This window comes from Somniosus microcephalus, chromosome 9 (genome assembly GCF_052327205.1).
Source record: "Somniosus microcephalus isolate GS21.2 chromosome 9, FLI_Smic_1.0, whole genome shotgun sequence".
NCBI classification, from domain to species: Eukaryota; Metazoa; Chordata; class Chondrichthyes; order Squaliformes; family Somniosidae; genus Somniosus; species Somniosus microcephalus.
In genome coordinates this window covers 142,515,672-142,587,760 of record NC_140995.1, presented here as the reverse complement: position 1 = coordinate 142,587,760, position 72,089 = coordinate 142,515,672, and the positions used below count along the sequence as shown (strand labels likewise).

At 46.5% G+C, this 72,089-nt stretch overlaps 1 long non-coding RNA gene across 2 annotated transcripts; it reads right to left on the bottom strand.

Annotated features, from left to right (window-relative positions):
• Positions 1-30,535: 30,535 nt before the first annotated feature.
• LOC147112740 (uncharacterized) lies at positions 30,536-63,187 on the bottom strand. 2 transcript variants are annotated; one of them, XR_015079562.1, is made up of 3 exons: positions 63,115-63,187; positions 35,058-35,225; positions 30,536-31,543 (listed from the first exon to the last, which is right to left on the bottom strand). It is a non-coding gene; the product is annotated as an uncharacterized LOC147112740 (long non-coding RNA). The 2 variants fall into 2 exon arrangements; XR_015079563.1 differs by lacking the exons at positions 30,536-31,543; positions 35,058-35,225 and adding an exon at positions 58,109-58,567 and having other exon boundaries at positions 63,115-63,177.
• Positions 63,188-72,089: the final 8,902 nt, after the last annotated feature.

Below are 72,089 nucleotides of genomic sequence, written 5' to 3'. Positions count from 1 at the left end.
GCGCTTGGCTTCCGCTTGCTCCGGCGAAGAGACTCGAGGTGTTCAGTGCCTTCCTGGATGCTTCTCCTCCACTTAGCTAACATCTCCCAGTTCGCTGTCCATCGTTGCATCGGGGAGGTCACAGAGGCTCTCTACTCCAGGAGAAAGGACTTCATTGCTTTCTTTCTGAACAGAGAGAAGCAGGACGAGCGCTTTGCCAGGATAGCGGGATTCCCCTTCATGCAGGTCACCATCGATTGCACACACATGGCTTTGTGGGCACCGTATACCAATCCTGAGATGTTCCGTTACTGCAAAGGTTACCACTCACTAATGTGTAGTTGTGCGACCACACCCAGCACATCATGATCGTGAATGCCCGCTATCCCGGGAGCAGTCATGATGCCTTCATCCTGCACCAGTCCAGTGTGTCAGCAATCTTCCAGCCACGTCAAACTCAAGGGTGGCTGCTCGGAGACTGGGACTATCCGTTCTGCACCTGGTTCATTACTCTCCTCCGCAACCCCACCACTTGTGTCCAGCACTCATCTAATGACAGCTATGCTGCCACGAGAAACGTCATCGAGCAGACCATTAGCGTGCTCAAGCAATGGTCCTGCTGCTTTAACCACACGGGAAGTGCACACCGGAGTGGGTGTCCCATTTCATGGTGATCTGCTGCATGCTTCACAACTTGGCCATCATGAATGCGTAGCCCTTGCCACCATGGGTTCCAGGACCACTTCAGGAGGAGGAGGTGGAAGAGGAAGAAGAGGAAGAAGAGGAGGAGGAGATGGAGGAAGAGGAGGAGGAGGAGGAAGGGAGGAGTCAGGCAGCAGAACCCCATTCTGGATGGGCTGTCCATGAGCGCCTCAGACTCCGGTTCCAATGAATGAAACCCCAGATCTCCATTGCTCACCACTTCCCCATCATACCATTCCCCTGTTACGGAATATCACAGCACCTTCCTGGGCACAAAGCTGAAATAAGAGCCACCACAAAATACACATTACAAACATAATTTATAAATTTATCAAATTCAAATCAAAAAAACAAAGTCAACTAATCACTCTTGTGCATTCCCTGAGTGTCTGTCTTTCGTGTGCTTTTTCCTGCTCTAGTGCTCCTACGAAATGCTCCCCCAGTGGTTGCAGCATGGCTGGTGGAAGGCTGCTGACTTTCACTGGGGGAGACTACAGATGGCCTTACAGGACGACCGCGAGCAGCTCTAGGCCTAGAAGGCTCGGCTGTAGACTGCACCTCCTCGGAATGGGCGGCAGCAGTCTGGGCTGGCTGGATGACAACAGAGTGGCAGTGGTGGGAGTAAGAATGCTGTCATCCTGAGAGAGGACAGCAGGTTCTTGCTCCACGGAGCCAATGCCACTTCCCCAGGGCAGTGTCTCAGCATTTCTAGCCATAGTTGGAGCACAGATTGCTGGACTGCTGTGACACCCTGCAAGGCTCTTTCAACACTCGTAAACCCAGCCATGATGGCAGCAGTCCGAGCTTGCGTGGAAGCAAGCTGAGACCGCAGGAGAGCAGTCTGAGCTTCCTCTGCAGCACTGAGATGTTGGGTCACTTCTGCCTGTGCTGCAATGGAAGCTGCGACATCGCCCATCACAATCATCAGCAAACATCCCACTTCTGACCTTATGAAGGAGGGAAGGTCATTGATGAAACAGCTGAAGATGGTTGGGCCTAGGACATTGTCCTGAGGAACTCCTGCAGCGATGTCCTGTAGTTTTAAATCAATCTCTTCGAACAGTACAAAACACACAGAATTACTGTGAGCACTCAGGGACTGTGTGAAAAGTCTGTTTTGTGAAGTGCAGTCATGCCACAAAACATGATGACCTAGATTTTGCTGAAAAAATAACTGTGTCTGAACAACGCTTGCTGTTGTTTATGCGCTGATCAGCTAGCAACATGTAGCAAGGAAGAGATACCCCGTGAATTGTGAATTGCCACAAGTTGCTGGCCGATTTGTGCTGCTCCACCATTGGCTTTGTGAAAACAGCATTTCGCCCTTAACCTTCGCGTGATTTTCATGATGTTGCTGCATTTGCACATTAATTGCCCATTAAACTCGCTACCGAATGTTAAATCTAGTAATTAATAGCGTAACGATGGCATAATTTTCAATGACTGCCAATCAACCTCACTTGCCCTGAAAGTAAACAATTATAAGTATGGAGTCTCATTCATTTAGATTGTGAATTGTTTTAGGAGATTTAAAAAATGTTAAATTAAAAAAAATGCTTTCTTACTTTTCCGTTCTGTCTCTTTTTTCTCTCTCTTAATCCATTCTTTCTTTCCCTCTCTTTATTTCTCGTTCTGTAGCTACTTTGACATTGAAATCACCCACTCTGATTCGCCCACCTTCTCAGTCCTTCCTCTGTTTATTTCTCAATCCTTAAATCTCATTGGTTAAGGAGATACACTGTTTGTACTGTTGTTAACACAAATTTTTGAAGATGGCAGGACAAGTTGATAAGACTGTTAAAAAGCATATGCGATCCTTGGCTTTGTAAATAGAGGTACAGAGTACAAAAACAAGGAAGTTATGCTAAACCTATATAAAACACTGCTTAGGCCTCAGCTGGAGTATTGTGTTCAATTCTGGGCACCACACTTTAGGAAGGATGTCAAGGCCAGAAAACAGAATGTAGGAATAAACGGGTCATTTTCAGGTTGGCAGGCTGTAACTAGTGGGGTACAGCAAGGATCATTGCTTGGGCCTCAGCTATTCACAATCTATATCAATGACGTAGATGAGGGGACCGAGTGTAATGTATTCATTTTTGCTGACGATACAAAGCTAGGTGGGAAAGTAAGTTGTGAAGAGGGTGCAAAGAGGCTGCAAAGAGATATAGACAGGTTAAGTGACTGAGCAAGAACATGGCAGATGGAATATAATATGGAGAAATGTGAAGTTATCCACTGATAGGAAAATTAGAAAAGCAGAATATTTTTTAAATGGTGAGAGATTGGGAAATGTGGGTATTCAGAGGAACCTGGGTGTTCTTGTACAGGTATCACTGAAAGTTAACATTCAGGTACAGCAAGCAATTAGGAAAGCAAATGGTATGTTAGCCTTTATTACAAAAGGATTGGAGTATAAGGGGGTGATTTTCATTCGGAAGTCGGGAAGGAGGCGGGACTACAACTTTCGGGGTTGTAGTCCCCCCTCCATCGAGATGCGGCCAATCCACGCGATTTTAACTTGATTGACCTTGTTGAGCCCGCCCAGTGGGCTCAGCAGGCCAATTAAGGGCCACCCGGCAACAGGTGATGTCACAGACTGAAATTTCATCTGTCAAGACGTTTTGACAGATGAAATATCAGTGTTTCACAGCTGTTTGAAGCTGTCAAACACTGACAGTCTTACCTCTAACCTGAGTCCTTCTACACAGACTCAGTTAGAAATCTCACTGTCACAGAAAGCTGCAGGCTGTCATTTTTGACAGATCGCAGCCATTCTGCTTTCTGTGCCAGTTAGATGATGGACTCCTGAAACCTAGAGGAAGGAAGGCTGTAAAGGTAAGTACAGGTAATTTAAACTTCTTTACACACTTTAGACACACCAAACACACTTATCTTTGTACTCATGCACCCATCACTCACCTGAACACCGACACCTCGACCCCTCCAAGTCCTTCAACCCGACAGCCCGACTCCTCTAACTTGGCATGGTTTGGAGCTGTCGGGAATCTCACACTTCAAACTTTAAAATAGGGATTAGGCTAAAAACTGCCAGTTAACTACCTGTTAACAGGCAGTTAATTGGCACTAATCCCTTTCCGCCTCGGGTAGGCGGGTCCCAGTGCAGGGCGGGTACCCGCCTCCTTTGAAACTTACATGGAGGCGGGTTGGGGGCGGGATGGTGTTGGGACCCCCGAATTTGGGACTTTAACCCCCCGCACGCCTCCAATCCCAACTCCACGGATCAATGAAAATCGACCACTAAGAGTCTTACTGCAATTATATAGGGCCCTGGTGAGACCACACCTGGAGTACTGGTCTCCTTACCTAAGGAAGGATATACGTGCCTTAGAGGGATTGCAATGAAGATTCACGAGACTCATTCCTGGGATGGGGGGATTATCCAATGAGGAGAGATTAAGGAGATTAGGCCTATATTCCCTAGAATTTAGAAGAATAAGAGGTGATCTCATTAAAACATGTAAAATTCTTACAGGGCTTGACAGGGTGGATGCTGGGAGGATGTTTCCCCTGGCTGGGGAGTCTAGAACCAGGGGTCACGGTCTCAGAATAAGGGGTCAGCCATTTAGGACTGAGATGAGGAGAAAGTTCTTCACTCAAAGGGTTGTGAATCTTTGGAATTCTCTACCCCAAAGGGCTGTGGATGCTCAGTCATTGAGTACATTCAAGACAGAGATCGATAGATTTTTGGAAATTAAGGGCTATGTGGATAGTGCAGGAAGGTGGAGTTGAGGTAGAAGATCAGCCATGATCTTATTGAATGGTGGAGTAGGCTCGAAGGGCCGAATGGCCTACTTCTGCTCCTATTTCTTATGCTCTTATGTTCTAAGGCTTTGGAGAGGGTGCAGAAGAGATTTACTAGAATGGTACCAGAGATGTGGGACTTCAGTACTGTGGAGAGACTGGAAAAGCTGGGATTGTTCTCCTTAGAGCAGAGAGATTAAGAGGAGATTTGATAGGTGTTCAAAATCATGAATGGTTTTGATAGAGTAAATAAAGACAAATTGTTTCCAGTGTCAGAAGGATCAATAACCAGAGGACACAAATTTAAGGTAACTGGCAAAAGAACCAGAGGCAACATGAGGAAACATTTTTTTACACAGCGAGTTGTTGTGATCTGAAATGCACTGCCTGAAAGGATGGTGGAAGCAAATTCAATAGTAACATTCAAAAGAGAATTGGATAAATATTTGAAGGAATAAAATTATAGGTCTATGGGGAATGAGCCAGGGAGTGTGCTTAATTGGTAGCTCTACCAAAGAGCCAGCACAGGCAAGATGGACCGAATGGCCTCCTTCTGTGCAGTATCATTCTACAAGGTTCCAGATGCCCAGTTGCCCTCACTGCACTGTTATTAGCTTGCACTTCCAGCAACTTTGTAGGCAAAAAGTTTTTAAACCTAAACTTGCAGGAACAAGTCTCACTAACAGGTCATGCCAGAAGATCCAGCAAAATCTAGCCTGAATTATTTTACTTGAGATCCTGTTTGCTGTAAATTTGCTGTCACTGGGCAGATCTACTTAAGTGATATAGAACTTGGCCCTAGAAATTCGTCTTGGGCGGTGCCGCAAAATGGGCGGTATCGGATTGGCTGCCCGTTATACACAGCGCCTGATATTCAGTTCCAGTGTAGTCATTCGAACGGAGTACTGAATATCAGGCACTGTGTATAACGGGTGGCCAATCCGATACCGCCCGTTTTGTGCCACCGCCTGAGATGAATTTCTTGGCCCTGGACTTCAGGGAATTGAGGGCATCAAGGTATACTTGACATGATCCAATGACACTCCTTGGTGTTGCTGAGCGCTTGCTGGGTTTCCCTTTCCTTGGTGATGCTAGGTTATCTCTAGGTCGCTCTCTTTACTTAATGCTGAATTACAGTACACTCCAAAATGCAGAAAAATGCACCAACAAGGTGTCAAAAGTCAAGATTTCCTGGGGACCATGCACCCAGATATGTCAAGGAAAAATATTTTACATCATCAGAACTTACCTCCCTCTTCTAAAGTTTCTAAATCCACCACTGCAAAAATTGCACTTTTGTGTACTTCCATTCCCACCCCCCCCCACATCCCCCGCCAATAATACAACTGGTGGAATATTGGATATAGCTGTAGCTGACGTAATAACACATTCATGCCCACTGCACTCACATTATAACTCATTTTTGTATGTCATACGTGAGGCCATTGGGTTTCATTTTTCATCTAAGTAGCAGAATGTTATCCTAAAACACGAATAAAATATCCTGAAATCCAATTTACTAAAAATTAATTTATCTCATTTAGTTTCCTGGAGGCAGTGGTCATAAGTTGTTATTCAGGGCTGTTTTTCAGTTGTATGTGGTATTTTTTGAGTTGTCAGCTTTTTTGAGGGCTGCGTCAGCTTTTTAAAAAGCTGTTCATTAGCTTTTCCAAGCTTTGTAGGTTGGCATATATGCTGAAGGTTGAACTGTGCTGTTATGTGCACAGCAGTCTCAGAACTGAAGTGAATTGAAGCAAAATAAAAGTGACTGGATGTCCCGGTACTCTCGTATCCATCATTAATCTTTGGTTTGATTTGTTCCTGTAAACTATATGCCATAGCACTATGTAACTTTGGTTTATCAGGTCAAAGACTGAGAAAGTTCATGAAGTAAAGAGCTGAGACTTGGTCATTAACATGCATTGCTGGAATATTGTGTGACTCTCTTTCTCTGAGTAAACAGAGATTTATGAAAAACAAACATTGCAAATGCGTAATTTTAAACCTCTGACAGCTGGATCGGGTTTACTTTAGGAAAGTACTAAAATCAGAGTGAATGTTTGAACAACCGCCAGCCACAGTGAAGTTACATAATGATCCCATGGCACACACTCTTAAAACCCCAACTAATGTTGAATAATGACAGTTTTACCTTCACGATCAGAGCTCGCACTCATGGCCAAGACAACATGCATTTCATTTTGGTAAATATATGTTTACGGTGGCTTTACCGTTCCACTGGAGGCAATAATTAAACTACTTTAACAAACATGTTGGGATAGTAATAAGGTGAATAAACAATGTGGCCACATATTAAAGTAATTTTAATACAGCCAAAGACATATGGACACTTTAACACAAACATTTACCATCTGTTCTAATGGATTACACCATCTATACTTTGCTCACTCTCTCTCGGTCCAAAGGAAGATTTGTTTTTATTAATATACTTATGCTGGTTGACTTTAATTTAAGAGTTTGATTTAAAGTTCTGCAGTAGCACCTTAAAGCAGGCTACAGTTTTTGTTGCAAACTGCAAAAATTACTTCAAGCTTTTTTTAATATCAAATGGAGGTGATAAGCAGTGAAGCACCACACGCACCAAAATTTACTAGACGCTTTAGTGGAAATTATTTTGGGACAAGTGTGGCAGAGGAGTGTGGCCCTCTTTGGAATCCCAGGGCAATGCCCATATAGCAAAGCAGCACACAGTGCTTCGCAGGATGTGACAACACATATAAATGAAGAGGGCTGCCTTCCAGTCAGGAAATGTTGAAGGACCTCAGTCAATCAGCCAAGGTAGTTCCTCATATTAAGTAACTATCCAAATTATGCATAAGACAAAGGGCTAGAAATTCATTATAGCCCAGGAATGGGCACTATCTTTAGAAAAGTTCAAGAATTTAGCGCCAGGCACGAATGCTTTAGACTGCACGCAAAATTTATTCTCACTGCTCAAAGAAATGATTGGGGCACTAAATCAAGTCTTAACGGCCTAGCTCATTGGCATTACACTCAAAGGGTGGACCAATATCGGGTGCAGTCTAATCGCAACTCATCATTGTCACAGGCTTTTCCCAGTACTTAAAGGGGAGGTTCATTGATACTGCAGCAACTCATTCTCAGCATTGCTGGCTGTATAGCTGCCTCAGCAAGGAGAAGCACAACAACAAGAAGGAGCCAGAGGACTGAAGCAGGTGTGCTCATGGCAGATCCACCTCAGTCGGGTGGTCAGGGTGATTGAATGCTTCAACAAATGCTATGTACCACTATCTGTACCAGAAGTTTCACACACTGCCCAAAGCACCACACCCCCAGCACTCACCCACCAACAACCTCTACCTACCAACACTCAAACCCACATCTCACACCTTGCACACAATGACAGCTATTCAACTATGGCAGGCACAAGGGTCATTAGTTATTAGAATGAATGTGATATGTTTATGCATAAATTTATTATTGGCATTTGCAATATTTTGTGGTCTCTCTCCACCTTTGCACCCAGGAGGACGTTGTGATATGGCATGACACAGGGATGGCATGATGGGCATGTGGTGAGCAAAAGGAATCTGGGGTTTAAGTCATCCTGGTGTGAGGCTGGAAGTCTGTTTGGAGGAGTTGGCAGAGTTCTGTGACCACCACCTTGGTGGTGCGGAGCAATCTAATACACTGCCCCTCACTCAATTGAAGGTAGGAGAGGTGCTGTCGGAATACCTTTGGAGGGTAAGGCCTCCTGGTGAGAGGCCTGATGTCCCTCCTCATCCTTCTGCGCATATGTTCCCATATTTCTGGCTGCTTACGCTCCCTCCACCATAGATCCTGGAGAGCTAGGTGGCGCCAGTACAGTCCCCATTAATGTTGCAAAGTGTATCAGTTTGAATCTTTGAACAATAAATGTAGGCACTTTGCACTTGCCAGAAGACTGGTGATAAATTAGTCATACAAAGTAATCCACTAGCTGAAACTGACAAGAAACCACTGAAACTAACCTGCTGTGACAGCTCCGAGTGATTAATGCGAATACCTTTAAATAACATCCCTGGAGCCTGCATCCTGCAGCTGTGTGCTTCCTCTCCCTGTCGCTGTCTGATCGAGGTGCAAAGGTAAGTGGTGAAAATCAATTTTGCAGATCGGGCGCCCCCTCACTGACGTCATGATTTGCCTGGCGTTGAAGTCCCCCGTGGTACCTCGTACTGGCAGCACAACGGGGGGTCCAGATTTGCCGTGCGCTGCTGGATTCACCTTGCCCCAGCGCTACTGCATCAGCGCCCTGTTACCACCCTCTGCAGGTGCTAATCAACTGAATTTTTCCCCCAAAGTGTTTCTCCCTCTTTGCATTATCTTACAGTCCTTAGAATGCTTACCATGCCTGGCCATTCTATAGCAGAGCACACTGCACCACCAGCTTACATCACTATCTCTTCCTTCACTCACATCCTTAAAGGGACTTGTCACCCAAAAATTTCTGCCATCCCAATATAGCTGCATGATGTCTGTACATCTAATAACACTCACCACAGTCTGCATCAGAAACTGGACTACTACTGCCTATCATTATGACAATTTAAAGATCCCTCCACTTACAGGACAAGGCTGCACATAATAGGTGTAAGCAAAACAGCACAGGATGAGGGACCTGTGACATCAGATCCATGAGTGACTTTGAGGAGGTCACTCTGCAGATCATTGGTCAAGAAAGCATGGAAGCAGGAGAATGTGAAGTCAGAGACCTTCCCTAGTGCAGGTATTGTATCATCCTTCTCATGCTCCTTCATCTCACTCTACTCACTCAGTCACACTCGAACCAAAACATTAGCTAAAGCGTAATAGCATGTGGCTTATGTTATAGCAAAATATAATTGAAGGGTTATCATGATGATAGCACTGTAACCTATGCTCCTCTTCACTTTCTCTAGGTTTGCCACAGGAAGCTGTGCATGTGCTAAATGGCCCAGGCAGGCCCAGCACCTCACTACATTCAATGTCAACCATTGCTACACAGGCAAGCACCAGCTCAGTTACATCCAACCTGGGGGATTTAAATAGTGAGGTCGGGGAGGTGTGTCAGCTAATGAGCAGAGCACAACTGAACAGGAGCAAGTGGTGGTGGAGGAGCACTTGCAGTGCAAAGGGCGAGCTCATGTCCATCCTCAGCCATGAAACCCAAGAATGTGGACCTCAAAATGTTTGCTTTTTAAAAGAAGGATGCTTCCTGAGCATAGAACTATTATAGAGTCATTGGAGACTTAGGGGTCAATTTTCTGGCAGCCGTCGGGTGGCTTTTCATGCGGCCGGAGGCCGAAAATTGCCGAAAAAGCGAGTTGCGACCCCCCCCCGCCTGATTCCCCGCCCCGTCCGACTTTCGGACCGCTGTTTCCCTGTGAGCCGAATCAGTACCGCCCGCCGCTGGCGGGACTGGTCGTCGGAACACTAATGACCAATTATTACCTTGTTGAAGCCGATTTTAGGCTGCCCTTGCGACTTTCAGGGGTTCCCCACGCAAAACACGCCTGCGGGGAACCCCGCTGATGAGACCTGGCGTGAAGCTTGCCGGCTTGCTAGCTGTCAGCTGCAGGTCAATCGGAGAAGCTGCGATTTAAAGGGACAGCACTTGTATGTTGAAGGACCTTGTTGTTGCAGGTTTGGGGCTACTTCTTCAAGGCTTAGGCACAGCTGTGGAAGGTTGGAGCCTCACACACTTCTCCAATGTGATCTCCTGGGAAGCCCCTCTCGCCACCCTCACTCAGCGCTTCCTCAGCGGAGGCATCTACGAGAAGCATGGGACGCCTTTTTTTCCTTCCCTTCTTGCCATTAGAGGATCTCCAGCAGCAGAGGCGGCAGCAGCAGAACCAGGAACAGCAGGATGAGCACCAGGAGCACCAGGCTGCTGCTCACTCACCTGAAGCTGCACAGGCCAGAAGGGGCCAGCGCTTAGAAGTGGCTTGAGAGCACCTTGCTGCGCTTTAGGGGGCCATGGGGACCCGTTTCTGCACTGGCAGTCCTACTCAGAAGGACTTCCATGAAGATCTGGTTTCTCTGTTCAACAGATGGCCAACGCTCCTCAAGAGATGTCATTCTCTTATGAGCACTCACCATGTTTTCCGTACCCTGGCGAGTTATCTCCTCCATGGAGGTTGCCAACCTTTCCATGGTGATGCGTTCCTGCGCCAATGACTCCACAAAGGCTCTGCTCATGGTCGCTATGGACTCCTCCATTCGCTCCACACTCGCAGCGACCCTGGAGACAAAACCTGCCAGAGACTCCTGCATCTGTGCATGGAGATCCATCACCTCTTCTCTTGCGGATGGTCCCAGAGGCAGAGGGTCGACATGCAGCGCAGCTGAACTGAGCTGGCAGAGTCCTGCGCCCTCCGACGAGGACTCTCCACTGCTGTCCCTGTCTCCAGAATCTGCTGAGGCTCACTTGTGAGCTGTGAAACACCAGGTGACAACACTACTCTATGTCCCGAAGGTCCCCCCGAGGTGTGAGTGTCTGCACTGGTGCTGGGTGCGCTTACTTCTGCTGACGCTACGTCCTCAGAGGTTGGAGCTTCCTCCTGAGGAGTCTGGCTGCACAGCCTCTTCCTCCTCCACAGTGAGGATGGGGGCTCTGGATGGTACTGTGGGGGAGTAAAGGAAGGAGATAGAGATGTAATGCCAAGGTTCTTCTGGTGACTCCCAGCGAGTTGGCATCTGCTGACACCTGCATCCATGCAGCATTGGTCTCAGTGGGAGGCCTCTTCCTCCCTGACCTAGGGAAGAGGACCTCCCTGTGGGCCCTAACCCCATCCAATAATGCCTGCAGTGAAGCCTCGTCGAATTTGAAGGCAGCTCGGCCTCTGCTGCTGGCAGCAGCTGGTGCAGGCTCCTCTGCCATTGTGCAAGAGTGGTTGAGAAGCCTGCAGAGGTGGAGAAGCTTGCTGGACACTTTGAAAGCACCACGAATGATGACACCATACTGTGGGGATTTCTGACTCGAATTGGAGAATTAGCAAGGCTTCCCACATGCTGGGAATAAATTGGCCACGAGGGAAAATTGCGTGGAGCTGGCTGACACCTCTTTACGTGTCTCAGAAACCCCACATTCGGAGAAACCTGACCATTTCCCACACAAGCTGAAAATCGGGGCCTTAGAAACAATCTGCAACAGTCAAAGGTTAGTGTGTAGGAGTTTACTACCTACATCTATGCAATGATAACAGACTGATTCACAACACTACAGTGTGTGACAACTCCAATGCCATGTGCAGTGGAGAATCCACTAGGCAAGCCCTTACAGTCAATCATAACATCTCTCATGAATGCTCAGACTGCTGATAAAGAGGCCTGGGAGCCCAATATGAAAGGGGCTTTCTCCTCCGGCTGCAGTTGCAGCTGCTGAGGGGTCAGGAGCTGAATTATTTTGTGACCCAGCTCAAGGAGGTAGAGGGCATCTCACTTCCAATAGGCTCTCACTGATACACAGCACCCAACTGCTTCACTTACTCCTGCTGTGGTAGGAGTATGTAAACTAACAGGAGATAAGGCCTAGAGTACACAAATCATACAATGTCACCAAAGGGACGTATCGAGATACAAAACATTAGGGGAACACACTCATTAGTTTTAGGGCATTAAAATTTGATTGAACTGAAACTCTACTGTGTACAGAGTGTATTCTTGGAATCGTGTTGGATAATGTTTCAGGAGAGGAAAAGAATCAGATCCATGGTAGTTTAGCTGCAGCAGTTGGCAGTGTAGGTGAAAGTGCATTTGGGCACAACGTGATAACGATGTAGAGAGGACTGTTGATGCTTTTGGTGGATTGGATATCTATGCAAGCTTAGTTACAGCCCCAGAAGCTGGCAAATGTACTTTTACAGGCAGAACTTCTAGCTCCTCCTGCTCGTGTTGCTCATGGCCTGGCTGCAACAGGTTGACCTTCTTCTCCAGCTGCTTGATGCTTATGCCTCATTGCATGGCAAAGTTGTGCAGCATGCATCAGATGACGATGATACAGCATGCTGTCACTGGACTGAACTGGAGAACACCCTGACCTGTCAAGGCATCTTTTTTTTAAATTATTCATTCACAGGATGTGGGCATCACTGGTAAGGCCAGCATTTATTGCCCATCCCTAACTGCCCTTGAGAAGGTGGTGGTGAGCCACTTTCTTAAACCGCTGCAGTCTGTGTGGTGAAGGTGCTCGCACAGTGCTGTTAGGGAGGGAGTTCCAGGACTTTGTCACAGCAACAATGAAGGAATGGTAATATATTTCCAAGTCAGGATGGTGTGTGACTTGGAGTGGAACTTGGAGGTGCTGGTGTTCCCTTGTCCTTCTAGGTGGTAGAAGTCGCGGGTTTGGGAGGTGCTATCAAAGAAGCCTTGACAAGTTTCTGCAGTGCATCTTGTAGATGGTGCACACTGTAGCCATATTGCGTGGTGGTGGAGGGTGTGAATGTTTAAGGTGCTGGGTGGGGTGCCGATCAAGCAGGTTGCTTTGTCCTGGATGGTGTCGAGCTTCTTGAGTGTTGTTGGAGCTGCACTCATCCAGGCAAGTGGAGAGTATTCCATCACACTCCTGACTTGTGCCTTGTAGGTGGTGGAAAGGCTTTGGGGAGTCAGGGGGTGAGACACTCGCCGCAGAATACCCAGCCTTTGACTTGCTCTTGTAGCCACAGTATTTATGTGGCTGGTCCAGTTAAGTTTCTGGTTAATGGTGATCCCCAGGATGTTGATGGTGGGTGGACTAATTTGCTTTGTCTTATAATCTTTCTTTCTGGTCTCATAGTCAAATATCCAAGATATATCTTATTATTTGATTAGCTTTGCTTATAACAACTTTAAAATAACTGGTAGCATACTGTGAATGATCAATAATGTAGTGGGTGGCGTGTGCCCAGTCAGCTTCACCTCTGACTGTCTCTGAGCGGTTCGAATCGCTCCCACACCCCTGGGTTCTAGACACCGGACCTAGGTACAGGCGACGATAGAGAAAATCGAGTAGACAAGTGGTTTGGTACAAGAAACCGTGAATTTTATTAAAAGGCTGAATAAAACACAATACTGAGAATCACTGATATAATTACAGGCATATACAATTAATACACTTATTTGGTGATGGGGAACACACAGCACATCGAGGGAAACAAGTACATTAAAAGTCCCCTTATCCTTATCCCACCCCCTATACCTAACTAGATTAAGCTATGAGGGGCCAGGGATTTATGCTCACCAATTCGAAACCTGTTGACTTTTAACGGTTGTGAGTTTTGGGGTCCGTTCTTGCTGTCCTTTGGGGTATTTCATCGCCACATGGTCACAGGGCGCGGCGATGGAGTTGTTTATGCGAATCACCCTCCTTTTCCTTAGCTAACGTCATCGTTGAGTCGCGATGGGTCTTCTTCTTCGTCCTCGGGCGGTTTGGTCGCTGACGGGTTTTTAAAACGGTTGGGGCTCGGTTGGCGGTTTATACTGTCAAACTGATTTTTCTACCCATTCTTTGAATGCCGGTTTATTTGTCATGGACGCTGCTATCCATGCTTCGAATGCCAACTTATACGTCAAACGCCAGCTTATAACTAGGCGTTTGTCCCCCAACGCGTCTTTCCGCTGCCCTTCTCTGCCCTTATTGTTTTACCGTATTCTTCGTCTCGTCTCGTCTGCCCATTTGTGGCCTGTGTGTCCTGTGTGTTTTCGAATTCGGGTCTCGTTCTCCTCCCGCGTTTGGCCCTCGGTGTAGTAATGGGCGTCCTTGGTGTTGAGTTGCGCGGGGAGCGAGAAGAGAGCCCACCATGAGGCCAGGGCACGAGAACGAGAGGCAGGAGGCCAATGCCAAGAGATGAGGGCAAGAGCAAGAGAGCGATCACTACCGATAAGCCTACAATTATACCCGGTTCGTCATTCCTTATCTGCGTGCCAAATAAGGTCAGTCCTTTGTCTAACTTTTGGCGGGCTCGTTTAAAATGATTACAGCCATTTACTTTAACGGCTTCTGGGGTGGTTGTCTCCGTGCTTAATGGCTTCGATGTCCTGGCTGTTTGTTATTTATGAAATTTAATTGTCCTCATCCTGGCTTGATGGCTACTGTGAGCTGTTACCGATTATATATGCAGAAACCTAATGGCCTCGATTTAGGTCCATTCTGACCTGATCTGTTCCAAGGTGAATGAAGCCATGGTGTGGAGATGCCGGAGTTGGACTGGGGTGGACAAATGTAAGAAGTCACACAACACCAGGTTATAGTCCAACAGCTTTATTTGAAATCACAAGCTTTCGGAGCGCTGCTCCTTCTTCAGGTGAAGTGGAGAAACGCATAAAGACACAGCTTATATAGTCAGAGAATCTGACATGATTCTCTGACTATATAAGCTGTGTCTTTATGCATTTCTCCACTTCACCTGAAGAAGGAGCAGCGCTCCGAAAGCTTGTGATTTCAAATAAAGCTGTTGGACTATAACCTGGTGTTGTGTGACTTCTTACAGGTGAATGAATGCATATTCTGTGTTTTCTTAGCTGTCTGGCTCCACAAAGTCTTTTCACAGATTCATGCATTTTAGGTTTTGTTTCAGGTTTTGAAAAGTGCCTGCCTTTTTGCAGGGCCTTGCTTTTAAAATCCTGTACTTTTGGTCACGAGGTTGCAGAAGCCATTTTGGGTACCTTTGTTTTTTTAACAACTTGTCCATACAGGGTCCCTTTATCCATAACTTTTGGGGAATGTGGGGATTTTGAGAACCCTGCACTCCCCCCTGTTGATACTAAACTCGCTTTAAGTATCATCCTGACAAGGTGAGGAAAATTCCCGACCCTCCATAGTCCATCTTCCCCTGTAATTACCTATCTAAGATACCCACGACAGATGCATTTCCCATTCTGTAAAAATGTAGTGTACATAAGCATACATAGAATAATTACAGTCGTTTACACACATCCAAGCATGGAGGGGGTCCAACACCCCTGCACCACTTGGTACACATACATCTTTATTAAAACAACACGTCGAAAATCTTTATTAAAAACAACAAAACACAAAAAAACAGCAATCTTTACTCAGAAATACAAGAAAATTCAAACAGGTGTATTTCCCTCCACCTTCACATAATGTTCCTTCCATGTCCTTTGGTTTCGGAATTCTAGTATTTGACCCTTTCCCTTGCACTGAGTGCATACTAGGTACAATAGTATCCCCAGCTGGCAAATCACGAGGATGTGGGAAGCCAGCCTAATCCACAAAGGGACCTCTATGTTTTCAAAAATGTCCCACCAGGGTGGAACTACAATGCCCAATATCTTAGCCCCTATCTCTACCGTTTTCTGCTCTAACGTGTAGAAATGTTTCTGCGAGACTATTACTGCTTTGAGTATCTTGGTGAGATGTTCTGGGAGAGGGGGGATTTCCTAGCCGAAATGCACTACGTACTTTTGCAGGTTGGTAAAATTCTCTTTTACAGCGAGGTGAACAGTGGAGGGTTCAGGAATGGGGACAATTCGTTCCTGGGCCACTTGAACTTCTGCCTCGGGTTTAAAGCAGAAACTGCTGTCACTTACCGGACACCAGCTATGCTGTCCATGCTGGTAGTGGGGCGCTCCTGTGGTGACAATATGTCCCACCTCCTATATATGCTACCTGTGGGGGAAGATGGCCTTGTGCCATTGCCTCCATGGTACAATTTACAGGTTTTGCGCCAACAGCTTTAAACCCGCACTGTGGTTTTGAATAGGCGTTCAAGTGCTGGGGACACAGTATTATGTGTGCTCCCCGGCTCCGGCACCCCAAGAGGTCAGTACCTGTCATAGCGTGCTCCCATTTTATGACGTAAGGTGGGACTGCTGTGAAACGAATGTGTGCACCCCCTTGAATGACTCCAATGTTCTCTACCCTGTATACTGGCACGGGTCGGGCTGTCCTACCCATGACCGGCATTCTCACTACTATACCCATGATGGTGTGGTTGGACCGTCCACAATCCACTGGGACTGGGTAGGCCTCCGAAGCTAGCCGGATTTGACACGGGCTTAATGCATTCTCAAATGAATGGAGGGCTGCGAGGTGTTTGTTGCTGATCCAGGAGGGGACTAAACCCTGTTTTAAATCCTCCAGATTACTGCAGCCCTCGCCCAGCAACCACGCCCCGTACAGCACGCACACCTCGTTCTGTGCAGCCTGGTCTGAAGCATTTCTGTCCTCTCTTATGAGGGCATTTACAGTCTTGGCGTGTCTTTCCAGCTCTGCTATAATTTCTTTTAAATGGACCGTCATGGCCTGGTCCTCATGTAACTCCGAGCCTACTACCTTATTCTCATCCATGAATATCTTCCTTAACTGTGTCTTTAAACAGTTTATCTGGGTCTGCAGCTCTATGTCATCCAGACTGTTTATGACAGAGGACCCTGTGTTAAACGCAGTAAAAACGTCATTCCATGCTCCCCTTCTTTGTCTCCCCGTATTACCAAAGTACTCATGGTGTGTGGTGTACAGTTTGGTTTTGTCTACATTAGCAAAATCAAACTCGTAAAACTTCCTAAACATGTCCTTTAATAGGGCCTGGTATAGCTGCTCTGTCTCTTTGGGGCACCACTCCGGTAAGTGTACCTCAGTGAGGTTTAAAATCACGGCGGCTACCGCATAGTGCACCCCCTGGTATAGCACCTGATCCGTTGGCACTAGTACCAGCCCATTCCCTGGTCCCTTGGTGGTGGCGGGGCACCCCTCTCTGTGTGTTCTTGCTGCCTGGGTCGTGGGCAGGGGCTTTCGGGGGCGGGTCACAAGTTCAGTGGCATTCACTGGGATCGGGGAGTATGGGACTGCGCACGCCTTAAGGCTGGAATCCCACTCCACCCCCTCCCCGGCATCTTGCCATTGCCAGTGGAAAATGATGGATATGCCTGAGGGGCAGGCCTTCTCTGACCCCCACATACAGACATAAATCCCCTGATCCGGTTCCCGCCACTTGTCCCAGCACACACTCAATCCCCCATGAGTCCCTGTAATCATCCGATGGGTATTGTTCCCCAATCGTTCCCACCTGACTGTGGGGTTTCCCATATTTTTGCTCAGTTTCCTGAGCCACCACCACCTATCCAAATGAATCCGTCCCTTGCACGTTAAACATACACGTTTCCCTACGGTGATGCTGACCCTTGTGGTAACGACCTGTACCCTGGGGCACAGGAGGGAGGCCTCCCCGTACGCGAACCCGGTCTGGCTGGAGTACTGAGAGGAATTGGACCCCAGCCACCCTGGCCACCTTCCCTCGTGGACGTAGACGGCGGTCTCCTCCGCATCCCGTTCGCCACTTTCATCGGTAACTATAGGTGCTCTTTCTCCCGAGCACCCATAGATGTGGGAGTCCTCCACGTCACCTCGCTTTCCAATGCTCATTCCTATCAGGGCGAGTAGGAATACGCCCCCCTTCATCCTGAAATCCTCATTGCAAAGAAATACAAGAATATATAGCCAGGTCCCGAGGAGATTCTTTGGCTTGGGTAAAGCATAGTCGAGTCTCGCGACCTCGACTTAATATAAACATTCTTAAAATACTACTGTATTAAAACTACCCATCACCGTGTTTAAACTTAAACGAAACACCCTAACTTAACAATATAAACTTACGTAAAACTATGTACATCCGCCGCCCGTCTCCGGACGGCCAGGCTAATCTCTGTTTGGACTGCGGCACACCGCTTCCTTCGGCGTGGCCGCACTGTCCTGTACTTTCGGTCCCTCACAGCCTGTGGCTGCCGGCTGGGGACCCCTGTCCTTGGACTTCCCCCTAACTCGGGAGGCTGTCCCTTTAAAATGGGGAGCTGGTGACCATGGTTTCCTTGGCTGGGGCATTCGTGGGGATCTTCTGAGGACTTTGGCGGGTGGGGTTTTCTTGGCTGGTGGGCCTTTAACCCGAACCGCTGCCCCCTCCGGTGCGGTCTGTGGGCTTACCACTGCCGCTGGCTGGGGATCTTCGCCCTCAGGTCCCAAATCTGGGTCCGGGGCGGGGTCTTCGCCCTCAGGTCCCTCCTCCTCCAAACCTGGGTCAGGGGCGGGGTCTTCTCCCTCGGGTCCTTCCTCATCTGGATCCCAGAAGAGTGGGGGAGTGTCCCAATCGGTGGGCGGGATGACCCCTCCCCTTAAGCAAGCTACAGCGCCTGCCTGTGCAGTCTGTGAACTTGCTCCCGCTGCAGGCTGAGGATTTCTATCCTCAGACCTTGCCCCAACTAGTTGTTTTCTCTTCTCGGGTTTAAACAGTTTACACTGATTAATATGGAACCATTTGGTGCGCTGAGGCATCTTAATGGCGTATACCATGGGGCTGGCCTTGTCTACAATGCTGTAGGGCCCCATGTATAATGGTTCCAGACTCCCTATCCGAGCATAATTCCTCACCATGACCTGATCCCCTACCTCCCACTCGTGGTGTTTTCGGGGTTCTAACAGCAATCGGTTACTCCGATGCTGCTTTCCCATGCTCCCAGCCGCCTGCTCGTGGACCTGTTTAAGGTGCTCGAAGAGGTTTCGGGCGAACCTGTCCCAGTTTACCTCCCTGAGCTGACCTTCCGTGAGCACCGGGGCTAGTACATGGGTGGGGGTCCGCATAACCCTGCCAGTCATCAGCTCGTACGGGGAGTACCCCGTGCTTTTTGACTGGCTGGCCCGGCTCCCCATAAGGACCAACAGTAGGACCTCGGCCCATTTTCTAGGCGAGTCCACTGTCTCTTTCCTCAACCTTTCCTTTAAGGTCCTATTCATTCTCTCCACAATCACTGATGATGTGTGTTGTGGGCAATATGCCACTTCCCCTCGATGCCTAGCAGCATAAGAGTATTCTGCATTACCTGTCCAGTAAAGTGACTCCCTTGGTCGGACTCCACATACTGTGGTAGCCCCCACCGCGAGAACACTTCCCGGACCAGGATCCTGGCTGTACCCAGAGCTGTGGCTGTTCTGCAGGGGAAGGCTTCTACCCATTTCGTGAACACATCTACCAGGACTAGGCAGCACTTATAGCCTCTCTGGGCGGTGGGCAGGGGCCCGATGTAGTTGACCTGTATCGACTGCCATGGTCCCTCTACCCTCCTGATGTGTCCCATAGGTACCTTCCTTTTGTGGGGGGTCAGGGTTGTTAGCAGCGCACACCAGTCAGCCGGCGCAGAACTCGCGGACATCTTCCCTGAGTCCCGGCCACCATCCCGCCTGTTCCACCCGCTGCCAGGTGGTCTCAGGCCCGGGATGCCCCGCTCCTGGACCCTCATGGGCCAGTTGAAGGAATTCCCTTCGGTGCTGCTGCGGCCCAACCCACTGCTCCCCCCGGAACAGCATGTCCTCTTTCACGGAGAGGGCTGCTGTGCCACAAGGACCCTCCACCCTTTTTCCCTCAGTCACTGCACTGAGGACTGCGTTGAGGACGGGGACTTGGGCTTGGACTGTCTTAAGGTCCGGGGCTAGAGCTATCCCTGCTCTCCCTTGTGTCCCATCCCTACCTCTGACTGCTGCCATGGGTCTGGGCCCATATGGGTCCCAGAAAGTGCCTGTGCGGGCACCCTCCTTAGCGAGCATGTCAGCCTGCTGGTTGCCTTGACTACGGGGTTCTGTGGAGGAATGGGCTTTCACCTTATGGATGAAAACTTCCCCTTCCTCCCCCACTGCTGCTAAGATCTTCTCCAGCAGGGGTTTTACTGTGAGGGGTCTCCCATCGGCGGAGGTGCATCCGCGGCGGGACCAGATGGCCAGGTACTCCGTACACGAATTGCACGTAAACATGCTGTCCAAGCAAATTGTGTATGGGGTGGGGAAGATTTCGGGGTGTGTAACGACGTACACTACCGTGGACAGTTCAGCTTGCTGGGCGCTCATGGTGCTGGGGAGCTTAATTGCCAAGGTAACTTTTGCCGCTGGGTCATAAATTCCACAACCTGTGAGTCGCTCGCCAGCAGATACTGTGCTGGAGCCGTCCACATAGATTTCACGGCCTGTGGTGTGTATCCCGGCCCGTAAACCTATGTCCACTTCCCAAACCCCTTCTATAGAACACCAGTGGGCTGTTCCAGGATATGCCAGGTTGGCTGCGAGCTTTGGCTCGCAGAGACCCTTCACCTTTAGGTCCATCTGTGAGAGGAGCAGGGTCCAGCGAGCAATGCGGGCACTGCTCACGGTCCCATCCTTGATCCTCCCATCCAGGAGCATCTGGGTGGGTGTGTGATGGGTGAGGAGGGTGATGGGAGAGGTGCCTGTGAAGATCAGTGATCTTTTCACAGCCCAATGTGTAGCCAAGAGGTGCCGCTCACAATTGGAGTAGCTCCTCTCCACATCCGTGAGTATCCTGGAGGAGTAGACCACCGGCCTCAGCCTGCCATGCCGCTCTTGGAGCAGCACAGCACTCAGGCTGTCCCCGCTGGATGATACCTCCAGGATAAACTCTTTCCCCCCATCTATAGCCCCTAGAGCTGGCGCGGTCTGCAAGCCCTTCTTGAGCCTGACAAATGCTGCCTGGCAACCCTCATCCCAAACCCACTCCACTCCCTTGTGTAGGAGTCGGAGCAGAGGGGCTGCTGTGGATGCATAGTCTTCAATAAAGTCCCTGCAGTACCCGGTTAGCCCTAGAAACGATCTCACACCCGTGACTGTGTTGGGGACTGATAACTCCTGTACCGTTTTTCTCCTAGCCTTATCTATGGCCCTTTCTCCAGCGCGTATGGTCAGGCCCAGGAATTTCACCTCCTGCTGGCCGATCTGTGCTTTCTTGGGTTTTACCTTAAAACCCTTTTGCCCGAGCAGCTCCAGCAGCTCGGCCAGTAGTGGGCCATGCTCCTCTCTCAAATCCGTGAACAGGAGCAAGTCATCCACATACTGCACCAACTGTCTGGGCTGGCTGAAATCCTTTAAACTGTTTGCCATGCACTGATGGAAAATGCTGGGGCTGTTGTGTAAGCCCTGAGGCAAACAGTTCCAGGTGTACTGTTGCCCTTTAAACGTAATGGCAAACTTGTACTGATCCTCCCTCCTTAAAGGGATGGACCAAAACCTGTTGGAAATATCCAGCACCGTGAAAGTGGTCGTGGATTGGGGGTAATATTCTGGCATGGATAGAGGATTGGCTATCTAACAGAAGGCAGAGAGTTGGGATAAATGGTTCATTCTCAGACTGGCAATCAGTAACTAGTGGTGTTCCGCAGGGGTCAGTGCTGGGTCCCCAACTCTTTACAATCTATATTAACGATTTGGAGGAGGGGACCGAGTGTAACATATCAAAGTTTGCAGATGATACTAAGATGGGAGGGAAAGTAGTGAGTGAGGAGGACATAAAAAACCTGCAAGGGGACATCGACAGGCTAAGTAAGTGGGCAGAGATTTGGCAGATGGAATACAATACTGGAAAGTGTGAGGTTATGCACTTTGGCAGGAAAAATCGTAGAGCAAGTTATTATCTTAATGGCAAGAAACTGGAAAGTACTGAAGTACAAAGGGATCTGGGGGTCCTGGTGCACGAAACTCAAAAGGTTAGTATGCAGGTGCAGCAAGTGATTAAGAAGGCCAATGGAATGTTGGCTTTCATTGCTAGGGGGATAGAATATAAAAATAGGGAGGTATTGCTTCAGTTGTACAAGGTATTGGTGAGACTGCACCTGGAATACTGCGTACAGTTTTGGTGTCCATACTTAAGAAAGGACATACTTGCTCTCGAGTCAGTACAAAGAAGGTTCACTCGGTTAATCCCGGGGATGAGGGGATGGACATATGAGGAGAGGTTGAGTAGATTGGGACTCTACTCATTGGAGTTCAGAAGAATGAGAGGCGATCTTAATGAAACAGATAAGATTGTGAAGGGGTTGGATCGGGTGGATGCGGGGAGGATGTTCCCGATGATGGGTGAAACTAGAACTAGGGGGCATAGTCTTAAAATAAGGGGCTGCTCTTTCAAAACTGAGATGAGGAGGAACTACTTCACTCAGAGGGTGGTAGGTCCATGGAATATGCTGCCCCAAAAAGCTGTAGAAGCTACATCATTACATAAATTTAAAACAGAAATAGACAGTTTCCTAGAAGTAAAGGGAATTAAGGGTTACGGGGAGCGGGCAGGAATTTGGACATGAGTCTAGGTTCGGATCGGTCATGGCCCTGTGCGTAGCGGAGCGGGCCCAGGGGCCGTGTAGCCTGATCCTGCTCCTATTTCGTGTGTCTAATCCTGTTAGATTCAGGAGATGGTTCTGTGATAGTGGATTGGCGGTTAGGATCAGATCAGCCATGATCTTATTGAATGGCGGAGCAGGCTCGAGGGGCCGATTGGCCTACTCCTGCTCCTATTTCTTATGTTCTTATGTTCTTATACTTCCTATCAGGTCGGCAACTGCTGCTACCTTGGGTGCACAGGCTGGGATGTTACTGTTGAGGACCCGATAGTCCACCGTGGCCCTCCAGGAATTGTCCGGCTTTCTAACCGGCCACAGCGGAGAGGTTACGTGGGTGGCTATCGGTCTTAGAACCCCCTGCTGTACTAAGGAGGACATGGCTGCTTCCATGTCTGGCTCTGCTTCCCTGGGGAAGTTATACTGTTTCTGTGGTCGGGCCATGGGGTCCCCGTCTACGCTGACCTCAAACCCGTTGACCCTCCCGCAGTCGTGTTTGTGTGTGGCAAATGTGGCTAGGTGGGCTTGCACAAATGCCTTGAACTCCTTTGGGGTATTACTGACCATGAGCTCGAGGTTATAACCCTCTTTGGGCTTCATGGTGCATAGGGTCCCCTTCCCTTCTTTCCCGGGGATCACTACTACCTCGCCGTCCTTTCCTGTACTTGCCCCCCATAAGCAATGATTTCTTAAATCAACCAGGATCCCGTGGCCTACAATAAAGTTGGCTCCCAGGACCCCTCTTCCACCCTCCATTTCCCACTTCATCAGGACACAGGTCCACTTAGAGCAGAGTGGTCCTAAACAAATGGCGAGCGGGATGGAAAACGAGCCGGCCTGTTCTTTGCCTGTGAATCCCGACAGGCTGTATGGGACCCCGTTAGATAGAGGTGAGGTGGTGGGGTTAGCTGAATGGACCATGGTGCATGATGCCCCCGTGTTCAACAGATAGGTCCCCTTCACCTTTTCTACCTCCATCTCCACGAGGGGTCTTTTCCATTCATTGTACCGAAGGGAACACAGGTAAACAGGCTGCGCTGGCTCTAGTCATGGCTGTGGGTTGGATGGGGCTGATGGGGTCAGCGCACCGGTAGCGGCTGCTACTCTCCCGTGGCCAGTCAATAAGGACGTCATGGTGTCCAAAAATGACTCGACCGCTGCGGGAGGGATTCCTGCCTCTGCCTTTTGGGCTGGGGCTGTGGAATTCTTTCCCTTGTTGTTTTTCCAAGGGTTTTTGCACTCCTTCCTCCAGTGTCCGTCCTTCCCACGCCTGTAACAATTCATCTTTGTGTTGGGGGGGTTATTCCCTTCCTGATGCCACTCCTTCCTACCCTATTCGGGTTTTACCTCATGCACCTTCCCCTTAGGTGGGTGTGCATCGGTTCCCCTACCGTTCTTATAGGCTAGGGTCAACTGTCTGATCACCGTAAGATCCAGTTGAACCAGACTTTCGCCTTGGCCCGGACCTGCGGCAAGCTGTTTGCCACCAGGCAACGGAGCCAATGGGCCAGCTGACCCTGGTTCAGGAATGCCCAATTAGGTGCCCCAGGACAGGCGCTCCTGTAAACCGGCCATAAACTGTCCGCGAAAGCCTGCGGTGTTTCCCCTGTGAGCTGGACGGTCTTCTCCACATGGGAGAAAGGACTTCCCTCATTCATGCCCATGGCCTCCAGAACTTCATCCCTGAGCTCCTCATACCCGCACTGCCCCTTCTTACACTCATCAGAGAGGGATTGGAGGAGCCTACTCTCCAGGGAGAATAACAGCATTTTGGCCTGCTCAGCACCATCACAGTCGTTGACGCTGGCTGCCTGCTCTACTTCCCTGAAGTGGATCGAAGCGTCCCCTTTTTCGGAGAGCTTTGGGATATGGCTCACCATAGCCCTAAGCTGTTGGGTGCTATAGGGTAGTACGAACTGGTTTTGGAGGGGTCCCTCGTCGTCGCCATTAACGGGTGGGCCAAACCTCCGATGCCGGGCTGGGCACATCGGTCCTGGTTCTAGCCTCTCCCGTGGGGGCTGTTCCACCTCCACTTCGGCCCCTGACTGCACCCCGCTTTGCGGCCAGACCTCGCTAAAACCTGGCGCTATGGGTGGTGGTCGCGGGACCTGCTGTTCCTCCACCAGGTTGTCCCTTGGCACTACTAGTGATGTCTGAACTGTCCTCCCCTCGTTCCCTATAAAATCCGCCTGGCCTGCCTTCGGGCTTATGAGGCACACTATGCCCTTTGCCTTCCTCAGGGCCAGGCTCAGATTTTCTATCTGTTCCTTGCAGGGGCCATGATCTGTATCTTCAAACCCCTGTTCGCTCACTAACTTGAAAGCTGCCTTTACTTCTTTTACTTTCTCCTCCTGTTCTCTTACTTGTCTCGTTAGGCGCGCGTTCTTTTCCCGCAACTTCAACTCATTACCCTTGGCTTCGGTAACTTGGCACTGTAGGTATTCCAATCTGGCCTTATGTTCTCCCATTAAATGTACCCTTTCCTGATTCAGGGCCTGCAATGCTACCAGTAACTTCTCCCCTGCTAGAGCCTTGTCCTGGATCTCCAGGACTGACTCCTTTATCTCAGCTGCCTGTGCTGCAACGAGCCTGTGCAAAAGCTGGACCTGCTTTTTGAAGCACATCAGCCAGACTGCCTTCTCTAGGGATTTCTTGTGCTCCTTCCCTTCTGTCCACTTGGCTGCGGCATCTACCAGACGACCAGCCCTTAACAGATTGGTGATCCACTTCTTTGTGATATTCACCTTACTTTACTAAACACAAAATCAGAAATCCTTTCCTCCATCATGGTTTGCTCTTCCGAACCATTGTCTACTGTATCACACCCCTGTTGCCGGAGTCCTGCCGCGGTTGCCATTTCTGTAGGGGGTGGCGTGTGCCCAGTCAACTTCACCTCTGACTGTCTCTGAGCAGTTTGAATCGCTCCCACACCCCTGGGTTCTAGACACCGGATTTAGGTACAGGCGGCGATAAAGAAAATCGAGTAGATAAGTGGTTTGGTACAAGAAACCGTGAATTTTATTAAAAGGCTGAATAAAACACAATACTGAGAATCACTGATATAATTACAGGCATGTACAATTAATACACTTATTTGGGGATGGGGAACACACGGCACATAGAGGGAAACAAGTACATTAAAAATCCCCTTATCCTTATCCCACCCCCTATACCTATCTAGATTAAGCTATGAGGGGCCAGGGATTTATGCTCACCAATTCGAAACCTGTTGACTTTTAACGGTTGTGAGTTTTGGGCTCCGTTCTTGCTGTCCTTTGGGGTACTTCGTCGCCACGTGGTCACAGGGCGCGGCGATGGAGTTGTTTATGCGAATCACCCTCCTTTTCCTCAGCTAACGTCGTCGTCGAGTCGCGATGGGTCTACTTCTTCTTCCTGCGGCGGTTTGGTCACTGACGGGTTTTTAAAACGGTTGGGGCTCGGTTGGCGGTTTATACTGTCAAACTGATTTTTCTACCCATTCTTTGAACGCCAGTTTATTCGTCATGGACGCTGCTATCCATGCTTTGAACGCCAACTTATTCATCAAACGCCAGCTTATAACTAGGCGTTTGTCTCCCAACGCGTCTTTCCGCTGCCCTTCTCTGCCCTTATTGGTTTACCGTATTCTTCGTCTCGTCTTGTCTGCCCGTTTGTGGCCTGTGTGTCCTGTGTGTTTTCGAATTCGGGTCTCGTTCTCCTCCCGCGTTTGGCCCTCGGTGTAGTAATGGGCGTCCTTGGTGTTGAGCGGCGTGGGGAGCGAGAAGAGAGCCCGCCACGAGGCCAGGGCACGAGAACGAGAGGCAGGAGGCCAAGGCCAAGAGATGAGGGCAAGAGCAAGAGAGCGATCACTACCGATGGGCCTACAATTATACCCGGTTCTTCATTCCTTATCTGCGCGGCAAATCAGGTCAGTCCTTTGTCTAACTTTTGGCGGGCTCGTTTAAAATGATTACAGCCATTTACTTTAATGGCTTCTGGGGTGGTTGTCTCCATGCTTAATGGCCTCGATGTCCTGGCTGTTTTTTATTTATGAAATTTAATTGTCCTCATCCTGGCTTGATGGCTACTGTGAGCTGTTACCGATTATACATGCAGAAAACTAATGGCCTCGATTTAGGCCCATTCTGACCTGATCTGTTCCAAGGTGAATGAATGCATATTCTGCGTTTGCTTAGCTGTCTGGCTCCACAAAGTCTTTTCACAGATTCATGCATTTTAGGTTTTGTTTCAAGTTTTGAAAAGTGCCTGCCTTTTTGCAAGGCCTTGCTTTTAAAATCCTGTACTTTTGGTCACGAGGTTACAGAAGCCATTTTGGGTACCTTTGTTTTTTTAACAACTTGTCCATACAGGGTCCCTTTATCCATAACTCTGGGGAATGTGGGGATTTTGAGAACCCTGCAATAATTATACTCAACTCCTTTTTTTCTGCCTTTGTTAAATGATACATTTTAGGCATGTGGATAGATTTCATATTTTCTTTTTGAATCTGCAACATCTTAAACTTATCTGCACTTACATCCATCTGTCAATCCTTAGCCCAGCAAAGATCCCTTTAAATGCTTTCTCCGACATACATTTGCCACAGAGCCACACAACTTGGCATCTTGAGTAAATCCTATAATTTTGCAAGAGCTACTCTTTTCCAAATTGTTTATGGATATCGTGAACAGAAGGGGACTCAGAACAGACCACTAGAATACTCTCCTAGTCACTGCCCCCCTGGCACTTTTTTCTCCTCATTACCTGCTGCTTCTAATGTACAAGGCAGTTTCACAATTCGGCCAACTTATGCATATGACCTATTGCTTCTGAATTCATGCTGATAATTCATTACAGGCTCTGTGCTTTTTAGATGGACATTGGCAGATTTCCATACAATAATTTTCATCAATGCATGGCTGGAGATGTGGTCTGCAAGTTCACGGTTCAGATGAGGCATTGGAATCAGTTATGGGGCAGGAATGAGCTGTACCAGGAGGGTGGTCCAAACTGAAAAGGGCTGGGACCAATAGCCTTGAAGGGAGATTAATTGGAGCTGTTAGGAAAGGTTTAAAATATGTCAGGGAGAGGGGGAACGTAAGAGCTGGCAGCTTGGAAGTGAAAGTACTCTTTAAGTGTACAAGTAACAAGGAGGGGGAAAGGTTGAAAGAGGTTAAATTGAATGAGATAATAAAAGATAAATTTGGATCAGGGAAAGCAAAAAATGAGGAAAACATTGCCAAACCCAGGCAATCCAAATCACGAGATACTTACGGATGAGAAAGCCCATTCAGCTCATCTTAGTATATCCATTCAAGACAACCCTACACCCGCTCTCCGCCCCCCCATTCCTGTATTGTGTTGTTTCTTAAATTATTCCATGATTTTCCCTCACAGCACTCTGTTTTGGAAGTCTATTTCATTTTCTGCATGAAGAAGAACCTCGTGATATCAATCATAAAGTTACCTTTTACTAGTTAGAACCTGTGATCATCTTGTCAATTTAAAGTAGAATGATTTTATATTAATGCAGAGAGCAAACAAAACTGGGAAACTAGAGCCATTGATTAAAATAATGTTTAACGTAATAACATAACAGTGGAAAATATGACAGCAAAAATTTGAAGCTACATTTTGCCATAGGGATTAAAGGTGCTCAAAGAATTAAACAAAGTGTATGGTTCACTTGCCTAATAACAGCAGATTCTTTCATTATTTGCTTAAGCTGGTTAAAAGAAATTGTTGAACTCGGACAAAAGCCTGTGACATAAGGAAGATTAGATTAATCATAGGCTAGGTATAATAAATCACAGAGATTTCCAAGCCAAAGATAGGTATTACTACAATGACAAACAGATGGTTGTCCATTGCCATATGCCATGAATCTCAAACGTTCTGATCTTAGAAAGATGACACACAAAGATAATAAAAGAGAAATTCAACTAATTTCTAGAACAATGAATGCTCACTTCTTTCCAAACCATATGTAACAATAGCATGTGCAGATTCTGCCATTTGTATTGAGGACATGTAACAGAATTATGTTTTGTATGATATTTATATAATGAATAAACTTGCTGAATAACACATGAATGATACATCATAACTGCATTAGCAATGACAGATTCATCAGATGTAGAAATAGTCACTGGAACTTTGGCAGGGGTGTAAACTGTGTGATATCTGATCAGCTATCCATTATACACCCAACCCCATTTTTCTTTCCATTGCAGGTTCTTGATCTCCCTGGCTTGCCTTCTTTCATTCAGTGCCACTGAAAACATGACATAGTGTTATTGGGGTAATTCTAATTGGGCAGAGTGTCTACCAGGGGCTGATCCAATATTGCCTGTTTTATGCCCCCACCGAAGTTGAAAGTTCCGCACATTGTTTACATCCACAACATGCTGTGTTTTCCACTTATGCCATTATTTTATTATAGTTTCTGAGGTAATTATTCATTTTTTTCCTCTGTATGTTCACTGGTCATGACTGAGTAAAAGTCTTATCAGTCTGAGCGAAGGATTATTCTGATTCTGGGAACAGACCTGTCAGCCTTATCAAAAAGGATTTCTATTCATTTTGTAGATTATAAAATATGGTATTCGTGTAGGTGAAATTGTAACATTAATCTCCATTCTCATTAATGTGTTGCTGAGTTGTTTGGTGATGGGATTGTGTGTTCTGTTTGCCACTTTGATTGGTTAATGGCTGTGAAGAACTCCTGTACATCATCATCTGTACCCCTTATTTTCTGCTTTTAGGAATAGGTATTTAGATTTTCCACTATTGACGTACTTTAGACCTGAATAGCTATTGGCAGGTTTTGGAAAATGCTCAAGTGGAAAGGTGCTGTTTTCACTCAGTTGTACAAAATCAGCTCATTAACATAACCTTAGCCGTGGACTTTGAGGGATATAGGAGCATGTTAGTGGTGCGACTGGAAAATTCTACATACCTTAAATTTAACGGTCCGGGGACTATTAAAGACGAATGTCAAGATAGGGTGCCAAAAATTCTGTAAACCTTTGGAAATTCTCAGAAGGTATTTCAACCCGTTATCAGCCTTTGCCATGGCTGAACATGTAGGGTATAACGAAGAGACAGACAATGAGGAAAGGAAAACTAAGGTGCAGGCATGAGTCTGCAGTGATGGAACAGCCTAGCACTCGACCCCCTGTTTGATGGCTGCTAACATGGAGGTGGTGCTGCCTGAGGTGGTTGCAAGCATGATAGTCCTTTGTACCAATCCACATCACATGCCCCTAGGGTAAGTATTGCAGCATGCCTGCAAAGAGGTGGAGCTAAATTTCAGGCAGCAGCTGATAGTTAGTGTTACAGGATGTGTTAACCATATGTTATATAGTAGCTGCAGGTGTCCTTGCAGCAAGATAGCACAAGTCTGTATCTGCCACTCTACTGACCCAGACCCTGAGAAGACAGTATCCTATGATCCTTAATAACAACAGAAAATGCTGGAAACACTCAGCAGGTCAGGCAGCATCAAGGGGAGAGAAACAGAGTCAATGTTTCGGGTTGAACCTTTCGTGAGTTCTGACGAAGGGTTTGACCCGACGACGCCACCTTCCACACCAGTGCTTCAGACATGTCTTCCTTTTTCCGCAACCGAGGATTCCCCTCTACTGTGGTTGACACTGCCCTCGACCGTGTCAGTTCTATCTCCCGCACTTCTGCACTCACCCCTGCCCCTCCCTCCCGGAACCACGATAGGATTCCCCTTGTCCTCACCTTTCACCCCACCAGCCTCCACATTCAACGGATCATCCTCCGGCATTTCCGCTACCTCCAAAGTGATCCCACCACCAAACGTATCTTCCACTCCCCTCCCCTTTCAGCATTCCACAGGGACCGCTCCCTCCGAGACACCCTAGTCCACTCCTCTATCACCCCAAACAGCCCTTCCTCTTCGCCTGGCACCTTCCCGTGCAAGCGGAGGAGATGTAACACCTGCCCCTATACCTCCCCCCTTCCCACTGTCCAGGGCCCCAAACACCCCTTCCAGGTGAAACAGCGATTTACTTGTACTTCTCGCAATCTAGTATACTGTATTCGCTGCTCACGATGCGGTCTCCTCTACATTGGGGAGACCAAACGCAGATTGGGTGACCGCTTTGCGGAACACCTCCGTTCAGTCCGTAAGGGTGACCCCGAGCTTCCGGTCGCCTGTCATTTTAATTCACCGCTCCATTCCCACTCGGACCTCACCGTCCTTGGCCTCTTGTATTGTTCCACGGAAGCTCAACGTAAACTCGAGGAACAGCACCTCATCTTCCGATTAGGCAGTCTGCAGCCTTCCGGACTCAATATCGAGTTCAACAATTTCAGATCATAAGCTCGGCCCCCATTTCATTTTCTCTTGTAATTGTTCCACTCCTTTTCCCCCCCCCCCTTTCCTTTTGTTTCTCTCTCACACCTGGCAGCTATCTTTTGCCCTGCCAGTACACTTTACACCTAATCCCAGCCTATTACCATCTTGTCTAGCTTCTAATCTCTTTTACTTCTTTTGTTTCTTTTATTCTTTTGTCCGATCGCAGCCCTGCCTCCGATCTAGTTTCTTTTCTTTCCAGTTTTGAAGAAGGGTCCAACCCGAAACGTCAACTCAAATTTCTCTCCACGGATGCTGCCTGACCTGCTGAGTTTTTCCAGCATTTTCTGTTGTTATTTCGGATTTCCAACATCTGCAGTATTTTGCTATCGTCACAGCAGTGATAATGCTGGTGTCCCACTTCCCAAGTGCCTTTTCAGGCACGTAACTAGGAAAAGCAAAGGCAAAGGCCATTAATTTCACTCTTGAAAGTGGAAAACATAAAATCAGGACAATGGATGGCCGATATGAATCGCAAAGTTAGATAAATCAGCACTATTTAAAAAAAACACAAAATGAGCTTTCCAGGATCAGGGATTTACCTAAGAAATTCTCAGTAATGGCACATTCTATCAGATGAGCAGCATGGTGCTGTTGGCATTGTAGACCTGGCCTATCCCGACTCTCCTGAATCTGAAGAACATCAATTATGTGATTATCATTAAAATGCAAATCAACCCTCAGAATATTCAGTAATAACATTTGCAAAGTATAGGTGAGCTCACACAATGTTGATAAAGTGTTCTGGCAAATATTGTCCTCTTTGTAGCTTTTGAAATATACCTTTACAAACCCAATAAAAGACTCGCAATCAAATACTGCAACAATTCATTTCATAAAATGTGATAGCAATGCATGGCTGAGCTGTGGTCTTCTTATTTATTCAACTCATGGAAGTTGCTTCATTTTAAGGCACAAGAAGTCAAAATTTACAACTTCAATCTGTCAAATATGACCATCCTCTCGACATAAGGGGCTGAAGTAATAGTGGCAATTCACTGCTAACATTGATAATTTTACATTTATAAGTTCAGAGGGACACCACTTTTGCTAAAACTAATGAATGGATGAACTGACCAAAATAATGATTTTATTTCTTTCCCCCACGTAAAGGCCGGATCAAAGGTTCATGAAAAAGTCTATGACATTGTGTGATTAAAGTGAAACAAGCCAGACCTGCTGATAAACTGGAGCTGTGCATCTTATCTAATATTCTAGTTTTATCTGCTTTGTGCTATGATAGTAATTATTTGGTTTCTCTATTGGACAATGTTGGAGTGATATCACTGAATAAACAGACAGTTAATGTACAATCCACTAGTCACAAAAGCAAAGAGATGCTAAGTGTTTAGTACTCTGAGAACCAGATGTTCCATAAATCTCAGACAGGAACTGCACCAAAATTAATTACCATTATATACTGCTTTTAACCTTTCGGTTTCAGAATTTCTTTTGCATGTCCAAGCAGAATATGCTTTTTACTGTAGAGAGGGGAGTACAGATTCACCAGAATTAGCATTTCAACTTGTGTTTATATAGTGGCTTTAAAATGGAAAAAGTGCCAAGATGTTTCACAGAGGTGCAATCAGATAAAAATGGACATGGAGCCAAAGAACGCGATATTAAAGGGGGTGACCAAAAGCTTGTTCGAAGAGGTGGGTTTAAAGGAGGGTGTTAAAAGAAGATTGGTTGTTGGAATGTGTTTTGCAGAGTGTAAGGCCTAGGTGGCTGAAGGCATGGTCACCAACAGTGGGGTGAAGGGAGGAGGGTTGCATAAGAATAACAGGTTCTGAGGGAGATTATAGGGCTGGATGAAGTTACAGAGGTAGGGAGGGGCCTGGCCATGCAGAGATTTAAATACAAGGCTGAGTATTTTAAATTGAGGTGTTGGGAGAATCTGGAACCAATGTAGGTCAGCTAGGACAGGAGTGATGGGTGAGCTGAATAGGATATGGGCAGTAGAGTTTTGGATGAGCTGAAGTTTACAGAGCATGGAGGATGGTATGCTAGCCTGGAGAGCCTTGGAATAGTCAGGTCTGGAGGTAATAAAGGCATGACTGAGAGTTTCAACAGCAGATGGGCAGAGGCAGGGGCAGAGGCAGGGGCAGTAATGGAGGTGGAAGTTGATGGTGTTTGTGTTGGACAGGATATGGATTCAGAAGCTCAGCTTGGGGTTGAATAAGACGGTGAGGTTGTGAACCGTCTGGTTCAACATGAGACAGTGGCTGGGAGAGGGATGGAATTTGTGGCAGTGGCTGATGATGATGATGTTGTCGGTCTTACCACTGTTTAACTGGAGGAAATTTGCAGCTCATCCAAGACTAGATGTCAGACAAGTGGGTCAACCAAGCTGGTGTGAAGGTAGATCTGGGTGTCATCAGCGTTAATGTGGAAGCTGACCTCATGTCTGTGGATGATTTTCTGTTCTCCTGTTCTTTAGCTGGGTGTCAGGAGTGGTGTGAGAGTGGACTGAGATGTCTACCCTCTGATAAAGCTTCTTTCCTTCTAAGGAAGGACTTGGCACCTTCTTATGAGCTTTCCTGTCTAAAGAATTCTTTATTTGAACTTTTATTTCTCTTAGATTCTTATATTTTTGAATGGTACATGTGTTCAGTTGTGTAATTTAGTCATAGAAACCACAAATAAGGGGGTTAGAAATCCAAGACATTCTTTGCCCTTTTGTGGATTTTCAATGGGAGAATGAAAGTGTAAGACTTAAAAAGAACTGTGAAGATCCTGCAATGGGGAACTTAGTAATCAAAAAGTAAAACAAGCATAGTAAGCCGCAAATAAACTTTCTTGCAAATGTTGTATATTAATTACAACTAGCATCTCAGCTGCATTAGTAGAAAACTATTGACAATAGTCTTTCATGTACCACAAATATAGGCTGCATAGTAAAACCAATGCTGCTATAAAAAATAATCATTTAGGTATGAACTTTTATTAAGGGAAGCATAAATTCAAGTGCTTTGGTTGGATTTTCACTATTTATTATGCAGCAATTCAAATGCCGGCCTCACATTTGAAAAAAAAAATTCAACAAATAAAGTGTCAAATTTTAGAAATTGAGGATCACTTTGTATAGAGTCATGTTGACTGAAAAGTATTCTGGGAAAAGTTACTTATCTGCCAACTGCTGAAAAAAATTCAGTCATCAAACTGGAACAGATGGTTTTAAGTGTAATGAGTGCAAAATCCTGAAGCTAAAAAAGTTTAATTGCTGAGTAAATACTGATTTTAACAATTGCACAGCCTTTAGTGTAAAAGCAACAGAAGGCATAATGCAAACTGTGAGACAATATTTAACCAGAACTTTACATTAGCAGGTTTGACCTCCATTTGTATGAGACCCATGTGACACCAAAGCTCAAAAGATCCTCAGCTTCTGTGAATAAACCCCTTTGCAAAATGCACCTACTTAGAATGAAAATACAGGTTGTTTAGTCTGTGGGTGAAAGTTATCTAACACATATGTGCTTCAATATTTATCAGAAAAAGTCAACAGCTAGCATCAGCTGATCCGTGAACCAGTGAAGCAAACAGAAGTAAACAAAATTCATGCTCATTTAACAGCCATTATAATCTCAGAAAGCTCCAAAGTCATAACTTTCCTTATAGAAATAGAGAAATAGAATGCCATCATAAAACCTCAGCCCAGCGTCTGAATGGAATTATTACACCTTAGGTTGATGACTTGGAATTACCTGGCCCCCCTCCCCCATCACCCGCCACCCCCACCGCCAGCCAAGCAAAAGCTATTTGCCACAGAGATTGAGTTTTCTTGACTTCTTGTCAAGGTGGCTCCAATGGCCTAGCCTTCTCACTAAACTTATTAGCTCAATGATATAATCAATCATTGATTGCATTGTTTACAGGTTATAGCTGGTAAACTGGTGGCCTTTACCCTTTAGGTTGCTCAAGTGACATGCAGCAAATCCCTTGGCCCTTCGTTCCAAAGCATGCTTTGCTCTAGGTCTCAGGTGCACAACAATTTTAAGGAAATTATAAGATAACAACAATAAAAGTTATATTTGGGTAAGGATCTTGGGTTTTGATTAACTGAAAGACAGTTACATACATTAAATCTTTTTCATCATTCCCAGAATCATTTCTTTTTAAAAAGTGTTCAGAAAAATCGACTGACCGGGGAAACTTTTATAGATGTTCGGAGCTGAAGAATACAGGGTTCTGATGCCGGAAGTGCAGGCAGCTCACATGTCACTTGGACTATGCTCTCGGTACAGGTATCCCAGAGTAGCATGTGTTTCACATTTCGGTGGGGGGTTTTGAATTTCTCTTGATGCGTTTCATACTGAAAATCAGAACAGATTCAGGGTAAAACTATGAATGTTCTCAGGTATGAGATGTACATCAGAAGACAATAGAAATGTGCTGTCCTCCCTCACAATGGAATGGCCTTCAGCATCACAGTGAGACACCATTCCTAATGTACTTGGGGTATGCAGTGCAGTCTGTATGCAGCAAGAATATAAAAACAGAACATTAACCTGAATTTTCTGGTCTCAAGCGCTATTATCCTGAATGTTACAGAAGTGATCCTGAGTTTGCAATAATACTTTTAGTCTGTTATTTGGTATTTTAGCATAATTAGGATTGCACAACTCTCAGAGTTACATTTGCATACTGTATTAATCTGCCGTCAATATTTATATGTTGTTGTTCTGTGATGTCATTGTCTGACATTGTGGTCTTTCACTGCCTCTTCCCTGATAACAGCGTAAAACAACAGTGATGATAATGTCTCCACAAATATCCTCAAAGTATTTGCCGAATGGCAATCAAAATTACCTCAACATTTGACCTTGGGCAATAGTTTAGTGTTATTGTCTTTAGTGTCAATAAACCTCCTTCAGCCCTCAGAAAGACCATTCCTAGCTGATAAACTCAGTAACAGTTTTAAAGGCATCGCGTTCATTGTTTTGGCATTGCCTTTGAAAGAAGGACTAAAATTGCAATGTTAGCATCACTATTTTACCACATAGAAAAATGCATATTTTAAAAAATGTCATTAATTATTTAGAAGGAGAGCAGCACTCCTCCTAGTCAACCATTTTACATCTGGGCAGGCTGAGCATACTGTAGCTATGCATCCCCGCCAGCCTACAACTCATCCAGCGTGAGCTCATTTTTCAGGAAGTGTGTGCTTCAGTGTCAGACAAACCAGAATCATTGTAATATTTGTCAGATCCCGGTGACAAGGAGACAATTTGGAGCTAGGCAACTGCATTAAAACAAATGCATTAAATACATTAAAACAAATTCCCCCAATTAATTTAAATCTCATTTATTAAAAGTAAGCTTGCACTTGTTCTCAGGCACATTGGCCCTGAATTTACTTGCAATGGTCAGAAACACCAATGGAACCTGGATACACCAGGTCTTTATTCATGAGTTTCTAATGGCTTTATGTAGGGGTGGAGCCTGTTCCACCCAAACAAGGCCACCTATGTGGACGGGGCGGAACTGAGAGCGGTCACTCGCTAGGCTGGGAGTTCTTGCTTCCTGAACCTCAGTGCAAAGTAGTGTATGGTTAGAGGCCAGTATGTCCAGTGAGATGAGGCATACAGATCTCCTGATGGGCACAAATGGGCCACATTGGGCCAGGGGTCAAAGCCAGGGAAGTGGCCTGAACCCCAAAGATGAGGAGTCAGTTATATTAAAAACAAATTTTAAAATATCTGTTGATGATCTACTGCTTTCTGGGAGACAGCTGGCACCCTCCAGGAGTAGGAGGAGGGGGAGAAGGGCTCTCAGCAGGAGGCCTTACCCACCTAGAGTCTAACACAAACAATTCTCTTACCTCAACCTGAGCCAGGAGCAGTGTCTGAGGTGTCTGTGATTTACGAAGGAGGTGCTCACAGAACTCTACCACCTCTTGCAATCTGAGCTGCAGCCTCACACCAGACAAGGACAGCGCTGCCAGTGACTGTGAAGGTGACTGTGGCCCTGAATTTCTTTGCCTCAGGATCCTTCCAGGCTGGAGCAGGCGACATTTGTAACATCTGACCAGAGAGAAGCAGGCGGAGCATGCACACAGCTTTGCCAGGATAGCGGACTTCCCCATGTTGCAAGGCGCCACCAACTGCACGCATGTGGCTTTGCTGGCACCGTATGTAAATGCTGAGATGTACCGCATCTGCAAAGGTTACCACTTGCTGACTGGCTGAATATGCAGTTGGTGTGTGACCATACTCAGCACATCATTGTGGTGAATGGCCAGTATCCTGGCAGCAGTCGTGATGTTTTTTTCTGTGCCAGTCCGCTGTTCCCTCAGTCTCTGAGCCACCAAGACAAACCAGAGGGTGGCTACTGGGTGACAAGGGCTATCCCTTGACCACCTGGCTCATGACTCTGCTCTGCACCCAACCAAATGTGGCCAGCATGCGTACAATGAGAGCCATGCTACCACACAAAACATCATCGTGCGGACAATTGGGGGTTCAAGCAGTGGTTCCATTACCTGGACCGAGGTTCCGTTACTCTGGAGGAGCCCTACATTACTCACCGGAGCGTGTGTCTCGATTCGTCGTGGTCTGCTGTATCCTCCATAACCTGGCCATGATGAGGGCATAGCCCTTGCCACCAGGGATATGGCCACCAGCTCAGGAGGAGGAGGAAGAGGAGGAGGAGGAGGAAAAGGAGGAGGCGGAAGTGGAGGAAGAGGAAGCGGAAGGAAGGAGGCAATCCAGACAGCCCCTTTCTGGCCAGGATATCTGGGAGTGAATCATCTGCCTGTGGTGCAATTGAACGCAACCCCAACTCCCCTTTTAACATTAAGTCCCACACTTTACCTTCTCTCTGTTACTGACTATCACAGTGTCCTCTTGGCCAAAATGCTGAAGTAAAAGCCACCACAAAGCAAACATTCCAATTAAACTTTATCCATCTATCCAACCAATATTACATCAAAAAATCAACTAATCACCCTCGTGCATTCCCTTAGTGACTGTCTTGTGTGTGCCTTTGCCTTAGCTAGTGCTCCTATGCAGTGCTACACCAGTGGCTGCAGCATGACTGGTGGAAGGCTGCTGACTTTCAGTAGGGGAGACTGCAAATGCCCTTGCAGGATGACTGTAGTGTATGTACCTTGAAGAAGGAACTATATTCTGCAGCCCCTGTATACTGCAGTACCAGTAGTGACCACCCCTGTATATAAGCCTGTGGAGTAACTTTGTATAGTAGTTCCAGTTTTGTCTCCATCCAGTAAACACCTGTTATAACTAACTTGTGCAGTCCGTGTCTCAATTACACACGGACATTACAATGACCTTGAGGAATTCTGGGCCTAGTAGGCCCAGTTTCGAATTGCACCAGCTTGGCATGGGTGGCAGCAGCCTGGGCTAGCTGGCTGACAGGCAAGGGCACTGGCGGAGTGGCAGTGGTGGGAGGATGAATGCTGTGATCCTGAGAAAGGACAGCAGGACTGGCCTCCACGGATCCACTTCCCAGGGATAGCGCCTCAGCAATCCTAGTCATCTGATGGAGTACAGACTGCTGGACTGCTGTGACACCCTACAAGCTCCTTTCAACACTGGTAAACCCAGCTATGCTGGCAGCAGTCTGTGCATGCATGACTTCAGTCTGAGCTTCCATTGCAGCACTCAGATGTTGGGTGGCTTCTGCTTGTGTTGCAATGGAAGCTGAGACTTTGGTCATCAGACACAGCATAATGGTTGGTCAAGAACAAGTGCGTTAATGGATCTGCCCAGCCCTTCCACGCTGGAAAGGATGGATTCCAAGCTCTGCCTAAAGCCCTGTGCAAGGCTGGAGCTGGACTCCTCCATGCTCCTTGACATTGCATTCAAGCTTTCTGGCAGGCTTGCCAATGCACCAAGCATTTCATTGTGCATGCCCATCAGCGTTCTTCTGTAGGCCGTCCCATCGAGGGCTTCATCTGAGTTCTGTTCAGCAGAATTCATGTGTGAACTTGTCCTCCGGGAACCTGGCACTTGAGCTACCCTTCCCTCTGCCCTGGCTGTAGGCCACTCATGTCCGTTGTCTCACCACATGCAGATCCCATGTCTAAGCTATCCTCTAAAGTACGTGGAGTGTCAGTATCTGAGCTGGTGGCTGGGAGTGTGAAATCGATTAACGGTATTTCTTTTTCTTCTTCACTCTCCTCTCCCTCTTGTTGTTCAACCACTGGCTGGATAGGCTGGGTTTCTTGTGTGTCTGAAATGAGAAATGCACAAGGGTTGGGTTGTGGTGAGGAGAGTGGAGTAAAGCAAGATGATGTGCCTCAATAAATCCGAGACTCAATGTTAGCGGAACAAAACAAGGCTTTTATTAACTTAGAAGGTAACACACAGTGGAGAGGTGTCTTCCATCCAGAGGTCTGCAGTACTGGATGTGAGGCACGCTGAGCCTGCTTACATAGGGGCCAGGTATGGGCGGAGCCCTACACACAATACAATACAAGGTGAGGAAACGGAACTGAGGTAAGGGAAATGAAACTGAAACTAAACCACAGTCACAGGCACAATCACACAGAGAATACAGATGAGTGATGAATGGCATATTTCATCACACAAGAGGTGCATGCTTACACCATGTGCAGATTGTAAATCAGAAGAGATTGTGGGATGAGGGGGAAGTGAGATGTGAGAAAGAGGATAACATATGAGGATACTGGCATCTTGCATTCTTTCAGCCCCACCGCTGGCCACGGGCTCAGCCATGCTCCTGCCAAGAATGTGAGTGAGATGATGCAGGCGAGCCTATCCCTCGCTGATTAAGGTTTGCTGACCTCTGTTATGTGCCACCTTTTCCTGCAAGAGAAAGGGAAGTGTGTCATTGAGTGTGGGGAAATGTGTTTGGGTTATTTTGGTTACGAAATTGGCTAAGTGACAGGAAACAGAGAGTAGCGATGAACAGTTGTTTAGCGGACTGGAGAAAGGTACACAATGGGGTTACCCAGGGGTCGGTACTGGGACCACTGCTTTTCTTGATATATAGTAATGATTTAAACTTGGGTGTACAGGGCAGAATTTCAAAATTTGTAGATGACACATGTGGTAAACCACTGTCATACCTGTCTGTGTCTGTATGTGTATTCCACTAGGTACAGGTCTGGACATGCCTCGGCTGACTCCTCCCACTATTCCAGGTATATAAGTGACTACCTCCCAGTCCCTTAGTATTCTGGACGGGTCGACCACTCGAGACAAGACCTTCATTCTTTAGTTAATAAAAGCCTGATTGTTACTCGCTCAACCTCAGTCTTTTGAGTAATTGATGGCGCATCAATTTTATTAACTAAATTTTTTATAATGGAGAAGATCCTCACACCAGCATGCCTGGACCTGGACAGTCGGGAAGCGGACGCTTCCACCAAGTTTGCTCACTGGCTCACGTGCTTCGAGACATTCCTGACTGCCTCCACTGCGGTCGAAACGGATGCGGACAAACTGTCTGTCCTGTTCTCCAAGGTGAACCACCGAGTGTACTCAGTCATCCGGGACGCGACCTCGTACACAGCCGCCCTCCAGCTCCTCAAGACCCAGTACACGCGCCCTGTGAACGAAGTATACGCTAGGCACCTTCTGGGGAGTCGCAAGCAACAACCTGGGGAATCGACTGAGGAATACCTCCAAGCACTGTCCGTGCTTGGCCGGGCCTGTGGGTGTAAGGCGGTAACGCCCACTAAGTACACGGAGGAACTGATCCGGGATGCCTTCGTAGCGGGCCACAGGTCCAACTACACCCGACAGCGACTGCTGGAGCAGAGTGACCTCACCCTCGACAAAGCCTCCGACATCGCACTAACGCTGGACGCAGCCTTCCGGGGCATGGATGCCTACTCCTCTGCACCGTGGATGCCGCGGGGAACGACAACCTGGGACACGGTAGGACAGCCCCATAGCACCGTGCCACCCCAGCCACAGCCCAACAACGGCCCAACTACCGCAGCAGTGTCCCATAGCCAGACAGCAGTATCCCAAGGCCAGAAATGCTACTTCTGTGGCCAGGCCAAACACCCCAGAGCGCGCTGCCCGGCGAAGAATGCGACCTGCTCGGGCTGCGGGAAAAAGGGACACTACGCCAGCGTCTGCAAGGCCAAAGCCACCCCGAACGCCAGCAGCGCTGCGTGTGGGCCGTGCGAGCCGCCATCTTGGGCCTCCCCAGCCATGTGCGAACCACCGCAGCAGCAGCCATCTTGGACGACTCCAGCCACATGGGAATCATGGACGCCGCCATCTTGGACACCAGCCGGGACGCAGCAGACCGCCAACCCCCCCCCATCTGATACTCGCAGCGACACACCGACCCCTACGCTGGCCTCTGTGACGCTGGACCAAACGAGACCGCACCAGCTAGCTCGGTCCAAAATGGACGTTAAGGTAAACGGCCATGCAATAAACTGCCTTTTTGACTCTGGGAGCACAGAGAGCTTCATCCACCCCGACACGGTGCGGCGTTGCTCTCTCCCAGTCCTGCCTGCGCACCAGCGGATTTCTATGGCCTCCGAGTCCCAGTCAGCGGACATTGGCGGCTACTGCGTGGTGACACTAGTAGTAGACGGGACTGTGTTCAATAATTTTAAACTCCTGGTCCTGCCCGACCTCTGCGCTGCCGTTCTACTGGGGTTGGATTTCCAGTGCCACCTCAAAAGCGTTACGATGGCATACGGTGGCCCCCTCCCCCCACTCACAGTCCGCAGCCAGCAGCCTCCAAATTGCCCGCCGCGCACCAGATGCAACCTCTCCACACTCAGAGTCCCACCCCCCCCACTGTTTGCTAACCTCACCCCCGACTGTAAGCCCATCGCCACAAAGAGCAGGCGATACAGTGCCGGGGACAGGGTTTTCATCAAAACCGAAGTGGAACGGCTCCTGAAGGAGGGGATTATTGAGGGCAGCTCCAGCCCCTGGCGAGCCCAGGTTGTGGTCGTTAAGACCGGCGAGAAACAACGCCTGGTCATCGACTACAGCCAAACAATAAACCGCTACACCCTGCTGGACGCCTACCCACTCCCCCGCATAGCTGACATGGTCAACCAGATCGCGCAGTACCGCGTCTTTTCGACCATTGACCTGAAATCAGCATACCACCAGCTCCCCATCAGCCCTGAAGACCGCCAGTATACTGCTTTTGAGGCAAACGGCCGCCTCTATCACTTCCTTAGGGTTCCCTTCGGCGTTACCAACGGGGTCTCCGTCTTCCAAAGGGAGATGGACCGGATGGTCGATCAAAATGAGCTGCAGGCCACTTTCCCTTACCTAGATAATGTGACCATCTGCGGCCATGACTTGCAGGACCATGACGCAAACCTCGAGAAATTCCTCCGCACCGCCCAACTCCTGAACCTGACATATAACAAGGAGAAGTGCATATTCCGCACAGACCGCCTCGCCATCCTTGGCTGTGTTGTAGAACACGGGATCATCGGTCCCGACCCGGACCGGATGCGTCCCCTTATGGAACTCCCACTGCCCCACTGCCTAAAAGCTCTGAAGAGGTGCCTAGGGTTTTTTTCCTACTACGCTCAGTGGGTCCCCTACTATGCAGACAAAGCCCGTCCGCTGGTCAAGTCCACCTCTTTTCCCGTGACGGCAGAGGCCCGCTTAGCCTTCCACCGTATCAAGGAAGACATTGCCAAAGCCACCATGCACGCAGTGGACGAATCCATTCCCTTCCAGGTGGAAAGCGATGCGTCTGACTTCGCTCTGGCCGCCACCCTTAATCAGGCGGGGAGACCTGTGGCATTCTTCTCACGAACCCTCCAGGGCCCGGAGACCAGACACTCCGCGGTCGAGAAGGAGGCCCAGGCTATCGTGGAGGCTGTGCGTCATTGGAGGCACTACCTGGCCGGAAAACGATTTACCCTGCTCACTGACCAGCGTTCAGTTGCTTTTATGTTCAACAACAAGCAGAGGGGCAAAATCAAAAATGACAAGATCTTGAGGTGGAGAATCGAACTTTCCACCTACAATTACGAGATCTTGTACCGGCCTGGGAAGCTCAATGAACCCCCAGATGCCCTATCGCGTGGCACCTGCGCCAGCGTGCAGATCGATAGGCTGAGGGCCCTCCACAATGACCTCTGCCACCCGGGGGTCACCAGGTTCTTCCACTTCATCAAGGCCCGCAACCTGCCTTACTCCATCGAGGAGGTCAGGACCATGACCAAGAACTGCCAAGTCTGCGCTGAGTGCAAACCGCACTTTTATAGACCAGACAGAGCCCACCTGATAAAAGCCACTCGCCCTTTCGAACGCCTGAGCGTCGATTTCAAAGGGCCTCTCCCCTCCTCCGACCGCAATGTGTACTTCCTCAACATCATTGACGAGTACTCCCGGTTCCCGTTTGCTATCCCCTGCCCGGACATGACCAGTGCCACGGTCATTAAATCTCTGAACAGCCTCTTCACCCTGTTCGGTTTCCCCAGCTATATCCATAGCGACCGGGGCTCATCGTTTATGAGCGACGAACTCCGCCAGTACCTGCTCGCTAGGGGTATAGCCACAAGCAGGACCACCAGTTACAACCCCCGGGGGAACGGACAGGTGGAAAGAGAGAATGCAACTGTTTGGAAGGCCGCCCTACTAGCCTTAAAGTCTAGGGGCCTTCCGACCTCCCGCTGGCAGGAGGTGCTCCCCGATGCGCTCCACTCGATTCGGTCACTTCTCTGCACTGCCACCAATGCCACCCCTCACGAGAAAATGTTTGTCTTCCCAAGGAAGTCCACATCGGGGACATCGTTACCGCCATGGCTGACGTCCCCAGGGCCGGTACTACTGAGAAGACACGTGAGGGCCAATAAAATGGACCCCCTGGTCGAGAGGGTCGACCTCCTCCACGCCAACCCCCAGTACGCTTACATTGCGTACCCGGACGGGCGGGAGGACACAGTCTCCATACGAGACCTCGCACCCTCGGGGACCGCTGTAACCCACTACCCATTACCACCCCCCCCCACGACCCGATATCCAACCCCAGCAGCCGGCTCGCCTTGGACCATCACCCACGAGGACTACACTCCAGGGCCCCAGCCTACACGGGACGCGACGCCGGAAGCTCCACCACCCCTGCCGTCGCCACGTCGATCACAGCGGCAGACAAGACCTCCGGAGAGACTCCAATACACGAACTTTTAAATACACTTCACCCCGCCGGACTCATTTTTAAACAAGGGGTGAATGTGGTAAACCACTGTCATACCTGTCTGTGTCTGTATGTGTATTCCACTAGGTACAGGTCTGGACATGCCTCGGCTGACTCCTCCCACTATTCCAGGTATATAAGTGACTACCTCCCAGTCCCTTAGTATTCTGGACGGGTCGACCACTCGAGACAAGACCTTCATTCTTTAGTTAATAAAAGCCTGATTGTTACTCGCTCAACCTCAGTCTTTTGAGTAATTGATGGCGCATCAACACAAAACTTGGAAGTATAGTGAACAGTGAGGAGGACAGTGATAGACTTCAAGAGGACATAGACAGGCTGCTGGAATAGGCGGACACGTGGCAGATGAAATTTAATGCAGAAAAGTGCAAAATGATACATTTTGGTAGGAAGAATGAGGAGAGGCAATATAAACTAAAGGGTACAATCCTAAAGGGGGTGCATGAACAGAGAGACCTGGGGGTATATGCCCACAAATCGTTGAAGGTGGCAGGGCAGGTTGAGAAAGCAGTTAAAAAATCATACGGGATCCTGGGCTCCATAAATAGAGGCATAGAGTACAAAAGCAAGGAAGCTATGACGAACATTTATAAAACACTGGTTCAGCCTTAACTGGAGTACTGTGTCCAATTCTAGGCACCGCACTTTAGGAAGGATGTGAAGGCCTTAGAGAGGGTGCAGAAAAGATTTACGAGAATGATTCCAGGGATGAGGGACTTCAGTTATGTGGGTAGACTGGAGAAACTGGGGTTGATCTCAGAGCAGAGGAGGTTGAGAGGAGATTTGATAGAGGTGTTCAAAATCATGAGGGGTCTAGACAGAGTAGATAGAGTGAAACTGTTCCCATTGGTGCAAATGTCGAGAACCAGAGAACACAGATTTAAGGTGATTGGCAGAAGAACCAAAGGCGACATGAGGAAAAACTTTTTTACACAGTGAGTGGTTAGGATCTGGAATGCATTGCCTGAAAGGGTGGTGGAGGCAGATTCAATCATGGCTTTCAAAAGGAAATCGGATAATTACCTGAAGGAAAAAAAATTGCAGGGTTACAGAGAAAGGGCAGGGGAGTGGAACTAGCTGAAGTGCTCTTGCAGAGAGCCAGCACGGGTTTGACGGGCTGAATGGTCTCCTTCTATGCTTCAGTGTGGGTGTGAGGCTTGCAGCAGTGGTAAGCGTGTACGGGTGAGGTGAAGCTATGATTGTGAGATATGAGTCGTGTTTGGTAGAGATTGTTAGTAGGTGAGTGATGGGGGTGTGGTGCATTGAGCAGTGTGTGAGGCTAGTACAGATAGTGAGATATAGCATTTGAAGATGAAGCCACTGACCTTGACCACTCGTGTGAGGTCATTAAACTTCCTGCACTGAGTCCAGATCCTCGCAACTACACTGCTGGCATTGACCGCATTGGCTATCTGCTCCCACTGCAGGCTTGTCGGTTGCCTGCTGGCCCCCTGTGGGAAGCAGACCTCTCTCCTGGAGTTGACCTCCTGGACCAACATCTCCAATGCTGCATCCGAGAACATTGGAGCCTGTTGAGCCATCACTCAATCCTCTTGTTTATGAAAGTAGTCTCCACAAGCTGTTCCAGCACCTGTTGCAGGCAGAAGGTACCTCTCCTTTAAGAGGTGTAGACTGCCTTTAAGTAGTGCAGGCTAGCTTTAATTGGTGCTTATCATGCAAACTTGGGCCCCCTGCTGAGCATTCAGCCACTCAGCAGCAGGCTCATCGCTCAGCTGATCGCTACAATCATGCAAAGTAGCAGGCAGCACAAATGTTACTTGCTGCCCGCAGTCCTCCGAACGGGCGCGGGTTGTTATTTCATCGCGATCCCTGCACCTGTTTTTGGGGGTTTCTGAATTTCTAGGTCACAGATTCTTTAAATATTATCAGTAAGTGTAATTATTTATTCATATATTTAAATGTTGGATTGTATTGTGACCTCAAAAAATGAACAGTGAGAAATTTCAAACACAGGACAGCCCAAACAAAATTGAGGCTCATGGAATAGGTGGGTCAGTGGCAGCTTGGATAAAGAATTAGCTTAAGGACAGAAAACAGTGAGTTGTGGTAAATGGCTGTTTTTCAGACTGGAGGATGGTAGGCAGTGGTGTTCCCCAAGGGTCAGTGCTGGGGCCACTGCTTTTTTGATATATATATAAATGACCTGGATACTGGAATACAGAGTAGAATTTCTAAATTTGCTGATGACACCAAACTTGGGGGTGTGGCAAACAGTGATGATGATATCAATTGACTGCAACAGGACATAGAAAGGCTAGCAGAATGGGCAGACAAGTGGCAGATGGAATTTAATACAGAGAAGTGTGAGGTGATGCATTTTGGCAGAAGGAACAGGGAGAGGTAATATACACTAAATGGCACAGTTTTGAAGAGTGTGCAAGGACAGAGGGACATGGGAGTTAATGTGCATAGGTCCCTGAAGGTGGCAGGACATAGAGAGAGTGGTTAACAAAGCATATGGGATCTTGGGCTTCATAAATAGAGGTATTGAGTACAAAAGTAGAGAAGTTATGCTGAATCTTTATAAAGCGCTGGTTAGGCCACAACTGGAGTATTGCGCCCAGTTCTGGTCACCACACTTTAGGAAGGATGTGAAGGCCCTTGAGAGGGTGCAGAGGAGATTTACCAGAATGGTTCTGGGGATGGGGGCTCTTAGTTACAAGGACAGATTGGAGAAGCTGGATTTCTTTTCATTAGACCAAAGGAGGTTGAGGGGTGATTTGATAGAGGTGTACAAGATTATAATGGGTTTGGATAGGTTAGACGGGGAAAGGTTGTTCCCACTAGCTGATGGTACAAGGACTAGGGAACACAGATTTAAGGTTTTGGGCAAGAGATACAGGGGGGATGCGAGGAAAAACTTTTTTATGCAGTGATTGGTGAGGACTTGTGTAGTGTCCGTGTGTAGATGAAGACAGGAGTTGGTTCATAGGTATTTACTAAGCAAGTCTGGGGGGGGGGGGTTTCTAAAGGATATACACAATACACAGGCTTATATAGTCCAAGTGGCAATTACCGGCATTACGCACACCTGGGGCTCTTAAAGGCACATACACCATAATTGCTCTTAAAGGCACATACACCACAATTCCTCCCCTTCTAGCTAACTAGTACATCATATTTTAAGTAATTATTAATTACATGTTATATGCAAAATAATATACATTGCTGTATTAATTAATTATAAGTTAGTCTCTCAGGAGGCTTCCTGACTCGGTCCGGATAACGCCTCGGGGGTGTAGTAGTTTCTGGTGGTGTAGTAGGTTCTTCTGGCAAGGCTGATTCGGCTTGAAGGCCAGTGTCGGGTTCATCGGGCTCCAGTATCACCGGATCGGAGGTAGATATGGGTATCTCTACTTCATCGTTAGATGTATAGAGTGGTGGTGTAGGTTGTCCCTTTTCGGATGACTTGATGATTTGGTCAGCATGGCGCCTTATTATGCTGTCTCCGATGTCCACGGTATACATCAGTGGTCCTAATCGTGTGCAGATAGTTCCAGGCTGCCATTTCTCGGTACGGTAGTCCCGGGCCAAAACCGGTTGGCCTATCTGGAAGGCCCTAGTTGGCCTTTCATTCATGCCCTGAAACTGCCGGTTCTCTACGTCCCTTCGGATGTTGGGCTTGACCAAATCCAGCCGGCATCTTAGGTTTCTATTGTAGAACATCATGGCGGGAGTTTGGTTAGTAACCATATGCGTTGCATTCCTATATGCAAATAAGAAGTTATCCACCTTGTGCTGAAGTTTTATGTCTTCATTACCCATGGCCTTGATGGCCTTCTTGAAGGTCTGGACAAACCTTTCAGCCAATCCATTGGTGGCGGGATGGTATGGGGCGGACGTGTAGTGCTTTACCCCATTGTTCTTTAAGAACTTCCTGAATTCTTCGGACACAAATTGCGGTCCATTATCAGAACATATCTGCTCTGGCAGCCCATTCCTGGCAAATATGGTCCTTAATACTGTGATGGTTTTTTCCGTGGTGGTGGAGGACATCTTTATTACCTCCGGCCACTTGGAGTGTGCATCAACTGCGATTAAGAACATTGAGTCCATAAATGGACCAGCAAAGTCGATGTGCACCCTTTGCCAGGGAGATGAGGGCCACTCCCATGGATGTAGAGGGGCCTGTGGCGGAGCATTTTGGACCTTCTGGCATCCTAGACAGCTCTTGGTCATGTCTTCGATGTCTCCATCGATACCTGGCCACCATACAAACGCCCTAGCTAGGTTCTTCATTTTCACTCCACCCAGATGCCCCTCGTGAAGCTCCTTTAGCACTTTATCCTGGAGTTTGGGTGGAATCACCACTCTGGATCCACACATCAAGGTTCCTCGGCACACTGACAGCTGTTCTCTTCTTTGCGAGAATGCTGGCAACAGTGGTTCGCCATGTGCTGGCCATCCCTTCACTGTTAAATCGTAGACCCGTGAGAGAGTAGGGTCATTTCTTGTCTCCCTTTCAATGGCAGAATTTGTCACCGGTAGACATTCCACTATGGTAGAGTGGAATATCTCTACTGGGTCTACTGTAGGTGCCTCTTCTATCGTTGGCAACGGTAGGCGTGATAAACCGTCAGCATTTCCATGCTGTTTTGACCCTTTGTATTCAATGTTGTATTGGTGTGCCCCTAGAAAAAGGGACCACCTCTGTAGTCTTTGTGCCGTCATAATGGGGACATCTTTTTTAGGGTTGAATATGGAGTTGAGGGGTTGATGGTCAGTCAGCAAGGTAAATTTTTGTCCGTGTAGGTAATGGTTGAATTTCTTCACTCCCCATACCAGGCTGAGTGCTTCCCTGTCTATCTGGGCATAGTTACGCTCAGCTGAGTTCAATGAGCGTGACGCAAAAGCTATCGGCCGTTCCGAGCCATCAGGGAATCTATGGGACAATACAGCTCCTATGCCGTAAGGGGATGCATCGCACGCCAGTCTGATTGGTAGTGATGGGTTGTAATGAGCCAAAATTTTCTCGGATGTGATTAAGTCTTTACATTTATGGAAGGCATGTTTACAGTCTTCGTTCCATTTCCAAATCACTCCTGTCTGTAGAAGATCATTAAGAGGGTGTAGAATAGTTGATAAGTTCGGTAAAAATTTATGATAGTAATTTATTAATCCCAGGAATGACCTTAATTGTGAAACATTTTCAGTTGCTGGGGCTTTTATAACTGCTTCAATTTTTTCAGGTGACTTATGCAACCCTTCCTTATTAATTATGTGGCCACAATATGATATCTGATTTTGGAAAAATTCGCACTTGGGGCGATTTGCTCGTAGGCCTCGTTCTTTCAGCCTAGTGAGCACCTGCTCCAAATTGGCAAGGTGCTCGTTGTCGTTTTCTCCTGTTATAAGGATGTCGTCTAGGTAGCATTGAGTCCCCGGAATCCCTTGCAGGACTTGCTCCATAGCTCTTTGCCAGATAGCTGGAGCTGATGCTACTCCAAAAACCAGTCGATTGTACTGGTACAGGCCTTTGTGTGTGTTTATTGTGAGATACTTTTTAGAGGCCTCCTCAACCTCCATCTGTAGATATGCCTGTGCCAAGTCAATTTTTGTGAAACGTTTCCCTCCGGATAGTGAGGCGAAAATATCTTCTATCCTCGGAAGAGGATACTGTACCGTGTGAAGGACCGGGTTTACAGTCACCTTAAAGTCCCCACAGATGCGAATTTTTTTCTGTTCCTCAGAGTTATTTTTCAATGTTTTTTTCATGACTGGAACGATGGGTGTTGCCCATTCACTCCAATCTATTTTGGATAATACGCCTGCCTTTTCCAAATTCTTCAGCTCTGCCTCGACTGCCGGACGTATTGCGTATGGCACCGGTCTTGCCTTAAAAAATTTTGGAATTGCTGTATCTTCCACTTTTATTGAGGCGGTGATGCCTTTCAAGGTTCCTAGTTTCTCTTGAAACACTTCTTTGGCATTGGCCAAGATGTCTTTTAATCGTTCAGGTATGATGTCATCATTGTTTTTTTCCTTACTGGTCACCGTCAGTGCCTGAATGGAGTGCCAGTCTAAACGTATCTTCCTTATCCATTCACGTCCCAACAACGGTGGACCACCATCTTGTAGAATGTATAAATACAACTTTTGTATTTCTTTGCCGTTGTATACCACAGGCACCCTTATTTTTCCTTTGGGGTATACTTTCTGCCCCGTATATGTTTTTAAGATAATGGATGTGTCTTTTAGAGGTATATGCGAAAATAGCCTCTCGTAATCTCGTCGATTTATTACGGTTAGAGCTGGTCCTGTATCTAGCTCCATTTTAACTGGGGACCCTGCTATTGTGAGGGTAACCCAAATGGTTTGGTAATCCTCTTTGGCAAGTACATTATGTAATTTGAGACAGCTTAGTCTCTTGTTTCCGGAGTCGCTATCGCTATTCTGGTCTTCGGAGCTACTGTCCGCCATCATTTGTACCTTCCTGTACTTTTCTTTATTGATTTTTTGTTTTCTGTCAGTGGATTTATTTTGTCCAGATTGGCATACCCGTGCAATGTGTCCAATCTTACCACATTGCCTGCATGCTTTGCCCTTGAACCAGCAGTCCCTCTGGTTATGGGTGGATCTGCCGCAGCGATAACATCTTCCGAACTCCTGTGTCATTTTATGGGTGCCGAAGTCCTGTGTCTCTTGTTGTATCTCTGCAGCTCCTTTTGCTGCTGCTTCGTATGATACAGCCATACTGAAAGCTTTGTCCAATGTTAAATCTTTTTCAGAAAGCAGTCTTTTTTGTGTTCCTTCACTTAAGAGACCGCAAACAAATTTGTCTCGAAGATAATCCGATAGACCTGCTCCGAATTGGCAGTACTTTGATAGCTTTCTTAATTCGGTTAGGTAATCAGCGTTACTTTCATTCTTGTGTTGATTTCTCTTGAAGAACTTGAATCGTTCCGCTATCAGCAGCGGTGTTGGGTTTAAATGCTCCTGCAGGGTATCAACAATTTCTTTAAAAGTCTTGTCCTTTGGTTTGGCTGGAGTGATTACATTTCGTAACAGCCCGTATGTCTTCGCGCCCATTAAGTTCAGAAGTACTGAAGCTTTTTTTTCATCTGTTATTCCATTTGCAGTGCAATAAACCTCTACTCTTTCCACGTATGTGGTCCAATCTTCTATTTCGCCATCAAAAGCCTCAATATTACCAGATTTAGGCATTTCAGAAAAGATATGGCGCTTCCCGCGCTTTCCCGCCGCTGCTACCGATAACAACGCTGTTTTACTGTGGTTTCCGTTTATTCACTGTTGGAGACTCGTTCCCGACGGAGGTCTAAACGCTGACCTGCTTGCCGCGCCGGCCGTCTCTCGAGTGCACCCTCCCAGTCCGTTATTGCTTGCCTCCGATTTCGCTGCCTGTCTCAGCTGTAGAGCCCGCCGCTGGAGCTCCAGCCTGACGCCCAGGAAGGATTAGCGCAGTACCTGTCACCAGCTTGGCCAGCTGGTGAAACCACAGTTTCTCTTACTTCCTTGAGTCTTCTGGACGCTGGAGGAATCGATGTCCTTGAGGTGCTGCCGAATTGCAGGTAAGTCCGTTTCCACTTCGTCGCCACTGTAGTGTCCGTGTGTAGATAAAGACACTGAAGACAGGAGTTGGTTCATAGGTATTTACTAAGCAAGTCTGGGGGGGGGTTTCTAAAGGATATACACAATACACAGGCTTATATAGCCCAAGTGGCAATTACCGGCATTACGCACACCTGGGGCTCTTAAAGGCACATACACCATAATTGCTCTTAAAGGCAGATACACCACAACTTGGAACTCGCTGCCAACGGAGGTGGTGGAAGCGGAAACACTCAATGTTTTCAAGGGGAGACTGGATAGGCTCTTGAGAGAAATAAAGTTGCAGGGCTACAGGGATAGAGCGGGAGAATGGGAATGACTGGACTGCTCTACACAGAGCCGGCACGGACTCAATGGGCCGAATGGCCTCCTTCTGTGCCGTTATAATTTTATGACTCTATGACAAGTTGCTACAGCAAGGTGAATGAGATATCTGTGCAGTGTTCCAGGAACAACATTACTTTAGGCATATTTAACAAGTGGAATTCAATTCAAGGTTTAAGCATAAACAGATTTTGAATATTTCTGTATTTATATTTTGGCAACATCTTTATTCAATATGTTTTCAATCAGCAAAAATGATCTTTTTTTTTTTAATTGATTCAGAAAAAGTGAAATTCTTTGAGAATTGATTAAATAGATAACTTGTATCTCAGCATTTTGTTGTCCACATATTTATTTCCTAGATCTTCTGTGTGCTTATGTTTATCTTATTTCCTGTTAGCAATTATACATAGAAGATAAACATACATTGTGAAATACTCTAATATTATCAGTGAGTGTATTCAACAGACAATTGTTGTGCAAGAGCTCATGGTTAAATACTCTTGATGCATTTTGTGAATTCAACCAGTTGTAAACTGTGCGGGTATCACAGGGACACACCATTTACAACTGAATGAATTTACAAAATGATTTTCTTTTTACTTATTATTGTAAGTAATAAGCCAGTTACTCTATGGATTAAAAACAATTGAAACCAAATAAATATATGCTATAATTAGTTAAGTAACCAGCATAAAATTTGTACAAATTTTAGGCACTTTACTTAGTACTGCACCCCTTTTAAATAGTTTGCATGGCTGCAATAAGTAGTGTAATGGGACAAAACATTCGACTTCGATGATATACAATAGTCAGGTTTGAGGTCCAAAAGGACTATACACTACTTTGGTAGGACATGGACTTGTGCCTGTGTTAACTTGGCTCAGTGGTAGCATTTTCACCTCCAAGTCAGATAGTTGTGGGTTTAAGCCTCACTCCAGGAACTGAGCATCTAAATTAGGCTGACATTTCAATGAAGTCCTCAGGGTGTCTTTAAAATGTATTATTAAATCAATGGATTTTAGGACTGGAGGAAGTTACAGAGATTGTTGAGGGCAAAGCCATGGAAGGATTTACACATAAAGATGAGAATTTTACATTTGAAGCAATGGGGGACTGGGAGCCAATGTAGGTCAGTGAAGATGGTTGTGATTGGCCAACATGATTTAATGTGGCATAGGATACAGGCAGCAGAGTTTTGGATCAGCTAAAGTTGATGAAGAGTGAAGGAAGGGAGTTGGCCAGGAGAGTATTGGAGTAATGCAGTCTTGAGGTGGCAAAGACATGTGAGGGTTTTAGCGATAGATGGACTGAGATAGGGACGGAGGCGGGTAATATTATGGATGTGGATGTAATTGCTCGTTGTGATGGATAGGACATGGGGTCAGAAGCTCAACGCAAGGTCAAACAGGATGCCAAGGTTGTAAACAGTCTGGTTGAACCTGAACCAGTGGCCAGGAATGGGGTTGGAGTTGGAGGACGAGTGTACATATTTATGGTGGGGGCTGAAGATAATGGCCTCTAAATGTTTAGATAGAAGAAATTGTGGCTTATCCAGGACTGGATGTCGGACAAGTACGCAAACAGCACAGAAGCAGCGGAGGGGTCGAAAAAGATGCTGGAGCATTAGAGCTGGGTGTCATCAGTATACATATGGAAGCTGACCTCATGAAGTATTTTTGAAGTGTAGTCACTATTGCAATGTAGGGAATGCAGAATCCAATTTGAAAACTCCCCTGTGCTTCTTCAAAATAGTGCCATGGGATCTATTACATTTGAAAGGGCAACGGATTGGGAAGAGATGCCATTGTTGGAGATGCTTTAGCTACAATTTGATAATTAAGAGTGGAACTAAGCGAGGTTGGTCCCACCGAGTTTGACAACAGAAGAGGCATTAGAGGAGGGTGATGTGATCGACTGTGTCAAAGGCTGAAGAATAGTCAAGGAGAGATAATGCACCATGGTCAGTCACAGAGAGTGTCATTTGCAACTTTTATTAGGGCTGTCACATTAGACTAGACCATTTGATTTCATTGTGGTGTATAGTTAAATGAATGAACTTGTCAGTAAAATGCTTCATTAATGCTGGGTGAAACAAATTTTGATCCATGAGTTGTTATGTGAATTGATTCTGAATGAGCATAACAGTTCTACCCATTCCCTATCTTTTTTCTTAATTTCAAAACAAAATAAAAACTATGGCCCTGAAATTGCGGTCAGAGGCGTAGCTAAGGAGTGCGCCGCCAACCTCTGAACGAAATCCGCACTTACCTGGTGCGAGGCCCCAAGCGAAAACTTGCTTTGAAATGCTGCAGAGTTGTGTGCAGAGTAGTGGCCCACGGATCCCGTGGTGCACCGTTGTGCGAAGGTGCACCTGGGATCATGTGAGGCAGTGCTCCTTTTACTAGCCAGTCAGGAAATATAGAAAGCCCCATTTGACTAATATGCTTTGAAGGAAGATACAGGTCAATTGGAATCCAGCCTACAGCGGAGTTAAGCATAGCAACCTGACGACCTCACTATAAATATTGGCTGGCCTTTCTTAGAACACAAAACCTTGTCACCTCAGAATTGTGACAACCAAACCCTTTTGTTAATGAAAGTAGATCGATAGAGTTTTTAAAACTGGCAATACAGATTTTTGGTTGATATTCAATTTTGAAATGAGAAGATTGATTCAGCAAGATTAATAAAAAGATTAAAGCGATCTCATCCCTCAAATTGAGCCTTTACAGCTGCCTGGTAGGTTCTTTGATGGGTTCATTTTTAATTATTATGGCCCTGAAATTACAATTTTCTCATCCCCCCTCCCCTTACGCTATGCAAAGAGGCTCCTGTACCTGTTTGCACAGCCGTAAAATTTTCTAGCATAATTGATGTGCAGTTAGTGGGCAATTAGCCCAACTTTTCGCCAGCAATGAGGATTTGAAAGTCACAGAGGATCATCTTTCTATTCGGAACGTGATAGATCGCAGGTTTGGGATTTAGCATATGTGTACACGCATGCAGAAATCCTGAACTTGCAGTCAATTTCAAAGGCCGTTTGATGGCGTACTCTGAGAGTACACAGCCATACCAACCACAAATTCAGGGCCCACTATAGACCTTGAATTTACTCTGTGGGATACTTGCTTGATGTATTTATCTGAATTCCTTTCTTTCTTATTTTAGTGGAAGCTTTAACCCATTTAAAATAAGTATAGTTGGTGTTAATTTTAAAAGGATGCACTACTGTTTAATTAGTGTAAGATAATTTAAAGATGAAGAATAATCTTTAATACTTAAACCACTTTGTGATTGCCTAGCAGAGCTAAGTGAATCAGTGACTATATAATCTAAAGAGAAAATGAGAACAAACAGTCCTCATAGTAGCAAGCATTCTAATACTAATGAAGACTATTATAGGGCAATTTTCTGATTTTACATTTCTACTGGGAGCGAATTGTAAAATTATGCACAGTGTGCATCTGAATTATTGATCTGCACTCCTGGTGGGCGAGATCGCTCCCAGGAACACACAATTAGAAAAATATCCTTTTAATCCAGAATTGGTTAACTTTTACCAGCAACTAATGACATATAAGCAAATATACTGAATTGCATATATATATAATATATTTAGCAAAATATTATTTTGATGCATTTTTCATGATTGGAAGAGAAAAAGAAATTTTATTATTGATCATATTTAATGGAGAACAGCTCCACCATTGGGAACTTTCAGGCATTTCAGTTCTTGTAACAGCCAGGGTAAATCTCTCTGAAAACTCTGCTGGCAGCTTTCCCTGTTGATCTCTAGGGAATGCTCAGTATGTCTGATGCAAGGTGAATGATTACAATGGGCCATATTTTGCGACCCCTACAGGTGCGTACAAGGTGCGCCCATGCACGTAGGGGCCGCGCAAGTGCCGGGTTTAGGCATGCGAAGCGCATGCGCTAAAACCCGGCACTTGCGATCTGTCAAGAATCTTCTTGACAGATCCTCCGTATCCCTGGGAAAAAGGCCTCTGCGGGTAGAGAGTTGCGCTATTTGCCGAACTTCCGCCCACTGAAAAGCCGTGGAATTCTTACACCTGGTAAAAGCAGGAGTATGGCCTGCTTTTACCAGCATAAGAGTTTTATAAAATAGAAAAATAAAATGTTATCACTCACTTAAAAACCCTGTCCAATAAGGTAAGTATATTTTTAGACTCGTTAAAACATATAATTTTTTCCCCAAAAAATAAATTTTTGTTTAAAATATTTAATTAAATGCCATTTTAATTAATTTTATATATGTAACTTTTAAAACATTTATTTCATGTGTTCATGTATTTTTTAAGTCATCCCCATTCATACTTATGACAGTTCTGTACTTATGGAACTACCAAAATCGCCAGGCAGGAGTGTTCCCTCCCAGTCGGGGAACACTTCAGCAGTCAAGGACATTCAGCCTCCGATCTTCGGGTAAGCATTTTCCAAGGCGGCCTTCGAGACACACAACAACGCAAAATCATCGAGCAGAAACTGATAGCCAAGTTCCGCACCCATGAGGACGGCCTCAACCGGGATCTTGGGTTCATGTCATGCTACATGTAACCCCACCTGACGTAGGGTCATCCAGACTCGAGTCGTCATTGGCTTGTTCTCTCCACACAGATGCGGCCGGACCTGCTGTGATTTCCAGCAAAAAAAATGTTTTTTGTCTGTTTTTCATACAGACCCCAGCATCTGCAACATTTGACCCCTTGTGACCCCACCTCATTGTTCTTTGATGTAATGTTTTCCTGACTGACCTGTTTGGACACCATTCACACCTTTGATTGCTGTGATTATTTCTCTGCTGAGGTGTGATAAATGGCAGTTAGAAAGATTACCTGTAAACATCTGACATTATTCTCTGACTATATAAGCTGTGTTTTTATGCATCTCTCCACTTCACCTGACGAAGGAGCAGCGCTCCGAAAGCTTGTGATTTCAAATAAAGCTGTTGGACTATAACCTGGTGTTGTGTGACTTCTTACATTTGTCCACCCCAGTCCAACTCCGGCATCTCCACACCATATCAAAAATAGGAATGGGGATTCCCTTCTTTCATTGGTTGGGCTGGCCCACGTGATCCCAGGGGCGCTTGCGAACCGCATGCGACCCTGGGATACGTGGGCTCCTATGCAATTCTACCAGGAGAGGCACAGGATCGCAAGCCTCGGGATCTCCCGCACCACCAGGTAAATGCGTAGAAAATTTGATGATCCGAGGCATCCGCCCACGGGAAGCCTCCGATCGCAAATTCAGGCCCAATGTATTTTCATATTTGTTAAGCCTGTGTTTAAGATAATACGTTTTCACTGCAGATTCTATCAGCTACGTAACTACTCTAAATCAAATGATTGCACCCTTGTCATCTTTGGAAGTCACAGTACCATGACTACGCCATTCCAGGCTATCAAGACATTTTGATTTTGAACTTGTTAGAATTTCTTTTCATTAATATGTTTTCATCTTGTTATTCTGAAAGTACTGGTCTGTACTTTAGAGAATAAAGTTATGTTGCCAGCTCCCAGCTCTGGTAAGCTCACATACACAGAGCTGTGCTGGCTAGCAATCAAACACTTTTCATGTTGGCAGACAGCTGATGGGCATTTGACTCTTTGTCAATATTAAAGAGTCTAAAAAGTTCTAAAGCAGTCCATTCGACTGCCTGGGAACATTTTAAGGTTTGTTTTGCAGTGGTTACACCTTTAAGTTGAGACAGTGGGAGATTGAGTTGGTTTCACGTTGGTTGCCAGTGTTTGATGAGGCCAACTTCACACCCACGATACTCTACACAGTTTTCACCAGTGCAAAACTAAAACAGCCTCACCATCAATGCAAATTGTGTAGTCTAGATGGCCTGTTAATGCCATTTTAAAAAGTCTACCGTAGACACCTTCTCGGGTTCACTGGCATTAGTCAATCCTGTAAGCGGTATGAACATCTTACTTTTATGGGGATTGACTCACATTATCCTATATCTACTTGTATGTTAGTGGGACCCGGGGGTATAACAATAGTACTCCCTTGTGACCTTGATGGGATATTGGTGACTTTTGCACGTGTACTTCTACAATCTCTCTAAAAGTGGACCAAGCTAACACTTGGTGATGTGAGGCCTGGTATGAATCGAGAAGCTGCTTTATTTCACAGTAGGGTGAACATACAGAATGGAAGTTAATATCATGCTCACATAATTCAAACAAAACAATTTATCTTTGTATGATGGTACAAAAAAAAACATGCTTCCCCACATCAATGGGTCACCTTACTTGACTTAAACAGGAGGACTTCTAGCTGTTCTGCCACAATTTCTGACCTCGTAGCATCCTCTCTAAAAACCAGACTTCCAGCAAGGCACCCTGTTACAAAAAACCTCTATGGCAGCCTAGATCCCAGTCTTGCTGTATATCTCACTACCCACAGCAAAACAAAAACCTTTCCAATAAAGCCTCCAATGAGGTATTTTTTCCATTGCTGAGAGAGGCTAACAAATTGCTTACTTACAATCAATGGGGAAACAATATCAAAGCTAACATAAAAACAGAAAATGCTGGAAGTACTCAGCAGGTCAGGCAGCATCTGTGGAGAGAGAAACAGGGTTAACGTTTCAGGTTGATGACCTTTCAACAGAACTCAAAGTTAATTTATTAGCATCGTTATCTACTGTCCCAGCTCTTTTTTAAACTCATCTGGAGATGCTATAGGTAGATTTCCGTCTTTGCCGCCTGGGTGTTAGACATTGCCTGAGCGGAGTGCAGAAAGGAAAATCTGCCAGGGATCTGATACATAACGTGCCAGATTTTCCCTCCATTCATTTTAATGGTGAGAAAATCAGGCATGTTCTGTTAGCAGCATGCGAGCCTTCCTGCCAAATGTTCCCTTCTGACCTCTGCCCAGGTGTTGCTTAACGCTCAGGCAGTGAGATGAAAATCTAACCTAATACTTTTAAAAACTCAACATTAAAACTAATTTTTTTTGTCTGCAAAATGGCCATAGCTCATCAAAATTAGATATTGTAACAATTGCCATTATAATGTAAACAGTAAAAACAAATTCAGTAACATTATTATAATGATACATTTCTCACCATTTATAATCACTAATGTTAGCAACACAGTTATTGGCTGCATGAGATATGCTTGGTACATACAGATTCATTTCACACCTTAATTCTATCCAAAGTTAAACACTTCACATTTATTAATGCTTCCTTCCCTCTTGAAATGTCTGTGTTGGGAGGTATTATTCCATGTCACATTTTATCAACAATGTGATGAGCCATCACAAGTACATTAAACAGACGTTAATGGGGCCATTTATCCTGCCTCTTCGAAATTGCCACCTGTTTTTATTGAACTTATATATGTTCTCATTTTATAGACCCCATTGATGCAGCACGTATCAGCAAAACATGATTTTAAAATTGCTTTTAACCACAGCTAATACAAGCACTATTTCTGTTTGAGGCTCATAATCTATATGTGTACCAGGAAATAGTCAGTTTGTTTATAATTCAGAATAGCCTTTTTACCCATTTTATCAATGTTGCCCTCTTTTCTCTGAGGCAGTGGGATAATATCAACTACTGTCCTCGATCTCCATGGTGCAACCAGATATTTAAATGTTGATTGAATGTCTCACAGTCTTAGAACTATCCCAATGAATATGAGTGCATCAATTGATAAGGATAAGGCATTTTGAACTGCGAGAGCACATAAGGTGGAACGAGAAACAGTCTTTGGTTCTTCAAGCTTACTTCTGCCACAGAATATGAGCAAACTACCCTACCACGGGTTCTACACTCCTAGTTAATCTCCCGAGGGGTGGCTCTGTTTTAATCCCCAAAGGTAATAAAATATATTCAGTATATTCATCCATCCCCACGTTTCCACAACTCAACTTTACCTTGCCGCCCTCCACAAATGACACTCCTAGAAACCTGTTCTTGATTGTAAATAAACTGCACTAGATTTATATTGTGAGATAGACAGAGGATATAAGACAGTAGTCAGTAAATTTTAACAAATACCAATTAATGCATTAAACTCTCCTATTTCCTGTGTATTTTACGTGAATGACAGTCAGGGTGAATTCTATTGATTCCTGATTTGTGCAGTACTACAGCATGTTAGATTGGAAATGTGGCCAATTTGGATGCGGTAGATCTTGAACCGCAGCTTCATGATCATCCACAGATTCCTGAGACTCATCTGCCATGTGATGCTGCAGATCATACAGCACTTCTTAATTTTATCCAACTTCTCAGGAGCAGACATGAGGTATCTGCTAAAGTGATCCATGTAGGTATCAGGACTCTTCAGGTCAATTGAATGACGTTTAACAGAAACATCATTCTGCAAGTCAGTGACCATTATCTAGGAAGCAGCCATGATGTCTCCATTGTGTGGCAGTCCACAGTGCCTACATTATCTGAAGGAGAAGAAACAATGGGTGGATGGCTATTTGGAGACTGGCACTATTCTCTGCATCCATAGCTGCTGATCCCATGTAGAAAGTCCCTAATAGCAAAGAAGTACCTCAGCCTGGATGTTTCAGTACCTGCCACATTCAACTTCAAGAAAAGTGTGTCATGCAGCTTATGTACAATGACAGTGTGTATGTAAAAGGGCACACTTAGATTTGTGCCATGTTTGATGGGCCTCATAAGAAAGGTGTACTAAAGTGAGGAGCAGACTCACGTTCATCTTACTATCTCATTTGCAGCCTGTTATAAGGGAGCTGGGTGACTGCACTGGCTCAATCGTCAATATCCCTCCATATACCTAGCATCTGTGCTTTTACTGGAGGGTAGCCTTCATCCCCAGTTACATCTACCCTACTTTGGTTCATTCCTGTAGCAGCAGCTCCAACTCTACAGCAATGAAAGGAGCGGGGTTGCCCACATGTATCTGTTGTGCTATTGAACAATTAGACCACTTTTCTGCCACCACAACTTCTTTTATAGTTAGCGTTAGCTTTTAGAGAGCTGCTAACGTGCCAGATTTTGCACTCCCCGGCCAAATGTGCTGCAGGCCAAGCACTCAGGGCTAACTTTTCCTTCGCCTATACTATAGCCAAATGAGGGGGCAGCACTTATAGAAAGAAGAAAGAAAGTGTTGCATTCATATAGCGCCTTGTACTACCTCAGGCGTCCCAAAGCGCTTTACAGCCAATGAAGCACTTTTGAAGTGTAGTCACTGTTGTAAAGTAGGAAAATGCGACAGAAAATTTACACATAGCAAAGTCCCACAAACAGCAATGAGATAATGACCAGATAATCTGTTTTAGTGATGTTGGTTGAGGGATAAATATTGGCCAGAAGAATGGGGAGAATGCCTCTGCTTTTCTTTGAAATAGTGCCATGGGCTCTTTTATGTCCACCAGAAAGGGCAGACGTCCTTTGGTTAAACGTCTCATCTGAAAAATTGATTGCAAAATTCAGTGCAGCCTGCTCCCTGCACTATGGGTGCAGGTGTGCCCGTGCTTTGGGACAGCACAACCCCACTTTTGCCAGGATCTGAAAGAAAGACTTGTATTTATATAGCACCTTTCACGACCACCGGACGTCTCAAAGCACTTTACAGCCAATGAAGTACTTTTGAAGTGGATTCACTGTTGTAATGTGGGAAACACAGCAGTCAATTTGCGTACAGCAAGGTCCCACAAACAGCAATGTGATCATGACCAGATAATCTGTTTTTGTTATGTTGGTTGAGGGATAAGGATTGGCCAGGACACCGCGGATAACACCCCTGCTCTTCTCCGAAATAGTGCCATGGGATCTTATACATCAACCTGAGAGAGCAGACGGGACCTTGGTTTAAAGCCTCATCCGAAAGACGGCACCTCTGAAAGTGCAGCACTCCCTCAGCACTACACTGGAGTGTCAGCCTAGCTTTATGTGCTTAAGTCGCTGGAGTGGGACTTAGACCCCACAACCTTCTGACTCAGAGGCGAGTGTGCTACCAACTGAGCCACAGCTGAAAACCAATGGTACATCCTTCAACTCATCACGAACAATGTCACAAGAGATTCACTAGCATGGAAACTAATGCTGAAAGTTTAAAATACAGCATGCAGAAGGCAGGTCAGATCTCCACTACTGCTCAGAATTTACTCAGTCATTTTGCAATATAGCGTGGATACATTTTCAGAGATCCTGCGCCACTGCCAGTGCTTCTCACCCGACGAGCAGCTTAGCAGAAAATTGTGGATTCTCTGCCCATGACTTTCCTGTCAAATGGACGGAATGTCTTGTGTGTTGCATCTGATAAGCCATGTGCTGTGTGTGAGCCCCCTATAGTGACATGAGCGGGTAGATTTTCAACCTACCACCCGGGCATAAAACTGGCGTAGAAATCAGTGGAAATGAAAATCGGGCAGTTCCTATGATGGGCAGCTGATCTACAATGCCAGTTTTAGGCTTGGGCAGTAAGTTCAAGATCTACCCCGAGGCCTCAAATAATTTACCCCAGTGTGTCAATTCCTACTTAACATAAAACCTATCATCATAGTGCAAGAAATGTAGGAGAAATATCTAAGAATGTTAATACTTTTGTGTGTGTTATCCTTTGTCTGGGGATAGTGCTACAAATGATCAGATGAATATTCATTTTTTTTAGACAACAACTGCATCCAGAATCTCTTTGTTATACGTGTTATTAAAACTGACTACTGTAACAGCATTACACGAAAGTTAGTCATTAAATTTCCTTAAACTAAATAAGTTTTGTCTTTTCTTTGGCAACCAGTCTTTTGAATTAAAAGATTATAGTCAACGGTTGGTTTATTGCATTATTGTGCTCCTGTTTGTGTGATAATTAGTCAACAGCAGGTTTTAGTTTTGAATGATCCTGACTTTGCTATTCTGAATGTTGACATTGATGTATTACTGTGAGGTAGCAAAGTTTAAATCTGTTCTATAACCACTTGAGGGTAGCATAGATCTAGGTGAAATATTAGCAAGCTGGAAGAGAACCGTTTACATTGTAGTATTCCAACTCCAAGTACAAACACTCTCTTCTGACACAGATGGGTAGATTCTTTGCTTGGGGTACTGAGTGTTAGTTGGGCGGTGTGTCGTTAATATCCCGCTCACCTTAATGTCAGGAAATATAAATACTCACTTGTGGACCAGTACAGAACATGTCTTGTGAAGAAGTCATTCACATGGGTGAGGTGAAATTGCATTGTGCAATATGAACATACAAATGCTTAATATGTTTGTATGGAATTTTTTTGCTATTTATAAAAAGGAGTGACTGCTGCCAACAACCGGAAGCTGCGCAAAACCGTACTGCGCATTAATCTGGAACCGTGAGCATGATGTTTCTGTTTTTTTTCCCCAGAGCCCACTCCCTCCCTGGCATTTAAATTTTTTTTTAACGAGCCTGCTCCCCAACAAGCAGGAAGCGTGCATGCGCAGAACGCTTCTACACAGCTTCCAGTTCATTGGCAGCAGTCGCGTTCTTTAAAAGAAGTAGGTTAACATGTCCTTTAAAATAACACACAAAGGAATTTCAGGCAAATGTTTGTAGCTAATAACACACAGTTCCATTTCACCCACTGGTGCCAGAGACCAACCACTGCCTTATTCATTGCTACATCTTTACGTGCCATTGCCACTGTATAGACAGAATACTGCAAAGAACTCACACATCAAAAGCCTCCTGCTGCTGCTGTTAGGCTATTTTTAATTGCTAAAAGCTGGAATGAGGATGGGCTCATACATTTGTATATTTATACTGAACATTTTTATGTTCTGGATTTTTTGAGGTAACTTCAAACAGTTGTTTCATCACATTGTCATACTGTGATGTAAACTTGTCTTTTTTTGGTTAGAAACAAGTAGCAAGATATCGAATGGATACTCCTCATAACAAAATACACAAATATTCATATCAATCAGAAGAACCAAAGGCAACATGAGGAAAAACTTTTTTATGCAGCGAGTGGTTAGCAAGTGGAATGCACTGCCTGAAAGGGTGGTGGAGGCAGATTCAATCATGGCTTTCAAAAGGGAATAGGATAAGTACCTGAAGGAAAATGATTTGCAGGACTACGGGGAAAGTGCGGAGGATTGGGACTAGCTGAAGTGCTCGGGCTCGACGGGCCGAATGGCCTCCTTCTGTGCTGTAACCATTCTATGATTCTGTGATTCTATCAAAGGAATGGATAGATTGTTTTGGTTCAAAATGCTAATAACCTACTCTGCTCTTTCCAGCACCCTTCCCCTCTCCTTTTGTGATTTGGTTCTTTCCTCACATGTCACAACAATGTAAAGACGTATGAAGAGAGATTGGGTCGATTAGGCTTATATTCGCTAGAGTTTAGAAGAATGAGAGGGGATCCCATTGAAACTTATAAAATTCTAACAGGACTAGACAGACTAGATGCAGGAAAGATGTTCCCAATGGCGGGAGAGTCCAGAACCAGGGGTCACAGGCTAAGGATAAGGGGTAAGCTATTTAGGACTGAGATGAGGAGGAATTTCTTCACCCAGAGAGTGGTGAACCTGTGGAATTCTCTACCACAGAAGGCAGTGGAGGCCAATTCATTAAATATATTCAAGAAGGAGTTAGATATATTTCTTAAGGCTAAAGGGATCGAGGGATATGGGGAGAAAGCAGGGATAGGGTACTGAATTTGGATGATCAGCCATGATCTAATTAAATGGCGGAGCAGGCTCGAGGGGCCGAATGGTCTACTCCTGCTCCTATCTTCTATGTTTCTATGTTGATTTTCCACAGAGTAAAGTGGCAATTGTGTTAACAGATCTCATATTCCTCCAGGGCACCTGATGTTTACTGTTATTAAGTATATCACCAGTAGAGGGCGGACCACATCTTTCTAAGATAGAATTTCATAAAAACAAATTTAAATGCATGTTGAAACCATGATGCAGACAAATGCTCTTAGTAACTTTGTTTTCCAGCCATATTATTGCAAAGCAGATGAATCTGAATATATTTTTAATTGAGAAGTGCTGTTTAGTTTGTTAGTGGTGTAAGTGAATGAAGAGTAATATGGTTAAACATTTGCTAAAAAGTGAAAGGAACAAAATGGCCCCAAAATGCTCGACTGGTATTTCACCGTGACTCCAGTCGGAGACCTGCAGAACTCTCATGGAAATAAGGCAGACCTAGTTACAGTATAGCAGTTTCTGGGATGTAAAGGGAATTAAGGGTTACGGGGAGCGGGCAGGAAATTGGACATGAGTCTAGGTTCGGAATGGTCATGGCCCTGTGGGTAGTGGAGTGGGCCCAGGGGCCGTGTAGCCTGGTTCTGCTCCTACTGTGTTCTAATTCTGTGTTAGATTTCAGGAGATGGTTGGGGTGGAGATCGCCTTTACAGAAGGTAAGTACTGTAGAAAATATAGGGACAGAGTGATCTCCTGGAAGAATTTTGATCGCCTAGATGGGTCGGAGAGGAATTTCCCAGATTTTTTTCTCCCAAATTGGCCATTGGGTCTTTATCTGGTTTTTCGCCTCTCCCGGGAGATCACATGGGTTCGGGTGGATGCAGAGTGATAGAAGATTTGAGGTTAGGCTCAGATCAGCCACGATCTTATTGAATGGTGGAGCAGGCTCGAGGGGCCGATTGGCCTACTCCTGCTCCTATTTCTTATGTTCTTATGTTCTTATGTTCCATATTGGCTTGTAATAGGGACAGAACTTCTGTCTGCCCCTCACAAGGCAAATGATGGGTTGGGTGCAGGGGCAGAATATCCCTAGGCCGTAATTTCCTGGTCCTGACTGGGGACCTGGCATAGTAGTGGAGGCCAGTAGAGATGAGGGGGTGGGGTGGTTAGGGCTGAGCCCTCTCGACTGGATGTCCAAGTTTCCAAGCACAAGGGGCAGACAGACATCAAAGATGTGCCTGAATTGGCACTTGCCCCATGCAAATGAGATTCCCTTCCACTAATGCCACAATCTCTGGCAGGGTCAGTGTGGGAGGTTCACCAGCAGATGTGATCCCAGCACAATTGTCAGGAACGCAGCCTGTGGAATTTCAGGGCCTTTCCCGGATTGTAGAAGTTTTTCTGCCTGGGATGGGACACTAGCAGCATTGCTAGGAAGGGGGAAAAACCATCACCTGTGCACTAATAACTAAATTGGTCTCTGCCTGTACCATCACTAAAGGGTCTAAAATGCTCACCTTTTTTCACTTTTGCCTCAGATGGGGGACTAACAATTTAAAATTGTCACATAGACAGTGAGAAAAGAGGTAAGGATGAATTCCTTTATGCAGATTCATTGAAGCATGTATCCCTTTGCTACAGGGAGTAGTTGAGACACAAATCATTGAATATTTTAAGGGAGAATTGTATAAACATATGAAGTAGAGGAAGGTACAGAGTTATGGAGAGAGTGTTGAATGGTGGGATTGGTTTTGGATTGCTCGAGCAAAGAACGGTTACAGACATGATGGAGGTTTATTTGGCTAATCCCTGAAAATGGGCGCGGGGATCGTGGTACGCGATTAACCTGAGCCCGTTCATTACGGTGCAGGCAGCATGTTAAATTTGAGCTGCCTGCTGTTTTAAATGATTGCTGCATATGCAACCAGCACTACCCACATTGTCCATTTTATAAAACTGGATTGGTATGTGCATTTTCCGGTGGCTTCATTTTTGTGTTGCCTGAAAGAGGACGATGTGATGGTCAGTGATAGAGGAAAGATAGAGTGTGGGACTGTTGGTGAATGGGGAGGTGTGGTTGAGGTTACTGGTATCACTCATGAATTATTTGATTATGTAGAGCCTGGCAGAAAGGGGCTGTCTATGTTGTAGCCTCCCTTCCTCTTCCTGTTCCTCTACTTCCTGTTGCACTTCCTTCTCCTCCACTTCCTCCTCCTCCTCCTCCTCATCTTCTCATGGTCCTGCTCCTTAACTTCTCACCTGACAGGTGATGGCAAGGACTGTTCCCTCATAAAGGAGTGGTTGTGCAACATGCAGCATACTACCACAAATCTGGATACCTGCTCAGCTGAGTACTGGAGGGCCACTCCAGAGCAGCCCAGGCAGCGGAAGCGTTGCTTGAGGATGCTGATGATGCACTCTATAATGTTCCTTGTGGCAGCATGACTCTCAATATAGGCCTGCTGCGCACATGTGCGTGGGTTCAGGATTGGAGTGATGAGCCATGTCATGAGTGGATAACTCTTGTCACCCAGTAGCCAGCCTTTGACTTGCCATGGTGTCAAATACAGGTGGCACAGAGGACTGCCACAGAATGAAGGAATCATGACTACTGCCAGGATAATGGGCATTCACCTGCATGATATGCTGCCTGTGGACTCACACCAACTGCACATTGAAGGAGTGGAATCCATTTCAGTTCATGAAAATGGCCGAGTTCACATGAGATGCACACAAGGCAATGTGTGTGCAGTCAATTGCACCCTGCACCATGGGGAAGCCTGCAAACCATGCAAACTCTCATGCTTGCTCTGTCTGCTTGTCTCTGGCAATAGAGAATGAGATGAAGTTGTCTCTTTGTATATAGAGAGCCGCAGTGACATCCCTCATGTAGCAGTGCACTGCAAACTGCAAAATGTTGCTTATATCTCCAGTAGCAGCCTGGAAGGAGCCAAACGCATAAAAGTTAAGAGCAACGATCACCTTGACAGCCAATGCTGTCCTTGCCCTGCTTTGAGGTTGCAGCTGTGGCTGCAGCAGTTGGCAGATTTAAGTCACAACCTCATTTGTGAAGCGTAAATGACTCATGCATTGGTCATCACTGAAGTTGAGTTAAGAGAATTGCTCCCTAAAAATCCTCAGTGGATATGGCCTCCTGCTGAGAGCCCTCTCCCCCGCCTCCTCCTCCCTCCTCTAGCAGCTTGTCCTGTTCAGCTTGGCCTCTCTTCATTCTTCCAGTCATGTTCAATTCCCAAAAGAAGCCCCCTACAGGCCTCCCATGTCTGGATGCAACTTCTTTCAGCACAATATTTTGTATGAAAAATAAGTACTGCAATACCAGCCGAACCACTCCCTGTAGATTACTCAAACTTTAACTAAGTATAGCAAAGCTCCAAAAATATATACATTTGCACCAGCAGCCAGAAGAAATAATCCAGCAACTAACCTCCAGTTCATGATTGCTGGTGGGTAGTCCTTCATTCCATTTAACTTCATGCTCAGCTGTGCGAGGTTGGCTGGATTGTGCAGTTGGAAAATGGCAGCACTGGCGTCAGATCAGTGTTGCTCACTGATTCGTGTCATGTTCGGTCTGCTTTGCATGCTGCCGCCGGTCGTTAGGTGTGCGCACGCAAACCGCTTTACCAAAATGGTGTCCTGCGCACTTCCCATTGGAAGTGCGTGCGTATCTCGGACACCATTTTTGAGTGTTAGGTCACCGTGTAGCGCCAAAAAATGGATGCTATACCCTATTTAGCCCCCAATAAGCCTAATGGTCTCTTCATGTGATGTACACATTTATGGTTCTCTGGTTCTATTGATTTTCCTTCCATGTTGTCAGTTAAAATGAGTTTACTTGTGCTTTCAAGTTTCAACCTACTGTACCACAATTTATAATGTTGCAGTACACCTGCAAAAAGAAAATTTCTGAATATATTTAAGAACAAGGGAATCATTTAAGCATTGAAAAATTTGCCAATAACATTTTCAATCGTAGTGATCAGCAAAGGCTAAGTAATGTTTACCAAACATCAAAAGAAAAGCCTTGTTGAGATGTGAGGATGAATCTGACTCAATTGTTTAGACAACACCAATTTGAATGTTAGGGTCAGAATGAGTATATATTTTGTAAATTTAAGAGCAAATCAGTTTTCATTGTGTCCCATAGAACTCAGCCTCAGGACGTTGCTACATAAGTTCCTCAGGGCAGTGTCCTAGACCCAACTATCTTCAGTTGCTTCATCAATGAGCTTCCTTTCATCATGAGCTTAGATGTGGGCTGTTCGCTGATTACTGCACAGTGTTCAGCTCCATCCACAATCCCTGATATAATGAAACAGTCTGTGCTCGCATTCAGGCTTGGCGTGATAAGTGGCAAGCAGCCTTTGTGCCACACAAGTGGCAGACAATGAACACCTCCAACAAGACAGAGCCTAACCACCTCCCCTTGACATCTGAAACTTCATCCACCTGCAACCCTACCTCAGCATATCTGTCAGTAACACTTCTTCCAAGCCTTTGTCACTTCCAGGTTCAATTGCTGCTCCTCTCGATCATCCACTCTCCATAAACTTTAGCTCATCCAAAACTCTGCCGCTGTATCTTAACCTGCATCAAGTCCCACTCGCCCATCACCCCTGTGCTCGCTAACCTACAGTTGCTCCCAATCCCTCTACTCCTCAAGTTTAAAATTCTCATCCTCATGCTCAAACCCCTTCTTGGCCTTGCGTCTCCCTATCTCTGTAACCTTATCCAGTCCTGCAAAGAAGAACTTGCCTTTATAAAACATCTTTCACAACCTCAGGACCTCCCAAAGCATTTTACAACCAATGAAGAACTTTTGAAATGTAGTCACTGTTATAATGTAGGGAAATACGGCAGTCAAATTGCGCACAGCATGGTCCCACAAACAGCAATAAGATAACGACCAGATAATGTTTTTAATGATATTGGTTGTGAAATAAATATTGGTTCGACTAGTGCCATGGGATCTTATACATCCACCTGAGAGGGTAGATGTGGCCTTGATTTAAAGTATCATTCAAATGACCCTCCAAGAACACTGTGTTCCTCCAACTCTGGCCTCTTGTGTATCCCAAAATCCCTTTGCCACACCATTGGCGGCTGTGCCTTCAGCAGTTAAAGCTCTAAGCTCTGGAGTTCCCTCCATAAAACTCTCCACCTCTCCTCCTTTAAGACCCTCATTAAAGCACACCTCTTTGAATAAGCTTTTAGTCACCCCACTTAATATCTTCTTTTGTCTGATTGTGCTTCTGTGAAGTATCTTGCAGTGTATTTTCTAAGTTAAAGGTGCTATATAAATGCAAGTTGTTATTGAAGCTTTGTGCAGTATGACTACATTCTTCCTCCCTCCTCCTAGTCAGGCACACGTATTTACTGCTCATTTTTCTCAGTATATTTTTGGAACCTACTACCTCCTTACAGCCCCACAGTATCTCCCTGGATTCCCAACACTATTACTGTTCTTATAGTGGCTCCGATATCCCAGACACATAGGCCTGCATCAGTGCCCACTTTAGAGATTAACCCAATCCCAGAAACAATTCATCCATGCGTTCCCCACATTCCTGCATAACTATTGCCTTGATCTATTTTGAGACTTGTGGGTAAAAAATGGGTTGATTTGCACCTCTCATGATGACGTCATCACCGTGCGCAGCTTCCCCGGCCACAAACTTCCCTTGCACCCTCTGACCTATCACCGGACAATTTGTCCGACAGGGTCAGCGGGGCATTTTTGCAGTGGCGGCAGCGCTAGTAAAAGGGGCAGGTGTCGGGCGGCCATTTTTTTGGGCCGACTGCCAGCACCTGCCCCCTTCCCCTTTTTTTCTCAGGGTGCCGGCCGTGATTGCTCAGCCCGGTACTCCTCTTGAGTGCCGGGATGTTTTCACGGCACCCTGCTCTTCGGTGCGCGCAGCGCTAGGCCCCTCCCCTTTAATCAGGGGAGGAGGCCTGCAATGATGCAGCACTATGTGCCGACACGCATGGCGCTGTTGCATGTAGTGCCACGATCTTCAGTTGTAGCGCCCCAAGAAGGAGGTGGAGCACTTCCAGTAGCGCCCCACCTCCTGCTTGGGGCACTACAACTCAATTTCCAGCAGAGTGGCGCTAAATTTTTCGGGGTGCTAAAATTAGTACCCCAGCGATGTTAGCATCCCAAAAGCGGCGCCACCCAATCTTTCCCCCTTGATTTAATTTAAGGATGCTATATTTGATTTTGCTTTCCAAGTCAAACAGCTAATTTCATACTTTAAATTTATGGATCTAACTTTCTAAATGCATATAATATGCAGCGGCGGCGGCAGTGCAGCCCTGCGGGGAATGAGGCAGCGGCGGCAGTGATAAAAGGCGGCAGAGACCAGGTAGGCCCCACAGCAGCAGCGGCGGCGGCAGTGCGGACCTGCGGGGAACGAGGCGGCGGCGGCGGTGATAAATGGCGGCACAGACCAGGTAGGCCCCACAGCAGCAGCAGCGGCGGCAGCAGTGCGGACCTGCGGGGAACGAGGCGGCGGCGGCGGTGATAAAAGGCGGCAGAGACCAGGTAGGCCCCGCAGCAGCGGCGGCGGCAGTGCAGACCTGCGGGGAACGAGGTGGCGGCGGCGGTGATAAAAGGTGGCAGAGACCAGGTAGGCCCCACAGCAGCAGCAGCGGCGGCGGCAGTGCAGACCTGCGGGGAACGAGGCGGCAATGGCGGTGATACAAGGCGGCAGAGACCAGGTAGGCCCCACAGCAGCAGCAGCGATGGCGGCAGTGCAGACCTGCGGGGAACGAGGCGGCAACGGCGGTGATAAAAGGCGGCAGAGACCAGGTAGGCCCCACAGCAGCAGCAGTGGCGGCGGCAGTGCGGACCTGCGGGGAACGAGGCAGCGGCGGCGGTGATAAAAGGCGGCAGAGACCAGGTAGGCCCCACAGCAGCAGCAGCGGCGGTGGCAGTGCAGACCTGCGGGGAACGAGGCGGCAGCGGCGGTGATAAAAGGCGGCAGAGACCAGGTAGGCTTACTAATCTCCAATCTCAGAGCTTCGAGAGCGGGAGAGAGAAGTAAAAAGTAATCAAAGTGTGACGTCACCAGAAAGCAGGTAAGTGATTGGTTGATGAGTACTTCTCTCTTTATTAGACTTAAACTCTGTGGTTTATAGTTTCTAGGGCCTCTGTGGTGTAGCAGGGACTGTTGGTAATCCAGGGCCCTTAATTATATCATTTAACTGTAGTGAAATTGGTGGGATTGATTTGTTTACTTTAATTTGAATTAATTAAAGGGTAAGTCATGACAGGACAGCCCGGCCCCATGGTATGCTCCTCCTGCGCTATGTGGGAACTCAGGGACACTTCCTCTGTCCCTGACAACCACGTGTGCAGGAAGTGTGTCCAGCTGCAGCTACTGACAGACCGCATTGCGGCGCTGGAGCTGCGATTGGATACATACTGGACCATTCGCGATGCTG